Raw genomic sequence first — 72,089 nt, 5'->3', positions numbered from 1 at the left:
CGTGCAGCAGCAACCACAGCCTCCCAGACACTGTTCAGAGAGGTGTACTGTTTTCCCTCCTTGTAAATCTCACATTTGATGATGGAACACAGGTTCTCAATGGGGTTCAGATCAGGTGAACAAGGAGGCCATGTCATTAGATTTTCTTCTTTTATACCCTTTCTTGCCAGCCACGCTGTGGAGTACTTGGACGCGTGTGATGGAGCATTGTCCTGCATGAAAATCATGTTTTTCTTGAAGGATGCAGACTTCTTCCTGTACCACTGCTTGAAGAAGGTGTCTTCCAGAAACTGGCAGTAGGACTGGGAGTTGAGCTTGACTCCATCCTCAACCCGAAAAGGCCCCACAAGCTCATCTTTGATGATACCAGCCCAAACCAGTACTCCACTTCCACCTTGCTGGTGTCTGAGTCGGACTGGAGCTCTCTGCCCTTTACCAATCCAGCCACGGGCCCATCCATCTGGCCCATCAAGACTCACTCTCATTTCATCAGTCCATAAAACCTTAGAAAAATCAGTCTTGAGATATTTCTTGGCCCAGTCTTGACGTTTCAGCTTGTGTGTCTTGTTCAGTGGTGGTCGTCTTTCAGCCTTTCTTACCTTGGCCATGTCTCTGAGTATTGCACACCTTGTGCTTTTGGGCACTCCAGTGATGTTGCAGCTCTGAAATATGGCCAAACTGGTGGCAAGTGGCATCTTGGCAGCTGCACGCTTGACTTTTCTCAGTTCATGGGCAGTTATTTTGCGCCTTGGTTTTTCCACACGCTTCTTGCGACCCTGTTGACTATTTTGAATGAAACGCTTGATTGTTCGATGATCACGCTTCAGAAGCTTTGCAATTTTAAGAGTGCTGCATCCCTCTGCAAGATATCTCACTATTTTTGACTTTTTTGAGCCTGTCAAGTCCTTCTTTTGACCCATTTTGCCAAAGGAAAGGAAGTTGCCTAATAATTATGCACACCTAATATAGGGTGTTGATGTCATTAGACCACACCCCTTCTCATTACAGAGATGCACATCACCTAATATGCTTAATTGGTAGTAGGCTTTCGAGCCTATACAGCTTGGAGTAAGACAACATGCATAAAGAGGATGATGTGGTCAAAATACTCATTTGCCTAATAATTCTGCACGCAGTGTATATTTATCTATATGTATATATGCTGATATGGAATAAGGTTATGTTTTACAATTTTAACCTTTTTATGATATTTTTATTGGGATATTATAATAAATTTTGTGTATGCAAAAATACTTTGAGCCAGCCTGATTTATTATTGATATATATATATATATATATATATATATATATACACACATATATATATATATATATATATATATATATACACACTGCTCAAAAAAATAAAGGGAACACTTAAACAACACAATGTAGCTCCAAGTCAATCACACTTCTGTGAAATAAAACTGCCCACTTAGGAAGCAACACTGAGTGACAATCAATTTCACATGCTGTTGTGCAAATGGGATAGACAACAGGTGTAAATTATAGGCAATTAGCAAGACACCCCCAATAAAGGAGTGGTTCTGCAGGTGGTGACCACAGACTACTTCTCAGTTCCTATGCTTCCTGGCTGATGTTTTGGTCACTTTTGAATGCTGGCGGTGCTTTCACTCTAGTGGTAGCATGAGACGGAGTCTACAACCCACACAAGTGGCTCAGGTAGTGCAGCTTATCCAGGATGGCACATCAATGCGAGCTGTGTCAAGAAGGTTTGCTGTGTCTGTCAGCGTAGTGTCCAGAGCATGGAGGCGCTACCAGGAGACAGGCCAGTACATCAGGAGACGTGGAGGAGGCCGTAGGAGGGCAACAACCCAGCAGCAGGACCACTACCTCCACCTTTGTGCAAGGAGGAACAGGAGGAGCACTGCCAGAGCCCTGCAAAATGACCTCCAGCAGGCCACAAATGTGCATGTGTCTGCTCAAACGGTCAGAAACAGACTCCATGAGGGTGATATGAGGGCCCGACGTCCACAGGTGGGGGTTGTGCTTACAGCCCAACACCGTGCAGGACGTTTGGCATTCGCCACTGGCGCCCTGTGCTCTTCACAGATGAAAGCAGGTTCACACTGAGCACATGTGGCAGACGTGACAGAGTCTGCAGATGCGTGGAGAACGTTCTGCTGCCTGCAACATCCTCCAGCATGACCGGTTTGGCATTGGGTCAGTAATGGTGTGGGGTGGCATTTATTTGGAGGGCCGCACAGCCCTCCATGTGCTCGCCAGAGGTAGCCTGACTGCCATTAGGTACCGAGATGAGATCCTCAGACCCCTTGTGAGACCATATGCTGGTGCGGTTGGCCCTGGGTTCCTCCTAATGCAAGACAATGCTAGACCTCATGTGGCTGGAGTGTGTCAGCAGTTCCTGCAAGATGAAGGCATTGATGCTATGGACTGGCCCGCCCGTTCCCCAGACCTGAATCCAATTGAGCACATCTGGGACATCATGTCTCGCTCTATCCACCAACGTCACATTGCACCACAGACTGTCCAGGAGTTGGCAGATGCTTCAGTCCAGGTCTGGGAGGAGATCCCTCAGGAGACCGTCCGCCACCTCATCAGGAGCATGCACAGGCGTTGTAGGGAGGTCATACAGGCACGTGGAGGCCACACACACTACTGAGCCTCATTTTGACTTGTTTTAAGGACATTACATCAAAGTTGGATCAGCCTGTAGTGTGTTTTTCCACTTTAATTTTGAGTGTGACTCCAAATCCAGACCTCCATGGGTTGAAAAATTTGATTTCCATTTTTTTATTTTTGTGTGATTTTGTTGTCAGCACATTCAACTATGTAAAGAACAAAGTATTTCAGAAGAATATTAAATTAACTCAGATCTAGGATGTGTTATTTTTGTGTTCCCTTTATTTTTTTGAGCAGTGTATATACACACACACATATACAACCGACAGAGGCCATGGTTCACAGCTCCCTCCCCTAAGGCATTGCAACACAGTGTGATTATACTGTATAATGACCCGGAGTGCCAATACCTCTTCTTTTGGCGCCTTGATACCATTTCCATGTGCTAATTTATATCACCTAATGACCTAATGTATTTTCTATAATGTGCATATTTATTGCTGAAACTGTTATGTTCAAGTGTAATTACCTGGTCCATCAGCCGATGGCGGCAGCAACATTGGCAGTATTAGCTTCCCTGGAGAGGAACCTTTTGTTTCCTTCCAGCCCTCTGTAGCTAGAGGGAGGAGTTTAGTTAGTTAGTTAGAGAGCAGTTCTAGTCAACCCCCCTTAGGGAGATGTGGTGTGCTGGCTAGTTGTATTGAGCGTGAATATTCGAATCGCGAATATATTACATTGCCGATTTTCGCAATCAAGAAAATAATAACTGGAGATCACGAATTCTCGAATTTGTGAATTTCAAATATCGCAAATTCGAATATTGCCTATGCCGCTCATCACTATTAGCTAGCAGGGCACTGCCTGCTCTGCTAGGCCCAGAGGCCCTGCCTCTAAAGTCTACATTGTTGCTTGTCCCCTCCTGGGCTTGCATTGCCTTCATCCAAGCTGAGCTAAAGCTTTAGGTACTCTCAAGCCAGGACAAGAAGTTCCTAGGACTATAAGTAAGAGACAGACTACAGACTACAGCTAACTGTCTCGACTATGGTCATGGTCGTGACTCTTAGAGCCGCATGCAGTTGCCAGCGGTCAGGTTGGTAGTTTACCGCAGGTGAGGGCTGTGAGTTAGTTGCCTCATGTGTGGTTGCCGCTGGCAACATGATGATTGTTGGCAGTGTAGCAGCCTGAGCTGCTTGCTAGGCAGCTCGCTGTCCATGCATGTGGTTCCCTTTGACAACCTGTGTTGGTATGTGTGCACTATCCCTGTTTGGTGTGCACGGGGCTTAAGTTGTGTGTGCATTTCCCTTTAAGTGGCTTCACTACCCTGTCTGGTGTTGGAAGGGTTAACTCCCATCCTAGTGTGTGTGTGAGTGGGTGTGGCTGCTTGGGCTATTTAGCTTCCGCTGGATGCCTGAAGCTGAGGGGTACTCCAGCCATCCTGTATGCTGGAGTCATCCTCCTGGTCTTATTATGCACCCTTGTGGTCATAAGTAAATGTTTGCTGTTAAGATTATGTTCTTGTGGTGTCTTACCTTGTTGCAGCAATGGTGTCCTGGTTTCCTGTGTGATGTGTGGTGTGTGGTGTGTGCTGTGTCCTTTTGTGTTGGTGTGGACATCAGCAATTGTGCACGGGTTCCAGTCAGTGTGTTTGTGGCAGGTAGGTGTGGAACTGGTTTCATTTACCTGCGATATCCATATGCTGCATATGTTCCCTTCTCCTTGCAGCTTGGCCAGTTTAGACTCCTGTTCGTCCGTGATGTGGAGGAACAGGTCGTCTTACTCTGCTCCTAAGTCCAGGGATTTCCTGAGGGCTAGTAGGGACCTGAGGTTCCGGAGTATGAGCCCTCCTACCATCTGGGTTGGCTCATACGGTTAGGAGTCAGGGTCAGTATTAGGGACGTATTAGGAGGTGACCTGCTCCCTGATCCTGTCGTCCTGGCCTAGCAGCTTCCCATTATCCCTTAATCCCTTTAACATTGCACGGTGGGGGGTTTCTCCCACTCCTCACCGTGACACTAACTTAAATTCCAGCAGAAGAAGAAGAGTTTCCTATTTATCCAGCCAAGTATAACAGAGATGAGAGAGCCAAACATAGCAGAGCTAAGTATGTCGCAGAGAAGTATTTGCCTGCCAAAGTTAAGCCAATACCTGCTAATGACCAAGATACTGTTTGGAAGCTGTTTGGATTACCAATTTATGCCAAGTAAAAGCAACTGTTCAACGTTACTACAAAGTCTGGACTCCATTTATTCCACTTGTTCATCATCCAAGTTCAACTACCACTTTTGCAGTGCTTTGTACCACATCACATCTGGGAACCACGGATATCCAGGTAGGAACACAGTGACACGTGTATATAATATCTACAGAGGTTGTAGGCCACCCTGCACCACTCTGGCAATCCTACCTCTGGGTACCAACATTACCATCTACAAAGGGAGCCTTGCGCTTCCGCTGCTTAACCGCAGCTGGCGTCACGTTTACTTGCTCTATAACAAGGACATATTTCGTAGAAACCTCCTAAGGGGCAAGGGATACCCCAGACGCAGGCCCGTGGGTGCATTTCAATTATTACACTAAGGGTACATTCACACATCTGCAAAATTACAGAACGGATCTGGACCTATTCATTTTCAGTGTGCTGTCCGCATCCGCACTTCCGTTCCACAAAAAAAAGAACATGTCCTATACTTGTCCGCAGACACGGACAAGAAAAGGCATTTCTATTAAAAGTGCCGGCCATGTGCGGTCCGCAAAATGCACACACATTGTGATCAAGATTGCTGCAGTAGACCTCCAGCCTTTGCTACTCACTGAGTTCGTCAACGTGGTGGTCACAGAGGCAGACACTGGGAGGGCAATACAGAAACTTATTTTGGCACCTGCTTCACATCCCTGCAGTGGCGCTGTCAACCAGGAAGCACACGCCTGCCGTGCCAGAGTTCAGATAGGATGATGCTCCCTTCCTCTGCTGCTGTGTAAACCGGCTTGTAAGCCGTAAGACTAGAAAGTGAGGGGGAGGGGCCATTCAGCCCTGCCGGGCCCCCCAACCTCACGGGCCCCATAGCGATCACGTGGTCTGCTAACATTGGCGGTACGCCACTGCGGACAGCACACCGTGTGCTGTCTGCATCCGTATGTCCGTTCCACGCATCCGCAAAAAAAATAGAACATTTTGGGAAAAGGATAGGACAGTTCTATAGCATGCCGGACGTTACATTCCGCAAAATACGGAACGCACATGGCTGGTATCCGCATTTTGTGGATCCACAATTTGCGGTCTTCAAAAACGGATATGACCGTGTGCATGAGCCTAATCCCCTTCTTCTGTAGTAAGGAAAGTAGGGGTTCCAGCACTTGAAGGCTCTTAGTGGTGAGAACTCTGACTGCCATTCACTGCAGCAATGTATATTAGAATTCTTCCCACCTACTGTATGTTCTGTTGGTAAGTAACAGACTCAGCACCTGCACATTCTGTCCTATCCTCATCAGACATTCCTAGAACATCACTGAGTACAAATGTAGTACATAACTCTAGCATATCTCTGGACACAGAATGATTCTAACTCATAACTCTAACACATTACTGAGTACAGAATTATTACCATCTATAGTATTGCAACATTAAGCCCTATCAAATACTACTGGGTATGATTCACACCGTCAGGGCCGCACCGCCAATTAGGCAAGGTGAGGCGATCGCCTCAGGCGGTGAGGCCCTGGTGACAAGTGGGGGGCAGCAGCAGGAGTGGAAGCGCTCATCTCTATATTCATCTGTGTCAGCGTCCTCAGGACAGTCATACAGATAAATGGTGTGGCGGGGCAGGGGAGAGTGCAGAAAGCCGGACCACAGGGGAAACACATGAGGCTCACGGTGGGCCGATGGGGGTAGTAGTTGTTTGTACTCACGGTTAGCAGAGCCTCCCTGGGCCGCCAGTGCAGTGGATGGGAAGCAAGCACTAAATCCTCCGGGACACTCTCTATTGCAGGGAACACCAGCCAGATGGAAGTTGAGGTGCCCTTGATGGTGTAGGTGTTTAAGGTGCTTTGGTGGCTGGGCCCCTGTGTTCGTGACGCCAGCACCATAAGGTGCAAATGTTGAGTGTAGTAGTAGTAATGAAGAGTCAGTTGTTGTAAAACAATTGAACATTTACTTGAATCAATAGTCGCAACGTAGATGTTACAGTCCATTAATAAAGTGCATTCATATAGCATAAGTGATGACTCAGAAATAAGTTCCATTGTATTCCACTTATCAGGTTTAGGCAATTGTCAGCTGAGGAGTTCTCTTTAGGGTTGACACTTTACAGGCAAGACTTCTATAGCACTCTGGTACTAAATATGCTGTTTTCTACTTATCTTGAGCTATCCAATAAGGACATTCTCCCTTGTGGCAGGCATCAGTCTTCTGCTACATTATTTGCAGGATGCTCTCCTGAAGTAATCAGGTTTTTAGGTAAGAAAGAAATTGCAGCTACATAGTGGATAAGGCCTGTTTCTCTCCTCCATACACTTGCTTTCCTATTCTCACTAACTACTTCATTTCCTGTTCTACTCTGCATTCTGCTCTAAGCTATATATATTATGTGACGCCAGCACCACCTAGGGGCGAATGGGTGAAATGACATTGCCAGCCTGATAATAGGAAATACCATACAATGCAAATGAATACATCAATAAGAGGATCCCTTCCATGTTCCTCTGATAGGTCGCAGGCGCTAGGCCCGCAGCCTATCAGAGGTGGGTGCAGGTGGCGCGATGATGTCATCGTGCCACCTGAGTTGTACAGAGCGGGACACAGGCCGGAAGAGGCCTGCATCGTATCTCTGCCAGCCTCATGGAGGTAAGTATTAGTGTTGATCGCGAATATTCTAATCGCTAATTTTTATTGCGAATATCGGCACTTTCAGAATTTGCGAAGATGTAGAATATTGTGCTATATATTCGTAATCGCGAATATTCTAATTTTTTTCTTCAGTAACCTCCCTTCTTGCTTGTGGGCCAATGAGAAGGCTGCAATATCTTTGTCTGAGCTTAGCAACATCCCTAGCAACCAACAGGAAAGTTGCCTACCCCTTAAAGGGAACCTGTCATGTGGATATTTGATTATAATCTAACTAATTATATACAATCATTAACTACTAAAAAGTGCCTTAGATGTATTCACTTACTGATGTGACAGATGGTTACCTCATAATATACACACAAAGATGCCGCATGCTAATGAGCTGATTTGAGTCCAGCGTGATGTCATTGAGTCCAGCGTATATTTAATTCAGAGCTATAGCCACTCCCCTGCCCACCTGCTGCTGACTCATATGGAAACAAACTGTCACTCAGCAGCAGGTGGGCGGGGAGAGTCAGGAGCTCATGAATATTCATGACTCATCATTATCAGCTGGAGCTTTTCAATACAAGATGTTGGCAGATTGACTGGGTCAATTAAAGAAAGTGACCGAGCATTGTGCTAAGAGAATCAGTCACTTATTTATGTTGCCCTTAGTTAGGACACCATAAAACTGGTGACAGGTTCCCTTTAAGAGCCTCCCCAGCAGCCATTTTCTGCTCAGAGAGAGAAAGCAGTGTCATTGCTGTGCTCTGTGCTTTCATCTGGATCCTATTCCTTATCCAATTACATTAGATAGTTAGTAGCTCATATATATATAATACAGATAGTTAGTGGGAGATAGTCAGTGTAGGTTAGATAGTGATATAGTGTAGCTGGTAGGTTCCAGTGCAGGGTGTTACGTAGTGTGATAGGAATTACTGTTTCTCTGCTGTCCATACATACATGCTACAGACATAGTGCTGGGATGTCACAACAATACTTAGTGCACCAATCAGTAATATCTACTCAGACCTGATAAAAAGTTGCATGTATTGCGCAACAAATATGCGCATCATTAGTGCCGATTTGCGCAATTGTGAAAATAATGACTGGAGATCACAAATTTATGGCGAATATTATGCAAAATATTTACAAAATATCGCAAAAACGAATGTTGCCTATGCCGCTCATCACTAGTAAGTATAAGTGTTTAATATTTTTGTCTGGCACAAAATGCAGGAGAGGAGTGCTATGGGGGCACTTCTTACTGACACATTATTGGAGGGCACTATGGGCCATTTCTTACTGGCACATTATTGGGGGGCATTATGGGTGCATCTATTGAGGGCACAAAGAAGGGGTATTTTAAATGTAGGGCACTATGGGTAAGGGCGGAGAGGAACACTAAGGGGGCATCTTACTGGTACAATATTGGGGGGGCATCTACTGAGGAACACTATGGGGGCATCTACTGAGGCCACAAAGAAGGGGTATTTTATATGGAGGGCTCTGTATAGGGGCATTTTATACTGGAACACATTATGGGGGGGTACTATGGGGAAGAGGAGCACTATGGGGGCATCTACAGGGGGCACTAAGAAGGGGTATTTTATACTGGCAAATTATGAGGGAGTACTGAGAAAAGTTCCAGCTCACCTGAGACAAGGACACACACCGTGCTCGGAAGGTCTGAACCAGGACCATTTTAGACTCGTAGAAAAATCCAGCACTGGGTATTAAAATCCATATATTCTTTATTTGAACCTTCCATACAAAAAGGTGTGGAAACAGAGTCTCCATTGTTCCTGTTTATGCGTTTTAAACATCTACACGTCCTTATTCATAACTTATGAATAAGGACGTGTAGACGCCTGAAAGGCGTAAAGAGGACCAATGGAGATTCTGTTTCCACACCTTTTTGTATTGAATGTTCAAATAAAGAATATATGGATTTTAATACCCAGTGCTGGATTTTTCTAGAAATCATTGGGGGACACTGAGGACATCTACTGGGGCATTATATTGGGGTATTTTATACTGGCACATTATGGGGGCACAATGGGGAAGGGGGAGAGGAGCACTATGGGGGCATTATATAGGGGCATTTTATAATGGCACACATTATGGGGGCACTATGGGGACATTACCTCTGGGGGCATTAAAAGGGGATATTTTTTGCACTGGCACACATTATAAGGTGGCATTTTTCGTACTGGCACACATTAGGGGACATTTTTCTGCTGTCACATTATAAGGAGAATTATTACATTGGGGGGAATTGCGGTGGGCTTTATTATACTGGGAGACTATGGGGAACATGATTACTAGTATGGGCACTATAAGAGCATTATTACTTCTGGGGCGCAGTGGGGACATGTAAGGGGCACTGTAGGAGCACTATTACTACCAAATGTGCTCTAGCAGAGAATTATTTTTATTGGTGGGACGTTGGGGAGCACTATTACTGTGGGGGCACATTGTCACAGTATCAGCTTAGCACAGTTATTTTTGGGGGACATTATGTTTACACTAAATGTGTTAGGGACACTATTTGCTGGGCACAGTTATTTTAGGACACTGACAATAATTATTCAAGGGCACTATCTGTGTGGTACTAGTACTATAAGGGGGTTTACCTGTTTCTGCAGTATAATTTCGGGGAGCACAGCGGCACAGTATTGGGGGTGGTAGGATAATTTATCCAGAAGATGGGAGGATAATGGAAAAGTAGTAAACTCATCATGGTGGTCTGGTCTGAAAGGAGAAGATGAGGAAAGAGAACATCTCCATCCGAAGAGACGTCATTGGATGTAAGAGGTATGTTGCGCTGTATTACCCTGTATATTTTGTAGTGATATACGTAATACGTTAGAAAGGAAGAGGTTAGGTTAACAATTTGGTTTGGGGGGGGATGTTTCAATTTTTGCCTCAGGCAGCAGAAAGGCTTGGTGCACCCCTGCACACCGCGCTGTAGACATGCAAGTGTCCTTCACAACATACTGAGAGATTAAGCGACCTAGATCAGTGCCTAATAAAACATTGGTGGGAATATTATCTATCCACTCCCACTCTCCAATCAAGGTATGAACTGGCCATGGGCAAGGCCGGGCTCACTCCTCAAATTCCAGTAACAATCCGGTTTTTCACTGGGATCAAGTCTGTAGCATTCATAAGCTCTGGTCGTACCAGGGTCATCTCTGCCCCAGCGTCTCTCAATCTCACAGTTGCTGTTTGCCCACTTTATCAGACTGCAGGTTGTCACTGGGTATCCAACACACACACAAAACAGTGAATGTGGAAATGGGTGGTTTTGGCATAGGGGTTGGTTTCTTCCTCTTGGGGTAGGTAGTGCTGATATGCCCTACTTTCCTGCATACAAAACACTTGCAGGAATCAATTGCTGGTCTTGTAGGGGGAACAGGTGCAGAACCCCCCAGTGGGTCGGCTGGCAGGGAAAGAGGTGTTTTTAGTCTGCTTACCCCCATTCCAGCTGGTACCCAAAGGCTTCCACAACTCTGGTGCACGGTTGGCAGTATAGACATCTGTGCTGCTTGTGCTTCATCTTTGGGCTCCCAGTTCAGGACAAATTGTCGCACCTCCACAGGACAAATATGCAAAAACTGATCTTTCACTATCAGATCCCTCAGGGCCTCAAAGGTGGTGACGGACAATCCTTGGATCCACTCCTGGAAAGTGGTGCTCAGCCCATCTATTATATCAGAGTAGCTGTAGATTCTACCCTAGAATCTTTTGTAATACACCTCTGGGGTGAGGTTATACTTATGGATTAACACATGCTTAATAACCTTATAATCCCCATCTTTGTCTCAGGGAAGAGCTGCAAATATTGGTGTTAAATGGGTTTTCTACCTTTTTCTTACTGATGATCTATCCTTTGGATAGGTCATCAGCATCTGATCTGGTAAATAACTCCTTTAAGTACCAAGCCCATTGCTCACAAGGTAGCTAATACGGTCTATACATTTTTTTAAATCTTCTTGATCTGTCCAGGTCCCCCTCCTTCTCCATCACAGGAAAATGCTCCAAACTGGGTTTAAATGTCACTGTTTCGCTGGACTCATGGTTCTGTGGTGTAGAACTGTGCATCTGGAGTCATGATAACTCCAGCTAGTACTCTCTCTCGGCCTGGGGCTCTATACACTCCGCCTGAGGCTCCGTAAATTTTCGCTCGGCCTGACATTCTTTTAACACAAACTGCATTCGCAGGTCAGGGTCACATTCGCCCATCTGTTGGAGAATCAGAGGTAGAGAAGAATCCATACCATTCTGGGAAGAGGTATTTTCTAGTCCAGTCAGTTCCAGAACAGGACTCTCTGCTGGATCCACCGGTGGTGTGGTTACCACAAACTGCTGGTGCTTGGCATCATCTTCCACCAGTGCTTGGATCAGCTCCTCTTTCTTTCAGTTAAAGAGGATCTTTCACCACTCCTGACATGCCTGCAGATGCCTACGGGAGTCAAAAGAGAGTCAATTTGCTCAGCCTCTGTGAGTTGTGCAGGCTCGATGGAGTTAAAGAGGACCTTTCACCACTCCTGACATGCCTGTTTTAATAGCTACATGCATTCCCCACGTACTAACAATTCTGGAACATCTAGTCTTATGGCTCTATGTTGTGCCATACCTTTATTATTTTTACTAGAAGTTATGAATAAATTACTAGCGGTCTGCAGTAAGGGTAGAGAGGGGTGGTAACCAGTTGGGGGTGGGTAGCTGCACAGACTCACTCTATACAATCAGTGCTGCCGTTTTCAGACTGTGCAAGTACACACCGCCAACTGGTCACCTCCCCTCTGTACCCTTACTGCAGACTGCTAGCAATTCATTCATAACTTCTAGCTGAAATAATAAAAGAATAGCACTACATAGAGACATAAGAATAGATGTTCCAGAATTGTTATTACATGGAGAATGCATAAAGCTATTAAAACAGGCAGGTCAGGAGTGGTGACAGGTCCTCTTTAACTCCATCGAGCCTTCTCAACTCACAAATGCTGAGCAAATTGACTCTATTTTGACTCCCGCAGGCATCTGCCATCTTAGCAGGTGCTTGCCAAATAAAAAAAATAGAAAATAAAAACAGAGAGGGGAAGGGACAAACTCTTTGCATGTACAGTATGTATGTCTGGATAACCAATCGTATGCACTGGGAGGCTTCTTGTAGACTGAGATATTCTTCTAAAAGATAATCCAGTCCTTAAGTGTAAGGAATAATTTATTAACCCACTTAAAGGGGTTGTCCAGGTTCAGAGCTGAACCCAGACATACCCACATTTTCACCCAGGCAGCCCCTCTATTTTATGCTCCGATGCTCTCCTTTGCCTTGCTCTGAATTGAGCAGGGCAAAGGCTTTTTATGGAGATCCAGTGACGTACTGGGCTCTCCACAGGGACTGCCAGGCGGAGGCTTCTGCCCAGCATTGAACCCGGTGACGTCACCGACACTAATGGGCCAGTGTCAGGGAACAGAGAGGAAGGAAAGAGGGTGCACTCTGACTCCACCCACAACCCCTGTCCCTGTCTACTTACACTACCCGCCCTAGGCGACGGGGCGTTACTGGGCGACGGTCCCTTACTTACATAAGTGCACAGAGGAAAGATACGGAAGGTCAACAAGCCAAGGGTCAGAACCAGGAGAAGCGGGAGTACAAATGGAGCGGGCAAATGTAAAGTCAACAGTCAGAGCCAAGGTCAATCCAGGAGATCAAATACATACAAAGGATGAGACGAAGTCGAGGTCAAAGAACGAGCCGAGGTCACAAGGTCAGGAGGTCAATCAGAACAAGTAGCCGCAGACTAGAACCAAGGAACAAGGAAGCACCAATGGACCAGTATGACAGGCAACCTGTAGCCAGCAGGTTGCCTGTATTTATAGTGGAGATTGAGGGTCATGTGACTTGGCCAGCGTCAGACAGACAAGTCGAGCACCGAGTGATCAGCAGGGAGCCTCCCCGCTAGCAAAGCCGCCCTGGGAACGAGGCCGAACACAGATCCTCGCTCCCGAAGCTAAGCAGCAGGTCTGTGGCTGATAGGAGGCTGATAGGCTGATGAAACTTCTTGATGAACCCCGGGGCGTGGATCTAAGTAGCTGGGACCCAAGACCTCTCCTCGGGTCCATAGCCCTTCCAGTGGACAAGGTACTGCCAGGAGTTTCGGACATTTCTAACATCCACAATTCTGGAGACTACAAACTCCCATTTATCATCAATTTGTATGGGAGGAGGAGCTGACTGCGACGGAACAATGGGTGTTAAGCAACCATTTATGGAAAACATTATAAACATGAAATTAGTCCGGCAATCTCAATCTAAAAGATACAGGATTAATAACGCCAATAATCTCATACGGCCCAACAAACCGTGGCGCCAGTTTCCTAGAAGACACCTTCAGTGGTAGATTCCGAGTAGACAACCAGACCCTCTCACCAAGCTCAAAATTAACCCCCTTTAGAACGCTTCCTATTAGCCATCCGTTTTTGTTGTTCTTGGACTTTTTGCAGGTTCACTTGGATCCGTGCCCAAACTGTGCACAGTTCAGAAGTTACTCTATCAGCCTCAGGATTAGATGAAGGTATCAACGAGCTAGAGTTAAATCGAGGATGGATTCCAAGGTTACAAAAGAAAGGGGAAACCCCAGTAGAAGAATTCACACGGTTATTTATAGCAAATTCTGCCAGCGAAAGATATTTTACCCACACATGTTGATTTTCAGAGATGTAGGATCTTAAAAATTGCTGAAGAGTCTGATTTAGTCGTTCCGTCTGACCATTGGTCTCGGGGTGAAAAGCAGACGAAAAGCTCTCCAGAATTTAGAAACAAATTGAACGCCTCTGTCAGAAACAATATTTTCCAGGATCCCGTGAAGCCGTACAACGTGATCAATAAAAACAGTAGCTAGACTTTTACCACTAGGAAGTTTAGTCAGAGGAACGAAATGTGCCATATTACTAAATCTATCAACCACTACCCAAACTACTGACTTACCCTCAGAAGACGGCAGGTCAGTAATAAAATCCATAGAAATATGCAACCAGGGCTTACTGGAAATGGGTAGTGGTTATAACTCTCCGGCAGGACGTGTCCTAGAAGTTTTGGATCTGGCGCACACTTCACAAGCAGATACATATGCATTGACATCTCATAACAAAGTAGGCCACCAGTATGATCTGGAAGCCAACTCACGAGTGCCTTCCATGCCAGGGTGACCACATAAACTGAATCGTGACACTCACCCAACAACTGGAGCCGAAAATGCGCGGGAACGAATAACCTATCTAAAGGTGTATGTGCAGGCGCTAGATGTTGAGATGATTCAATGTCAGAGGCCAAATTAGAGGATACTGATGCCATGATGAAATTGGCTGGAAGGATGTGTTCCGGAGGGGTATTGGAGACTGAAAGGCAGAAAAACTTCTCGACAAGGCATCGGCCTTTATGTTCTTACTTCCTGGCCTGTAAGTAATGGAAAAATTAAATCGAGTAAAGAATAATGTCCATCTGGCTTGACGAGGGTTTAGACACTTAGCGGACTCAAGAAATAAAAAATTCTTATGATCAGTAAGAACGGTAATTCTATGTTTTGCCCCCTCCCAAAAATGTCTCCATTCCTCAAATGCCCACTTAATAGCTAGCAACTCACGGTTCCCAATATCATAATTCCTTTCTGTAGGAGAAAATTTTCTGGAGAGAAAGGCACAGGGTCTGAGGTTAGAGAAGTTAGAAGGTTCTTGGGACAATACTGCCCCTACTCCATCCTCAGAGGCATCTACCTCCACCATAAAAGGTTCCTCCAGATTTGGTTGAATTAAGACTGGGGCACTACTAAAACTTATTTTAAGATTCTCGAAGGCTTTAATGGCTTCCTCAGACCAATTGACTAGATCCGCCCCTTTCTTGGTAAGATCTGTTAACGGTTTGGCGATAATGGAAATTTTTTAAATAAACTTACGCTAATAATTGGAAAAACCCAAAAAGCGCTGTAAGGCTTTAAGGGATGATGTCCTCACCCACTCCTGGATTGCCCGTACCTTCCTAGCATCCATTTTGAAAGAATCAGGAGTGAGGACATACCCAAGATACAGAATCTCCTGTACTCCAAAAATGCATTTCTCAAGTTTAACTGATAATTGGTTAACTCCTAAAATGTCTAGTACTAGTCTTATATGTCTCACATGCAAGTCCCAGGTGGGAGAAAAAAATCTGAATATCATCAAGATAGACGATTAAAAACTTCCCAATGAATTCCCTGAAAATATTGTTCATGAAATTTTGGAAGACGGCTGGGGCATTACTAAGCCCGAAAGACATAACTAGGTATTCAAAATGTCCCTCAGGAGTATTAAATGCCGTCGTCCATTCATCTCCCTCCTTAATTCGGATTAAATTGTAGGCTCCCCTCAAGTCGAGTTTATAAAACCAGGCAGCTCCTAAAACCTGATTGAATAGGTCGGGAACTAAAGGGAGGGAACAAAAAAGAACCCCGCACCCATTGGAGATACCGAGGGCCTAATGTGCCCCTTGTTCAAACTCTCTTTAATATATTCCCTCATTGAATTTCGTTCGGGACCAGATAGATTATAAATTCTTACTTTGGGATATCGGGACCCGGATACTAATTCAATAGCACAATCATACGGTCTATGGGGTGGTAATTCTTTCAGCTCGGATGATGAAAACACATCAGCATAATCTATAATATATGGCGGAAGGGTTTGGGATACAGTATGAACCCCTGCTAAAACGACCGATAAACAGGACTTACACTGAGAACCCCATCTTTATATCTCACCAGTAGCCCAATTAATAACCGGATTATGTAATTGGAGCCAGGGCATACCTAATACTACATTTACGGGTAGATTCTCAAGAATTAGGAATGAGCATATCTCAGTGGGGCACACCCCTACCGAAAGAGAGATCTCCAGGGTACAAAATTTGACCGTACCACCCGCCAGGGGAGTGGAATCAATGGCTACAATGTTCACTGGGTGAGGAAGGGCTAAAATCGGAATTCCTATTTGGATAACGAATTTCCGGTCAATAAAATTAGATGCTGACCCGGAATCAATAAAGGCGTCACCGAAACCCCTGATTCCCCCCAGAGACACAGTAATAGAAACCAGCAGCTTTTTCTTACCACCCCAGGGAGTACCTTGTCTGTTGAGTCCTCTGGTTTGGGTGGACCTCCGGAAGAAGGGATCTTAGGGCACTGTCGGACCCAGTGATCGGAACCGCCAAAGTAGAAGCACACTCCACGATGACGACGCTGCTCCTTCGTGGTCATGCCCAGCTGCACCGGACCCATCTCCATCTTGGGAACCATCTGTGGAACAAGAAGGTGTTCTCGCTGTCGTTCCCTAACCCGTCGGTCTAGCCTAATGGCTAACGTCATGGTTTGTTCTAAGGTTTCGGGGGGTGGATAACACACTAGCATATCCTTGAGGGTGTCAGACAAACCAGACTTAAATTGACTCTTAAGGGCCGGCTCATTCCACCCGGAGGGAACGCACCATCTACGGAATAAGGTACAGTACTCCTCAACCAGACGGTCACCCTGTCTGAGGGATTTCAGCTGGGTCTCTGCTACTATGGCACGGTCAGGTTCGTCATATAACACACCTAGCAACTGAAAAAATGTGTCAACGCATCTGAGGCATTGCAAATCGGAAGGCAAGGAGAATGCCCAATCCTGGGGACCCCCCTGTAATAAGGAAATAATGATCCCCACCCTCAGATCCAGAGGAATAGGGACGTAAGCGACAATAAAGCTTACAGCTTTCCTGAAACGCCAAAAAGCTTCTACGGTCTCCTAAAATTGGTCAGGAAGCTTAACGTGGGGTTCCATAAAGGCAGGAGCCGCTTGGGCAGCGACGGGAGGCGCAGGGAGATCACGAGCAATCTCTTGTGCCTGTAATCTCTCCCCCAATTCCTGAACTATATGCGCCAGATTCTGCACATGGTCAGTCAGGCTCTGTAAGGGATCCATAGTAAAAAACTTTTTAGGCCTGTGATTCTGTCAGGGAACAGAGAGGAAGGAAAGAGGGTGCACTCTGACTCCACCCACAACCCCTGTCCCTGCCTACTTACACTACCCGCCCTAGGCGACGGGGCGTAACTGGGCGACGGTCCCTTACTTACATAAGTGCACAGAGGAAAGACACGGAAGGTCAACAAGCCAAGGGTCAGAACCAGGAGAAGCGGGAGTACAAATGGAGCGGGCAAATGTAAAGTCAACAGTCAGAGCCAAGGTCAATCCAGGAGAGCAAATACGAGGTCACAAGGTCAGGAGGTCAATCAGAACAAGCAGCCGCAGACTAGAACCAAGGAACAAGGAAGCACCAATGGACCAGTATCACAGGCAACCTGTAGCCAGCAGGTTGCCTGTATTTATAGTGGAGAGTGAGGGTCATGTGACGTGGCCAGCGTCACATAACCGACAGACAGACAAGTTGAGCACCGAGTGATCAGCTCGGCGCTCAAGGCAGACCTAGGAGCAGGGAGCCTCCCAGCTAGCAAAGCCGCCCTGGGAACGAGGCCGAACACAGATCCTCGCTCCCGAAACTAAGCAGCAGGTCTGCGGCTGATGGGAGACCGAGTGCGCCTTCGGCGCCCCGTTACAGCCGGCTTTAGTGCTGCCCTAGCCTGTAAAATGGCTAGGGCAGTGCTAAAACCTGCCCATCAGAGCTGGTGACATCGCCAAATACACTGCTGGACGGAAGCCTCCACCTAGCAGTGTAAAAACTTAAACAAAGAAGCCCTTGCAATTGAGAGCATCTTAGCATGAAATTATCCAATGCTCATATCGCAGGGCCTGCCTGGGTGAAAATGTGGGTAGGTCCGGGTTCAGCTCTGAATCTGGACAACCCCTTTAATGTTCTAATAAAAATAAATATATCCCACCGATGCCACCAAATATGACTTGGACTCAGGATAGGAGCTCGAAGGGTTATCCAGATTTTAACATCAACTTCCTACTCCGCTACTTTGAGGGTTATACTTCCTACTCCGCAACAGGGTTATGCTAAATCTTCCCCCCTCAACTATCTGACATCCACATCTAAGGGGTGTTAGCTGCCACCACTTATATTAGGCGGACAGGACACCTTGACCTAGGTAACTCACGATTACCTACTCAAACCCACTATTCTCTCTAGCATTCCCAGCGTAAACACACAAATATACATAACACTTCTTCTAAGGTCAAGGAATCGTTTAGAAGACAAGAAGGCTCTTATTAGAGTATAATTTTACTAGTGCGTACCAAAATGTGGTTAGTAGCATGTAAAACTACAATAACATACAAATGCAATGCAAAAAAATAACAGTTTGAAAAAAAAATGGATGAAAGAAAAAGAAATTAATATATTACGAGATGGTCCGGTTTCCTGAGGGAATCATAAAAGTTGGCCAGATGATCAAACGAGTTGTCTCCCAAAGAAATGACAATTTGCTAAAGGAACACTCCTTAAAAAAGATCTGCAGATTCCTCCACTAGCCCCCTTCCTCTGATGCCATGGAGAGGCTAGCGTATATACTAATGGGCTTTTACAACTGGGCTTTATGAGGTCAGTTTAACAAAGGTTTTGACTCAAAAACTTTCCACTAAGATATATTTCCTTGAGGGCATCATAACGACTTCATACTACGTTTATCCAACCAGTCATGATGTTCCGCACATGTGCATATCAAACATGGAGTATTTGAGGAGTTCCTTAACTCTTTCAAGACTGGGTGATTTTCAGTTTTTTTGTCTTCATTTTTTACTTCTAGCCCTCTCCTTCATTCGCATAGCCGTATGAGGGCTTGTTTTTTGTGGGACAAGATGGCACCATTTACAGTTGTATACAATGTGGTGGGAAGCGGAGGGAAAATTCCAAATGGGGTGGAATTATAAAAAAAAAAAAACACCATTCCGCCACAGTTTTATGGGGGTTTTCTGTTTCCTGTGCGTTAAAACTGACCTGTTACTTTTATTCTCCGGGTCACTATGATTACGATATGCATAGTTTTTCTTGCATTTCAATACTGAAAATACTTTATATTTTGAAATTCGTTTTCGGTTCGGGTTGTTGTATAATGTGAATTTGCGTTATGGATTCCGTTACCACGGACCATAATGCAATTCCATGACGGAATGCATTATGGAATGCATTGAGTCCTCTCCTGCATAACGGAAACCGTACGGATCCGTTATACAGGCCATAGACTTCTATTATGATGGAATGAATAACAGAATGCCACTAAAGTCATTCCATTTTGCATTCCATCATAAAATTGCATTATGGTCCATGGTAACTGAATCCATAACGCAATTCTGCTTTTACCACTAAACGAAGCGGAAACGAATTTCTAAATATGAAATTCGCTCATCTCTAACATCATTAAACAAAGTCTCTCAAGACTTTGCGAAGTAATAACTTTGGCTCATCTCCTGCTCCGTACAGTATTACAACAAAGTTTTATGCGAATCGACTTTGGATGAAGTATCCGAAGTCGATTCGCTCATTCTGAGTTGTCTATGACTTTTGATAACTTTTTATAAAATTTGAGAGGTGAAGAGACCAAAAAACGGCAAATTGGCCATTTAGACTTTTTTTTTCTGTTTCACTGTTTGCTGTATGGGATAGATATTTGTATATTTTAATAGTACGGGTGTTTTCGCAAGTGGTGATGCCCGTGATGTAAATTTTATTATTTATGTATTTTTACTTTGGGGAAAGGGTGTGATTAGAATTTTTATATTTTTTAATATTTTGAAAAATGTTTTTTTCCTTTTATTTTTTACACTTTTTAAGGCCTCATTCACACATACGTGGATTTTCATGCGACACGTCATCCATGCACGTGGGGCGGCCTGACGTCACTCTGGAGCGCCCGGGGAGCCGCACGGACGGTAAGTACACTGCTCCCCCTCTCCCCCGCTCCCCACTACACTTTACCATGGCAAACAGGACTTTAGAGTCCCGGCAGCCATGGTAACCACTCTGAAAAAGCTAAACGTCGGATCCGGCAATGCGCCGAAACGACGTTTAGCTTAAGGCCGGATCCGGATCAATGACTTTCAATGGGCATTAATTCCGGATCCGGCCTTGCGGCAAGTGTTCAGGATTTTTGACCGGAGCAAAAAGCGCAGCATGCTGCGGTATTTTCCCCGGCCAAAAAACGTTCCGGTCCGGAACTGAAGACATCCTGATGCATCCTGAACGGATTTCTCTCCATTCAGAATGCATTAGGATAAAACTGATCAGGATTCTTCCGGCATAGAGCCCCGACGACGGAACTCTATGCCGGAAGAAAAGAACGCAAGTGTGAAAGAGCCCTTAGAGAGAGATTTAGAATGGAAAGAAGGGTTCCAGTCTCCATAAATGTAGCTCTGCCATGCTTGCTGCCACCTTCTGGTGAACCAGGTAAATTACATGAACAAGAACAGTTACAAGAATAAATAAACACAATGTACAGGACCTGGAAATAAATACATAGGATGACATGTGGTTAACCAATAAAGACAGTAGCGGGGTGCGGAAGTTGTAATACCACTCTGGGGCGTTACATATGTGGTAGTAATAAAACTGCAAAACGATACAAGCAGTAGTAATAATAATAATTGTAAAATGTGGCGTTCATAAGCCCTTCAACAAATCATTTTTATCACACAGGTTCTCAGGAGATTCAGCAAAATCTTGTGCGTGGTGAAGTATGATGTCATCACGCACCATGTGAGATTTTGCGCTGCCTCTTTGAGCTCAAATGGCTAAGTTTCTTTGTTGTTTTTTTAACTGATTAACCCTTGAAAGCCCTAATTTTTTATCTCAGATGCCGCGATCAGCAATAAACGGGGCTTCTGAGGGGTTTTAATAAAGGAGTGCAGCACAATCGCCGTTCCTCATCATTGCGCTCATTACATACAAAGAAATGCACATTGTGACCAAGTAATTCGTCACAAAGCAAATTTCTTTGTAAAATTCAGCAAAGCAGCTGAAATTAATTTCTGTAAACTTTTCTCAACACTAGTCATATGATTTAATTCATTTTTATCATATAAAAACATATTTATTTATTTTACTGACTTATATAGCACTGACATATTCCGCAGCGCTTTACAGACATTAGCATTGGACTGTCTCCAATCTGACTTCCCTATCAGTATGTCTTTGGAGTGTGGTAAGAAACTAGAGAACCCGGAGGAAACCCACACAAACGCGGGGAGAACATACAAACTCCATGCAGAGGTTGTCCTTGGTCAGATTCAAACCCAGGACCCCAGCGCTGCAAGGCACAAGTGCTAACCACCGAGCAGGGCCGTTTCTACAGCCGGGCGAGGGGTGCGACCGCACGGTGTGCGTGTCTCCAGCAAGAACAGGGGGTGCCAACAGTCGGAGAGCGGATCAGGGGAGACGAGCGCTTCCATTGTGGAAGCGCTCATCTCCATAGCCATCCTCAGGACAGCGATACAGATTGCTGTGCTCGGTGGGGCAGGGGAGGGAGAGGCGTCTTCATTCCTTGTTCCTCTGATAGGCTGCCGGCCACAAGGCCCACAGCCTATCAGAGGCTGGTGCAGGCGGTGCAATGACGTCATTGTGCCGCATCAGCCATACAGCGCAGGACACAGGCCAGAAGAGGCCTGCATCGCATCGCTGCCAGGGAGGTAAGTATAAGTGTTTTTTATTTTTATACGGGACAATACTTGTGGAACATGATTTGTGGGGGGGCATGGAGAGGCACTTGTTACTGGCACATGATTGGGGGGGGGCATGGAGAGGCACTTGTTACTGGCACATGATTGGGGGGGGCATGGAGAGGCATTTGTTACTGGCACATGATTGGGGGGCATGGAGAGGCATTTGTTACTGGCACATGATTGGGGGGGGCATGGAGAGGCATTTGTTACTGGCACATGATTGGGGGGGGCATGGAGAGGCATTTGTTACTGGCACATGATTGGGGGGGCATGGAGAGGCATTTGTTACTGGCACATGATTGGGGGGGCATGGAGAGGCACTTGTTACTGGCACATGATTGGGGGGGGCATGGGCAGGCATTTGTTACTGGCACATGATTGGGGGGTGCATGGAGAGGCATTTGTTACTGGCACATGATTGGGGGGGGCATGGAGAGGCACTTGTTACTGGCACATAATTGGGGGGGCATGGAAAGGCACTTGTTACTGGCACATGATTGGGGGGCATGGAGAGGCACTTGTTACTGGCACATGATTGGGGGGCATGGAGAGGCACTTGTTACTGCCACATGATTGGGGGGTGGGCATGGAGAGGCACTTGTTACTGGCACATGATTGGGGGGCATGGAGAGGCACTTGTTACTGCCACATGTTTGGGGGGCATGGAGAGGCACTTGTTACTGACACATGATGGGGGGGCATGGAGAGGCATTTGTCCAGAAGATGGGAGGATGATGGAAAAGTAGATTTTTTTTTTGTCAAACTGCAAAAGAGACAAAAAATGATGGTCTGGTCTGAAGATCTTAAAGGAGAAGATGAGGAAAGAGAACATCTACATCAAAGAGACGTCACTGGATGTAAGAGATATGTGGCGCTGTATAGCAGGTACAGCAAAATTCAGTGTGGGGGGAGGGGGGACTTAGAGAATTGGGCCATATTCATTGGGGCTTGGGCGGCGGGCCCTGGATCTTTTTCGACCCTAGCAACGCCTCTGACCTCCACCCATTCCACTATGCCTCGCCCATGGGCGCCGTGACTGGCATCTCAACAGCAGCAGCAGAAAGTGATGTCACGTTGTAGGTGGTTGATAGACCGGAAGGCTTAACGGCTACTTCCTGCCAAGCTAAACCTGTCTGCAAAGATCGGCCATGATGAGAAGGTCAAAATAGCAGATCTGTGTGATGTCATCGTGTGCTGGGAGGGCTGTTACTGGAAATGCAGTGGTAGATTAAAAGGAAGATATTACTGATAGCAGCCAAAGGCTGTGTATGATACCGCCGGCTGAACCGCTGTATCTGAGCTTATCCTGTGTAATACTGATACATGATAAATGCAACTTACTGAAGTGAGACAACCCCTTTAAGGGAGGGGGAGGGGTGCTTTTTTAATGTTCGCCCTGTTGGTAAAATTCCCTAGAAACGGCCCTGCCACCGAGCCACCCTGCTGGTAGGACTCATAGAGAAAGCCCGGGTCCTGCTTCCCCCGCCCGCGGCTGTCTGCCCTCCCGGTATACAGAAAGCTCCCCACCACCCTGTGTAGGTCGGGGAAGGAGGACTCTCCGGGTTTCTCTAGGAGTCCGGCAGTATTTAAACCACTTATATCATGAAAAGTCAGAATGAAATCATAGAAAGCGATATATCCCTAAGTTCATCTGATCCCCATCTGTTACATGTTGTCCTCAGATTTAGTTGCAAATTAGTGCGGTAAAATACCTCCTGGATAACAAAGTGGATAGCCAGTGCCCGAGGGGAATCTATTTACAGCAGCCTGTGCCTGGTGATGAGATTTAACCTCTTAGTGACCACTGAACACATATACAGTATACATCAGAAAAAAAGGGTACTTTCACACTAGCGTTATTGTTTTCCAGCACAGGAGCTCAATACCGGAAAAGAACTGATCACTTTTATCCTAATGCATTCTGAATGGAGAGCATCCGTTCAGTCCCTCTTCCGTTTTTTGGACGGAGAAAATAGCGCAACATGCTGCAGTTTTCTCTCCGGCCAAAAATACTGATCACTTGCGGGAATGCCGGATCCGGCATTAATTTACATTGAACTGTATTAGGGCCGGATCTGGCATTAAATGTTCCGGTAGACCTTTAAAAATGCAAAAAAAATTAATACCGGATCCGTTTTTCCGGATGACACCGGAGAGACGGATGCGGTATTTCAATGCATTTGTCAGACGGATCCTCATCCAGATCCGTCTGACAAAGGCCATCAGTTTGCGTCCTTATTGACGGATCCAGCAGGCAGTTCCGGCAACGGAACTGCCTGCTGGAATCCTCTGCCGCAAGTGTGAAAGTACCCAAAGGGCTCATGCACACGAACATGTGCCGGCCGTTTCCGTGTGGTTTCCGCAGACGGATCCAGACCCGATCAACTTGAAAGGATCAGTGATCTGTCTGCACCGCAAAAAAATAGAACATGTTCTATTTTTTAGCAGTGCGGAGGCATGGAGAGAATCTCCACGGAAGCGATCCGTAGTGAATGGGTCTGCATCCATGCACAAATGGCCGGGGCCAGTATATTGCGGACCCGCTGCAGCAGACACCCGGTGGCTATGGCTCCTGATCCACCATCGTCAAATACAATACACGGGCGCAAATGAATGGGTCCGCAAATCCGGAGATGCGGAATGGTGCGGAACGGAAGCATGGAACGGAACCCTACGGAAGCACTACGGAGTGCTTCTGTGGGGTTTCATCCCGTACTTCCGTTCCACAAAAAGATAGAACATGTCCTATCTTTTTGCGGAACGGGCGGATCGCGGACGCATTAAAGCGAATGAGTCTGCGATCTGCTGCAGATGCACACGGTCGGTGTTCGTGCATTACGGCCCGCAATTTGTGGGCCGCAGCACGGCCACGGGGCGTACACGTTCGTGTGCAGGAGGCCTAATGTTGCTAATGAGCATGTAATGATTGGGATTGAACGTTCTCATTCCCAACTAGTGCCCGCGCGATGACTGCCCCGTGTAAAAAGGTTCCAGATTAGGGCCCTTCATGTCCATATGATCGAAAGCAGTGGCTTTGGGCCAATTCTGGCCATGGACCTTGGACACTGCCCAAATGCTGAAATCATTAGTTCACTCTTTGTCATCCGATAATGTATTTCTGGTCATCTGGAACCATTCAAGTCACATGACAAATTATAGGAATTTTACTGTACCACTATCATTACAATAAATTCAAAGGATATTTGAGTTGCTAGCAAATCAGATCACATGGTCCAATCACATGGTCCATCACCACCGTGATGGATCATGTGATTGGACCATGTGATATGACGTCACCACAGGTCCTTTAGCCAGCAGCTCATGATTAAAGAAGTAAGAAGAGACCGGCAGCTACGCGATCAAGAGGAGAAGGTGAGTTAATTATTTTTTAACCCTCAATTGACCACCTTCTAAGCATTCTGTATTAAAGATTGCTATTATTTTCCTTTATTACCATGTTATAAGGGAAAATAATACAGTGAATAGACTGTCATCTTAGCAACCATGCGTGAAAATCGCACCGCATCCGCACTTGCTTGCGATTTTCACTCAGCCCCATTCACTTCTATGGGGCCTGCGTTGCGCGATAAACGCACAATATAGAGCAGGCTGCGATTTTCACGCAACTCATAAGTGATGCGTGAAAATCACCGCTCATGTGCACAGCCCCATAGAAATGAATGGGTCCAGATTCAGTGCGGGTGCAATGCGTTCACCTCCCGCATCGCACCCGCGTGGAAATCTCGCCCGTGTGAACTCAGCCTAAGGCCCCTTTCACTCGAGCGTGACGGATTGGCTCAGTAAAACTCGCACCATTTTGCAAGCAAGTTCACTCAGTTTTGTCTGCGATTGCGTTCAGTTGTTCAGTTTTTTTTGCACGAGTGCAATGCGTTTTGATGCGTTTTTCACGCGCGTGATAAAAAACGGAAGGTTTACAAACAACATCTCTTAGCAACCATCCGTGAAAATCACTTGCTTGCCGATGCAATGCGCTTTTCACGCAGCCCTATTCACTTCTGTGTGAAAACTGCAGAATATAGAACATGATGGGATTTTCACGCAACGCAGAAGTGATGCGTGAAAAACAACGCTCATGTGCACAGCCCCCTTGAAATGAATAGGTCTGGATTCAGTGCGGGTGATATGCGTTCACGTCACACATTGCACCCGCGCGGGAAAACTCGCTCGTGTGAAAGGGGCGAGATTTGTGTCATCTCAGGCACTTAGCTCATACTGTACTACGTTGCATTTTTTCGGAGTGGAAAAAACCGCACGTATTCTGCAATGTGTGCAGGTGGCCTAAAGGCAACGTCCTGTACGACTTACAGCCTGCCCCCCACAGTGTTGGTTTTCTGCGTCTGTCGCAGTCGGGTCATATCGCACTGCGACCCCATTGACATCAGTAGACACATGTGGCCCTGTAGCCTCAATCTGCAGGTTTCACGTAGCCGCGAGGCTTCCTCCTTCCCGCTGCTGTTTTGCAGCTTTGTCTAAAAAAAAGCCCAAAATCCTGGAAATGATGCAAGACTGTAATCTCTGCAGAAACCTGCGCTCTGGGGCAGCCCTCATTTACCAGGCACCATGGCGAGATAGAAGGCTTATGTTCCCAGCAGCCGAAACAACAAAAGTTGCCTAATAATCCTATTTACGAAGAAGTATAATTCGGTCACGTACAACGCTACAGCGTCAGGTCGCTGCCCCACATCGTCGTGATATCATAGGCAGATTGAAAAAAAAAACTAAAACATTTTCCTTTGAGGCGAGGGAGTTTCCTTTCATCATGGCGTTCCTATTATGCAAATCCTATGAGCCCTCCCCGGGGGTGTCTTATCTAGATGGGGGATTTTCTCTGACTCCTGAGATCACTTTTCATTTTGTCACTGTGGAGGGAAGACCTTGCTCGCTGTGTCTCTATGCTCTGGGGGGCGCTGTAAGGGTTAAATTCTCCTGTTTCGCTCTCATCATTTCCTGAAAGGGCACTGCCTGCTTCTCGAGAAGAAAAACTTCCTGCCTGGACTTTCCAGCATTGAGCTGCAGCCCAGACTCACTACAGACCATGGGAACGGTGGACGTGGTCAGTCCTGGACCGAGAAAGGACCGAAAGTGACTTCTGTTGTCCTAGCTATGCTGGCCCACCTGGAGTGTAAAGGTAAGCGGCGGTCCGGGGACAGTCAGACGTGGACTGTGTGCTAAGGGGACATACGTAGGGCGCATCGCAGCTGTCACACTGATCCATTAGGGCTCCTGCACACCAACGTGTTTTCTTTCCGTTTCCGTGCTTTTTGTGTGCTGTCCGCATCCGTTGCTCCGTTCCGTGGCCCCGCAAAAATGATTCCTGTCCTATTCTTGTCCGTTTTGCGGACAGGAATAGGCATTTCTATAAAGGGCCGTCCGTTCCGTTCTGAAAATTGCGGAAGGCACACGGGCAGCGTCTGTGTTTTGCGGATCCGCAAAACACGGCACCGGTCGTGTGAACAAGCCCTTAGATTGTAAGCTCTGAGGGTGAAGGATCCGCTCTGGCGGGCAACGTCCACTCCGCTTTTGGTTTCTCAGTGGTTATCAGGTTTTTTTGTGTGCTGCATGTCAGGTTGTGGCTAGACATCAGCTCCTGCAGCACGCCACCTGCACGCGGGTATCTGTGCGGATTTCTGTGCATTTCCGCGTGAAAATCCACACCTTGCTGTTTTTTTGTGCATTGCAAAGGGTATGTATTTTGAAAATGCGTCTACAAAACTCAGCGCGGAATCTGCTTGTTTTTTCCAGCACATTTTTCATGCAGTTTTTTACGTCGATTTGATGCAGTTTTTCAACACGTGTTTTTGCTTCGGTACAAAACTGCATTATCAACTTATGGTTTTTAGCCCAAAAATTTACATAGAACATGCAAAAAAATTTAACTTGTCCTATTATTGTCCAGCATTGCCAGCTGTTGTGAAACTACAACTCCCAGCATGCTCCATTCACTTAATATGGTAGTTTTTGAGAACAGCTGAGCCAGTGGGCATTCTGGGAGTTGTAGTCTCACAACATCTGTAGTGCCAGAGGCCGCTAACCCCTGCCATATAAATAAGGGTCTTTTTAGTGCTGTCATGATGTGGGTGTGCACGCTGGTGATAGGTTGGAGTTTGTGGGGGCGTGCATGGCGTCAGATAAGCATGCAACAACCCAAAAGGACAACACAACATTTTCTATTTGCTGTGAGAGTGATAAACCCAGTGTAGGAGGCCATGCTGGGCCTTGCAGTTCCACAACCTGTAGGACCATGTAACCCATTCTACCATGGCTGTGACAGACCCCCCTCACTGTGTGCATCCCTGCTGCTTGTTTGTGCCCCTCTCCTCATTTTTGCCCCTGGAGAGCACCTGCTGGTAAGGCTTAGGCGACATTTTCTGCAAGGAATTTTTTATTCCCCTAAAGTGAGGAAAATTGGCTTCTACCTCACAGGGTTTTTTTTTCTCTTCCTCTGGATCAACTTGCAGGATAACAGGCCGAACTGGATGGACAAATGTCTTTTTTCGGCCTTATGTACTATGTTACTATGTTACTAACTTGTTGCATGACATGTCGTCATGTGCCCCTAAGGGCTCATGCACGCAAACTTATTTTTTGTCCGTGTCCGTTCCGTTTTTTTTTTGCATAACGGACAGGCGCACATGAGATCCTTTCCACTTTTTTAATTTTTTTTTGCGGCCCCATTAAAATGAATGGTTCCACATATGGAAAAGGAAATGATCTCATGTGCGCCTGTCCGTTTGGATCAGAATTTGATCACGTCCATTGTAACCATGCCAAATGGACAAGAATAGGACAAGCTCTATATTTTTGAGGGACCACAGGACGGACATATGGATGTGGGTAGCAAATGGTCTGCTGTCCGCATCTTTTGCAGCCTTATTGAATACGCATACGATCCGTAAATAATGAGGATCAGATCTGGACCAAACATACGGTGGTGTGAATGGGGCCTCTCGCATCCAGCTTTGTTTTTGTGGAATAAACTGCAACATTGTTTCAAACTAAACTTGGTTGTGACTGATTGTAGCTGTCGTAGTGAGCAGCCATGTCACAGGGGAGGTGAGTACACCTCGGGGGGGGGTGTATCTGTCGTAGTGAGCAGCCATGTCACAGGGGAGGTGAGTACACCTCGGGGGGGTGTAGCTGTCGTAGTGAGCAGCCATGTCACAGAGGAGGTGAGTACACCTCGGGGGGGTGTAGCTGTCGTAGTGAGCAGCCATGTCACAGGGGAGGTGAGTACACCTCGGGGGGGTGTAGCTGTCGTAGTGAGCAGCCATGTCACAGCGGAGGTGAGTACACCTCGGGGGGGTGTATCTGTCGTAGTGAGCAGCCATGTCACAGGGGAGGTGAGTACACCTCGGGGGGGTGTAGCTGTCGTAGTGAGCAGCCATGTCACAGGGGAGGTGAGTACACCTCGGGGGGGTGAAGCTGTCGTAGTGAGCAGCCATGTGATAGGGGAGGTGAGTACACCTCGGGGGGGGGGGGGGGGTAGCTGTCGTAGTGAGCAGCCATGTCACAGGGGAGGTGAGTACACCTCGGGGGGGGGGGGGGGGGATCTGTCGTAGTGAGCAGCCATGTCACAGGGGAGGTGAGTACACCTCGGGTGGGTGAAGCTGTCGTAGTGAGCAGCCATGTGACAGGGGAGGTGAGTACACCTCGGGGGGGTGTAGCTGTCGTAGTGAGCAGCCATGTCACAGGGGAGGTGAGTACACCTCGGGGGGATGTAGCTGTCGTAGTGAGCAGCCATGTGACAGGGGAGGTGAGTACACCTGGGGGGGGGGATCTGTCGTAGTGAGCAGCCATGTCACAGGGGAGGTGAGTACACCTCGGGGGGGGTGTAGCTGTCGTAGTGAACAGCCATGTGACAGGGGAGGTGAGTACACCTCGGGGGGTGGGGGTGTAGCTGTCGTAGTGAGCAGCCATGTCACAGGGGAGGGGAGTACACCTCGGGGGGGTGTAGCTGTCGTAGTGAGCAGCCATGTCACAGAGGAGGTGAGTACACCTCGGGGGGGTGTAGCTGTCGTAGTGAGCAGCCATGTCACAGGGGAGGGGAGTACACCTCGGGGGGGGTGTAGCTGTCGTAGTGAGCAGTCATGTCACAGAGGAGGGGAGTACACCTCGGGGGGGTGTAGCTGTCGTAGTGAGCAGCCATGTCACAGAGGAGGTGAGTACACCTCGGGGGGGTGTAGCTGTCGTAGTGAGCAGCCATGTCACAGGGGAGGGGAGTACACCTCGGGGGGGTGTAGCTGTCGTAGTGAGCAGCCATGTCACAGAGGAGGTAAGTACACCTCGGGGGGGTGTAGCTGTCGTAGTGAGCAGCCATGTCACAGAGGAGGTGAGTACACCTCGGGGGGGTGTAGCTGTCGTAGTGAGCAGCCATGTCACAGGGGAGGGGAGTACACCTCGGGGGGGGGTAACCCACTGAACTCTCGAGAGGTTGATTTCCTAGGAAACCTCATCCACCCTCTTGGCACTGCTACCTAGCGTTCTATTCCGGGCTGTCCTCATCGTGGTGCCTGTATTATGTCGTTTGTAGCCGATATCACGTTTCTCTAATACGTTTCGCCTTGAAGTCTAATTCCATTTGGCTTCTGTGTCCTAGAGCGTCCCCCATTCAGGAACTGAATGTGGCTGCATTTTTGAGATTCTTGGCAGGCATTGTCTTTCAGAGGAGGCATGGGTGAATCACATGTAATCTGTCCTGCTGTCTGCTACCTGGACAATAATATCAACAGAACAAATACATTCCACCGATGCAGCGTCACCCGAAGCGGTCATGTCCTCAGACCACGGTGATGCACAGGTGTGAACGGGGGCAGAGGAGACGAGCCGCATTTTACTTTGCTGTTGATTTGCATTATTCTATTAGAAAGAAGACTAATACAGGAAAGAGGTAACTTGTGACTGACCCGGTGCCCGGCGAGGGAATAACCAGACTTGTTTTTTTCCCTTCATATTGGGACTTTCCCTCTCGACCATCAGATAAATAATTTGTCTTCCTGCAGTAAGAACATGGACCTAGGTTGTAATATTTGACCAAAAAGACTCTTGCCAGAGGTTTCCAGACCTTGAGATCAGAACATTTCACTCTAGTGGATTTTAGATCAAAGGGCATCTGTCAGCAGTTTTGTAGCTATGACACTGGCTGACCTGTTACATGTGCACTTGGCAGCTGAAGGCATCTGTGTTGGTCCCATGTTCATATGTGCCCACATTGCTGAGCCTCTAGGAGCAACGGGACGTTACTGTTAGGCCCCGACTGTGGGGCAGCCGCATGCGGATCGCGGACCCATTCACTTGAATGGGGCCCACGATCCGTCCGTTCCGCAAAAAGATAGAACAAGTTGTATTTTTTGGCGGAACTGAACCCCACAGAAGCACTCTGTAGTGCTTCCGTGGGGTTCCGTTCCATGCTTCTATTCCGTTCCGCATCTCCGGATTTGCGTACCCATTTAAGTGAATGCAGAATGCACACGGCTCGTGACCCGTGTATTGTGGAACCGCCGTATGCGGTCCGCAGCACGGGCACGGAGCCAGCAGCTTACTCCCCATTGAGATGAGAAGACATGCACACTTGGCTGAACTGATGCGTGGGTAGGGAGAGTAGCTGTCGGTCGTACAAACATTTGGCTGCCCCATTACCAACATGGCTTCAAACTTGGCTGGAGCTGCAGGACTATCTGACTATCTTCTGTGTTTGGGGGCCTCCCTGGAGGACTGGACATGTTGAATTTCAATGCCCAATCATTTTTTTTCTTAGTGTAGATAAGCCTCAGCCGACGTTTTGGGCAGCAGCTTACCCCCCTCTCCCCTTTGAGAATACATGCACGTGCATTGCACGCTCGGCTGAACTGATCCTTTCTCACACTGGTTTACCTAACGCAATAAGTAGAAGTCAACATGTTTACTTAGAAAGTGGTTAGAACGTATGACTGCGTTTACCGGTAGACCTCCGAACAGGCAGCCACAGACCACTCACTGACCTACTTTTCATTTTCAAGTAAGGACACAGTGTATGTCAGGACAAGTAATCCTATTAACTCTTTATATGCTAACATGACCCATAGTACTATTTAAAGTCACATGTTAATAATCTAGTTACTTCAATACCCTGGCACTATACAAAGGGTCACACTGGCAATATATTATGCTTGCGACTGAGCTGCAAATAGGCCATGGGACCAATCAAGGTGATGTCAGTGGCCTAGGAAGAGGCCGCGGCGCTGACCGGAGTGCCATGCCCCCTTCAATCAGCTGATCGGCGGGGGGGTTGGGAGTAAGAACCCCCACTAATCAGGTATTGATGACCTAACGTGAGAAGAGGCCATCAATACTGAACTCCCTGAAGTCCCCTTCAATTGCTGGGGAAATTATAACTACATACCGTATATTTTAATACAAGTATCCTAAAGGAATTTTTCCATCCACTCAGCTAAATGCCGGGAAACATTGGATAGAAACAGCTTTGGACTTGTTTTGCCTTATTTGGTTTTGGAAAATGTTTTTCTTCTTACAGTAAGTCACATTATGTTTGCCCAGAAAATATCTTGATGTCTCTTCCAGGGGTGAAGTAATCTTTGCTCATTCTGATATTTTTAGATTGCACTGGGAACATGATTTGGAAGATTTCAGATTACGCAGTTGCATAAAGTAGTATCATAAAATTCCATGGTCTATATCCGGTGACTCTATGGATCTTGTGAAACTACTACTCCCAGCAGTAGCTTATCTAGAATGGACTGGGCCCCATAGCAAATTTTTGAACAGAACTCCTATCCTTCAATCCGCTTAATGCAGACGTCAGACCAGACAAAAAAATACTCACCTCTCCTCTCCTCCTCCGGGCATCTCGGCTCTTCGTGCAGCACTGCATCTAGCTACGCACTATACTGTGACCTGATGTCGCACAAGGTCAGGTCAGTGTGTTCCCACACTGCATTCTGTCCTGAAGCTGTGTGCTGCCAGGACTTAGTGCAGTGCAGGCGCCCAGAGAAGAAGAACGGGGAGCGGTGAGTAAAACCATTGCTAGAAACTCACCGCTCCCTGTGACTGGAAAATAAATCCATTTGTCCTGAAACTGCTTCCCCTGTTTCCACCCCTGACTCCCAGCATGAGTTAGATAGGCTGTACCTGTTGGGTCATGCTGGGAGAAGAGGTTTCACCACAGAAGTGCTGCGGTTTGCAGACCACCATATTCAATGAACCTGTATTGAAGTAATATTTTGGTTTTACCTCTGAAGATAGCACAAGGGTTTCATTGTATGTTGGTTCTAGAAATGTAAATCAGAGAGGAAACAGAGAAAAAGGAACAAGAAGCAAGGTCTCATTCTCGTAAATCCTACAATGGTTATTGTTTGTGACATACTGTCCATAGTGGCGCATCCCCCCAGGGCACTTCCTATGCCATCCCAGGTGTAGGAAATGCCAAGTGGTATGTTGCGGCCTAAATTGTCTCTTTATGTGTGTCACCGTGCTCCTTCCTGGAAACGGCTGGATCCCAGGCTTTGGCTCCGAAGCAATAAACAAGGGGAATAATTGAGGGATTTGAAGAAATAACTTAAGTCCAGACCTTGAGATGAAGTTCAATGGCAGCTTTACTTGAATAAACGTTTCTCCAAACAGTTTCAGGCTTTGTCTTGGTTCCAGCAGGCTTTAGCATTAAACTGGCAGGCAAACTCAACTCTGCTATATCTGTTTCTCTCTGACTCTGCTGTACTGACAAGCTAACTTGGTGTCCTTGTTTTATCTTGATGCTGCACTTCTTTCTTGTAGTCGGACTTATTTTCAGCCAAAAAGTAGGTTAGAATCCTGGCAGCTCCAACATGGAGTCTCAACCAGAATAAACTAGAACCGCCCCACCTCATTCCGGTAGAAAGCAGGACTGGCCCATTTCTGCCCAAAGGGGGGAGAATGGAATGGTAAGTTCCATTCTCTCTAAGGATAGCTCTGCCATTTACGCTGCCACTTGCTGGTGAACCAGGCACATTACATGTAATAAACAGTTAAATAACAAGATTATAAATGCACATTGTGGAGGACCTGGAAAGACATACATAAGTTGACATTATATTAGCCCTCTAGATATAGTAGCAGGGTAGAGTTGTGGTAACACCACTCTGTGGTGTTACATTGGGCAGGGCAAGGTCTGTAAGACACATTTGTCCACTGCCTCTGGTGCCCTTGGGTGCCTTGTGTTACCCATCTATTTGAAGTATGACAGCTGTCGAAAGATATTTCAGGTTATTACATAACGTGAAGTGAAGCCTAAAGATATGCATGGATTGTTTTTTATGTGGTTGTTCAGAAGCCTCCAGAGATTGGTGTGAAGAGTGTCCTACTAAACAGGGGCGTAGCTTTAGGTGTACAGAGGTAGAAATCACACACTGGTACTGGTGCCAGAGAAGGACCAAAGGCTCCTCTGCCCCATAAGAAGACACTAGTAATACAAATAACCCATGGTGGGCACTGTTCCCGGGTGGCCGGGTTCCCGCTCCTGTGCAGACTCCCTGAGTTCCACTTTGGGGAATCTGGCACATTTATGGATGTGCCATAAATGTCCAATACGTGCGGGTCCCACCTCAGAGACCTGGTTCTATCTCCAAAACAGAGTCCTGTCGCGCAAAGGCAGGAATAGAGAGGTGGCCACACTATAGCTGGAGAAGGAGAGTAACCACTGGACCTCGGTTACAAAATATTAATGTCTTCACTGCCTTGCACCATATTAACCCGTTACTGCCCTAGACCACCAGGGATTCGTATAATAAAGCCTTCACTGTCCTCCACTAGGGAACCTAAAATTAACCTTTCACTGCCCTTGACCATTAGGGATCCTGATATTACCCCATTCACTGCCCTAGATAACCTGGGATCCAGACATTAACCCGTTACTGCCCTTGAACACCAAGGATCCTGAAATTAACTCTTCATTGCCCTCCACTAGGGAACCTAAAATTAACCCATTCAATGCCCTAAACCACCAGGAATCCCGACATTTCTTGATTTCACATTATTCAGATGCTACCTACAAGTCTCAACAGATATCATATATTTTAGTTGCATTTTTTTCAACCTGCACCTGGATTAAATAAAAATGTAGTTGATTTTTTTTAACATAAATATGGCATAAAATGCACCTTACTGATATAAATCGTTTTTATTTTTAGGTATTGCTCTGGAAAGCAGTGCCACAATGGATTTCATGAGCACCATGAGCGACCAGAAGGAGGAAGCTGAGTTGCTTCTCAGTTATTTGAATGTTACGGATTTGGTAACAATAATGGAAAACCTCTACCGAGAGGGGGAAGTATGTGCAGAGGGGAAGAACACGGTCATACGTGGTCAAGACGCTTACAACAATGAGGAGAGGACGGACTCTCTGTTTCTCAGTGGGCAAGAAACTTCTCTCCTATCATCAGTCAAATACGGAAGTACCAAGGAGTTACTCAGCTTTACCAATCAAGTGTCAGATGCAACTAAACATTTACACAAATGCTTACAACAGGAGTGTGGAATTATATTAAACAAGGTAAGAAGACAAATACACATTAAAACTTGTAGACACTGCAAGTCAGAGCCATGTGAACCCCTATTCACATATCCTTGAGGGTTCCAGAAAGATACCAAGCAACATTCTGGCATGTCCAAATGACCTATCCAAGCACTTAAAATTTGGAGAGCACGTATATGCTCTGCACACATAGATCCAGGGTATTTAATGCAACCAAACACCACAGCTCTAGAAGATGGATATATTAAATACATCAAAGTTGTGAAGATTGAAAGCAGCAGGGCTTGAAAGTGTAAAGCCAAGCTATGAGCATGTACGTTCCTTCACCTCAACTCTATACTCAACCGGTAAACCTCAAGAGCAGATTCATATATGTTTAATGTACATTCATTTTTTTCTCCCTGTATTCCACATGACTATGAAAATTGTAGATTCACACTGAAGGCATCAAAACTATGAATTAACACATGTGGAATTATATACATATCAAACAAGTGTGAAACAACTGAAAATATGTCATATTCTAGGTTCTTCAAAGTAGCCACCTTTTGCTTTGATTACTGCTTTGCACACTCTTGGCATTCTCTTGATGAGCTTCAAGAGGTAGTCCCCTGACGGATTCGTCTTCAAAATGCGTTCACTGTTACTATGGCAGCCAGGACGCTATTAAAGTCCTGGTTGCGATAGTAGTAGTGGGGAGCGGGGGAGCAGTATACTTACCGTCCGTGCGGCTCCCGGGGCGCTCCAGAATGACGTCAGAGCGCCCCATGCGCATGGATGACGTGATCCATGCGATCACGTCATCCATGCGCGTGGGGCGCCCTGACATCACTCTGAAGCGCCCCGGGAGCCGCACGGACGGTAAGTATACTGCTCCCCCGCTCCCCACTACACTTTACCATGGCAAACAGGACTTTAGTGTCCTGGTAGCCATGGTAACCATTCAGAAAAAGCTAAACGTCGGATCCGGTAATGCGCCGAAACGACGTTTAGCTTAAGGCCGGATCAGGATCATTGCTTTTCAATGGGCATTAATTCCGGATCCGGCCTTGCGGCAAGTGTTCAGGATTTTTGGCCGGAGCAAAAAGCGCAGCATGCTGCAGTATTTTCTCCGGCCAAAAAACGTTCCGGTCCGGAACTGAAGACATCCTGATGCATCCTGAACGGATTTCTCTCCATTCAGAATGCATTAGGATAAAACTGATCAGGATTCTTCCGGCATAGAGCCCCGACGACGGAACTCTATGCCGGAACAGAACAACGCAAGTGTGAAAGAGCCCTTAGGTATGTCAGGAAATACACTCAATGTATGACAAAAAACAATGTGATGTCAATACTGCTTATAAGGGATTGCCCGCTTTGAACAATCCTTTTTGGTTAGAAGATTCCTCCAGGATGTTCTGCTGCTGGGATCCCCCAGAAATCAGCTGTAATCTGTGGGAGAACCAAGCAATAAGTGTTTATTATGTCTGCAGCACCTCCGCAGGGGAAATGAAGCATTACACATTGCTTTTTGAAATCAGTGACTGTATGAACGTTCTGGATCTCCCACTGTAAGAGATGCTTTATAACAGGAATGCTCAACCTGCGGCCCTCCAGCTGTTGTAAAACAACAACTCCCAGCATGCCCTGCTGTAGCTGATAGCTGTAGGCTGTTCAGGCATGCTGGGAGTTGTAGTTTTGCAACAGCTGGAGGGCCGCAGGTTGAGCATGCCTGCTTTATAAAGACACCCTGGTTAATCTTTGAGGGTCCTTATTGGAAGGCCATCCTCTATTAACCCAAAATGTCTTTATTAAGGACAGTGAAACGTTTCTTTGAGATTACCTACTAAAATTGTGTTGAAAAATGGTAAGGCAGTGTTTTCCAACCAGTGTGCCTCCAGCTGTTGCAAAACTACAACTCCCAGCATGCCCGGACAGCCTTTGGCTGTGCGGGCATGCTGGGAGTTGTAGTTTTGCAACAGCTGGAGGAACACTGGTTGTGAAACACTGTTCTAAGGCTACTTTCACACCTGCGTTTAGGTCGGATCCGTCTGGTATGTGCCCAGACGGATCCGCACCTATAATGAAAACGCTTAGATCCGTTCAGAACGGATCCGTTTGCATTACCATGAACAAAAAAAAAAAAAAAAAAAAACTTTTTTTTTTTTTGTTCATGATAATGCAAACGGATCCGTTTTGACTTTACATTGAAAGTCAATGGGAGACGGATCCGTTTGAAAATTGAGCCATATGGTGTCATCTTCAAACGGATCCGTCCCCATTGACTTACATTGTAAGTCTGGACGGATCCGTTTGCCTCCGCACGGCCAGGCGGACACCTGAACGCTGCAAGCTGCGTTCAGGTGTCCGCCTGCTGAGCGGAGCGGAGGACAAACGGAGCCAGACTGATGCATTCTGAGCGGATCCGCATCTATTCAGAATGCATTAGGGCTGGACGGATCCGTTCGGGGCCACTTGTGAGCCCCTTCAAACGGAACTCACAAGCGGAGCCCCGAATGCTAGTGTGAAAGTAGCCTAAGGGGTGGACTTCTTAAAGAAGATGACCACTATGTGTAGTATATGGTAGAACTGCAATCTGGTCTGGATAATGGGCTGGTCTTCTCTTAGAGGTGGTCTTGTGGAGAGGGCTCACTGTTGTGGGTACTGATGTGAATTAAAGTAAAGTGAACCACTGTTTTTGGGTAGCACTTGCTAATAATGTAGATCATATACACCTATATTTTTTTTCTTTTTGCTTGTTTTGATGCTGGCAGCAGGCAAATGTTGATATCTAGAAGGGTTCATCAGCAAGCACTAGGTGGAATCTTAAATGCAGAGTTTAAGGGGTTTTCTGGGACTTTCTGGGTCATCAATATCTGATCAGAGGGGGTCTGACCCCAGGCACTCCCATCGACCAGCTGTTGGAAGAGGTCGCAGCGCTCTCCTGCTGTGGTGTTTTTCTCATCCTGTGACATAATGTCTATTGATCACATGAATGTGATTGAGCTGCAATACCGAGCACAACCACTATGCCATGTATGGCACTGTGCTTGGTATAGGAGCGCTCTGACCCCTTCAAATAGCTAATTGTTGGGGGTGCTGGGAGTTAGCGATCAGATATCGATGACCTATTCTGAGGATAAGTTGTCTGTTTTTAAGTCCCAGGAAACTACTTTAAAGGATAACTGTTATTTTTTTGTTTGTTTTTTAAGTATTGGATTGTGGTGGTTAAAGGGTTTCTATCACTTTGTTTCACCTATTTAGCTTTCAGACACTAGCGATCCGCTAGTGTCTGCTTTATCTAACCATCCTAATATAAGAGCTTATTGTCCTGCCGTTTAGCTAAAAAAATAACTTATATAGATATGCAAATGAGCCTCTAGGTGCTATGGGGGCGTGATTAGCACCTAGAGGCTCCGTCTACCTTAACAAACTGCCGCCGCCCAGCGCGTCCCTCCAGCCCGCCCATCTCCAGCTGAAGCGATCCTCTCCGTGCGCGTCTCTGTTCTGCGCATGCGCAGTGAATGTCTGATCGCTTCCCTGCTCAGACATCTCCACTGCGCCTGTTCCTCGGAGCACTATGACGTCATCGGCGCAGGCGCAGTGGAGATGTCTGAGCAGGGAAGCGATCAGACATTCACTGCGCATGCGCAGAACAGAGACGCGCACGGAGAGGATCGCTTCAGCTGGAGATGGGCGGGCTGGAGGGACGCGCTGGGCGGCGGCAGTTTGTTAAGGTAGACGGAGCCTCTAGGTGCTAATCACGCCCCCATAGCACCTAGAGGCTCATTTGCATATCTATATAAGTTATTTTTTTAGCTAAACGGCAGGACAATAAGCTCTTATATTAGGATGGTTAGATAAAGCAGACACTAGCGGATCGCTAGTGTCTGAAAGCTAAATAGGTGAAACAAAGTGATAGAAACCCTTTAATATCTCCTTGGTGGCCCTATTTCAACTTTTCACTGTGTATTCAATTACCCCTTAATTCCACATTTTTGTTCCCTGTACTGCCTGCTTTTACCTGTGTTTAAAATAGGGTTGCTAGGCATGGTCCGTCTATCTGTTGAAGGACGGAGCACGCAGCGTGCAAGGTCAGATTAGAGACAGCCAGGGACTGTAAATAAATGATTAAAGCCAGGTCCTCCCCAGCAGCTGATAACAGTGCCTGGGCTGTGTGCACTTCTCCCTGTCCCTGCGCTTGGCAGACGCTCCCTCACTCAGCAGAGCTGGAGAATGCAGAGTTGGAGCAGCGCAGACCAGGGAAGGGAGATCTGCCATCTGCTCAGTGTATAAATGAAAGCAACATGTGGTAAGAGGACCCCTTTGTGCTGCAGGAGATTAACCCTTTAGGGGGAGGGCTCTGGTTACTGACACTTTTGGGGGGCTATTGTTACTGGCTAGTGAGGGCAGGCGGGATTAGCCTCAGGGTGAGGGCAGTGGCGGCCATCTTAACTGAATAGTGAGATTGCAGTTTTATGCAGACTGGTTGCTAAGGGCTGAATCTTATTAAATATGGGGTAAGTCAGTCAAATAGTAACGGATTCTGGAATATCATGTTATTAGTAACTACATATATGGAAATTGAAATTGGGGTCTAAATGTGACAGTTATCCTTTAACTATTCTACCTTTGGTTTCATGGTCACTTCTGACTGTTCTCTTTGGCACCACCAAGGAGCTATGTCTGTATGAAACCATTCTCTATACAGAGCTTGTTGATATTTTGATGCTATAAGTCATTGGTTATGTAATTAATTACCGTACCTATTGAGGAAGGCGTTTCGTGACGTGACTGTACAAATGGAGAAACTACTGCACCTTGTGTCATGGTTACTATGATGTATGTGCCCGGTGGAAGTCTCCCTACACGTGTATTCTTTGGTTTTGCTACTGGCTGAATCCTAAATCCACCACACCTCACAGCAGCATTCCTGCAGGATGGGTCACGGAGCTTGACGTCCTCTGTATACTGCTGGCACTTTATCCTGTGGGTGGCAGGAACGGGCCGGAAACACAGTGGCAGAAAAGCTTGTTTGTCTCCATTATGACGAGACATAGACATTTGTGGCATATCTGCAACCCACCGCTGGGACTCTCACAGCAAAGAAGAACGGGGGGTCCCCAGACTGGCTGCATCCAGGCTCTGAACGGCAGGGTGGGCGAGCAGGCTTGGTCGTTCCCGTACTGTACCTCCCATATACTTGAGAGTGCAGAGTTCCAGATCTCCAATCAATTGGTTGCTGGATTTGTCCACGGCCAGTCGCCTCATCTGGTGCAGTAAGGTTCAGATGATCCTCCTTTTCCCAATTCTGGAAACTACTAGACATTTAAATCCACATTCTTGTGAATATGCCAAAGCCTTAACTGATAGGACATACTGAGCTGACAATAAGGGCTCCTTCACTCGACCGTATGGTCGCCGTACCCGTGCTGAGGACCACAAATAGCATTCCGCAATGCTCGGCACTGGCCGCGTGAACTCCGTGCTGCAGTGTGGACCAATTAACTTGAATGGGTCTGCAATCTGCAGAAGATAGGACATGTCAGAACGAATCAGCAGCCCACAGGCAAGCCCATCCGTGGGCTTTCGGGTCCGTGTATCATGTGCTATGTTTTGCCATATCGTGCAGATCGCAGACCCATTCAAGTCCGTGGGTCCGCACGGCAGCACAGAGTGCACGCGGCCGGTGACCATGCATTGTTTATTAAACAGATAAAAGTAGATATGTCCTGCATAAAATTGTGGTGTGCCCCCAGGATTATTCTCTCTGGTGAGCCAAAGGTTGCGCCGTTCAACACAAAAATATCTGGACTGTCTCGGCTACTAGGAGCATGGACCTGTAGCTGTAATAGGCCGTCCTGGCGTGTAAACTGTGCAATCACGTATGATGATGCTGTGTAGTAAACTGTAAGGATTTTACATTGCGGCGGTTTCTGTTGTGTTTCAAGTTTCCCTATTTCGGTTTCCAGATGCTGACGATACGAAATGGGCGATATCAGAAGGACACCGACGTCCTGTTGTTTCCCTGGAAGATGACGTACAAAAGCATGGGTTCTGAATTCATTCCTAGGGGAGCCTTTGGTAAAGTTCATCTGGCACAAGATATCGAGACGAGGAAGAGAATGGCATGCAAACTGGTACGTTCTACAGAGGAGATCCTGGGATAGGTGACGTGTCTAATCCGTGGGGTGGGACTGACTGCTGGGAGCCCCGCCGATCATGAAAATGGGCGTCCCATGCCCCCGTTTGGTAGTCGAGCGTGCGCGCTGCACTCAAAGTCTAAGGGACTGCAGAAGATGGCCAAGGGCCACACTCGGCTGTCTCCGGCAGTCCCGTAGAGCCTGAATGGAATGGCAGAAACCACCAACCAGTGAAATGGAGGTCAGGGGTCTCCTATTCAAGTGATGGGTGGGGGGCAAAAGTGTTCACCCCCCACTGATCAGACACTTATCGCCTATACTGATAGGTTACAGGTCGCAATCTTTAAATCTTTAAAAACTTTTAGTTTAGTTATTTTTGTTATATTTATAGACTGATGATAGAATGAGACTATTCAGCTGTGAAATATGAATCTGGAATAAATTATCAGATCATATCCGCTTTTTCCATGGAAACTTTGCACGTGATTCTTGTTTTCTTTGTGCGATGAAGATAAACCAGTTTTCCTGTTGCTCGCAGTACAAGGAAGTTCTATATGACAATATGTTCCCTGTTCCATGACATCCAATCTTATCGCTGCATTGAAGAGATACGTTATTAGCACAGTTGTTGTTTTTTTCACTGTAATAGGCACCAAGGCTTATATCGCTCCAACCTATTCCACAGCGCTGTGGAGAGATTGTGCGAAGGAAAATAGAGGAAATTCATACTTAGGACTCAGGCACACGACTGTACGTGTTTTGCAGTCCGGAAACTGCAGATCCCAGATGTGTGCGTGTCTCCATTTTGGTTCCACACCTATAGAAATGCCCTTATCCATGTCCTCAAAATGAACAAGAATAGGACATGTCCTAAGGACAAGAGTAGGAGATACGGATGCGGACAGCTCGTGTGCTGTCAGCATCCTTTGCAGCCCCATTGAAATGAATGGGTCCGCAGCCGATCAGCAAAACATGTGCATGACTCTTCTCCAGCAGCATCTGGCGCATGCGCTCTGTGCTGATAAAGCCAGGGAGACTGTACTCCTCTCTTCGCTGCACATGCGCTCAGTGTGCACTGTATGTGCAGTGAAGCGAAATGTAACACCCTTGGCTTTAGCTGCACAGTGCCCATAGGCCTGATGCCCTTGGGGAAGAGTCCCAGACTCTTCTCTAGGTAGGTTTGAGATTTATGTATTTTCTTTCGCAAACGGGCAGGTTTGGGGCCCTAAGACCCAGTTGCATAATGGCATGCTGGTGGTTTAGTACCCAAAACCAGATGACAGGGTCCCTTTAAAAGAATATTTTGTTTTATGTTGACACTCATCTTTTCTGTCCCTAGGGTAGCACAGTTTCAGACGCAGTCCTTTATCTGTAGATTTTATTATCCTGAGCTTCCTGGTTCATGAACAGATGGCGGGAGGGTGTCATTGATAACAAAGTCAGATTTATATGGTTGTGTACGGTGATGGAAAGTTCGGTGACAGCCCTTTTGACTCGGTAATGATGCAGCAATCCACAGGGGACTACTATAGAGGAGGAGTAGAGGGGTGGTAGTGGCTATGCTGGTGATAGTAGTACTCACAGTTCACAGTGGCAGTCTACCCTCTGGCACTCCCTGGGGCTGTCCAGTGACTGGAGGTTGCACCCTTTCTTCCGTTGGGGCACACCCTGGACCTTTAGGGTCTCCTGCCTAATGTTAGGTGGGGTGCCCTTGATGTTCGGTTTTGGCAGGTTGCAAGGCAGGAGGGCAGATGCAGTGGTCAGCAGATGATAGAGTCGATAATCAGGCCTGCTGATTGCAGTAAATAAAGTCTCTCTTTACTAGCTCAATAGATAATGGCCAAGGAGAGAAAAAGGCGCTCATAGGGTAAATAAGTTAAGAGCCGAGCCTCCAGAGCAACAGGAAGAGTGGTACTGCTCACCTGTTGTTGATGCACCTATTGTTTGGTGCAACTGGACTGGAGGTGGATAGGACTGATTATGTCTCACTGGTGGATGCTGCCGATTCCATCCGCGTTCCCCTTTGGCGGGGGCCAAGCCGCCGTCTGGGTCGATGAGTAGGATATATTTCCACTGGACCGGGGGTCGAGTGGACGGGTGGACCGTAGGCGCAAAAACGCAACCAGAGAACTTTTAGAAACCAATGTTTTTTTTATTATTGTTAAAGTGACAACGCGTTTCGGGGTTCTGCGGAGGCTGATGCCACACGTGCCAGGAGCTAGAAGCAGCGCTCTCTCCACCAGCGGTTTCCACCCACCGACTTGAAAAAGGGGTCCGCAGAACCCCGAAACGCGTTGTCACTTTAACAATAATAAAAAAAACATTGGTTTCTAAAAATTCTCTGGTTGCGTTTTTGCGCCTACGGTCCACCCCTCCACTCGACCCCCGATCCAGTGGAAATATATTTTACTAGCTCAATGATAGGTGTAGTAGTTCATATGGCAGCAAAGAACACAGTTCCAAAGTATCACAATGCAATCTTTTCCTAATAGCTATGTATAGGCAACAACAATGATGGTAGTTGTAGTACTCGTTGAGACTGAGACAATAATCCTTTTCATAGAAGCAAAGTCTCAATACCATAACTGAGCGAATACTTTGCTGTCTGAGACTTGAACAGCCTGGTTGCTTCTGGACCTCCTAAGAAGACTGGTGCCATTCTCTTAGGGGCACTTGGTGGTAAAGTTGCTTCTTTGGCAACTGTTGTCTCAGAGGCAGGGGTTCTCTGAATTTAGGTCTGGTCTACAGGATCTTTCTCACACATATGTCCTTCCTGTAGTTCTGCTCAGATTAGACCCCCTACTAGGGGTCAGACCAAGTCCATCACCCTGGCAACCTAACCAGTTTGCCAATATTAACTATATATTGCCCATACATTGCTATTAGTGTACAGAGTGCATAAAGAAACAGATGCTTTAACAATAAATCACAACATTATACTTAATAGCATTAAATTAACCCTTTGAAGTAGTCCTTTACTGCACTGATGGTTGTCACTCAGTATCTGGTCCTACTGGAAGGGAGTATTAAGAGGGGGAGTGCAGAAGTAGTAATCGTGCCCCAGCCCAGGTGCCTGAGATGCAGCCATAAGCCACTCTGTCATATAAGACACTGGTATTATAAATGGCACATGGTAGGTCGGGGCGCTGGTACAAATTCAGGTTACATCTCTCCTCATGCTTCTAGGTGAAATGCATCTAACTGTGCAGGGAATATTATGTCTGAAAGAGACTTTAGGGTAACCCAAACATAAATGTTCCTTCACAGTTATGATTGTACAAAGAAGCACAGCCATTATTCAAACTTTTTTTTTTTTTTAAGTCAGATACGATTTAAAGTATTACTTTGGAGATACAATAATAGTGGGCACAAATAGGTTTTCCTATGCAGTCAACTATTTCTTTATTCCGCAACAGATCCCGGTGGAACATTTCAAACCAGCAGATGTGGAGTTTCAAGTTCAGTTCCAGCATGAGAATATTGCTGAATTATACGGGATCATCTTATCGGAGAATATGGTTCACCTATACATGGAAGCTGGAGAAGGAGGGTCAGTGTTGGAAAAATTAGAAAGCTGTGGACCCCTGCGTGAATTTGAGATTATCTGGGTCACCAAACATATTTTGAAGGGTCTTGATTTCCTTCACTCTAAAAATGTCATCCACCACGACATTAAACGTAAGTGACCATTACCATTTTATGAATTTTCTAACTTGCATTGGCCCAACCTTATAATAGGGGGGACATTGCCATTTATTACACCCAGCAACCCAGCGTGCCTTTATGAAAATATTAAGTACTGGACCAAATTATCTTAAGACAAACCTATTATTTTCTTAGTAGACTCTTAGCTTTGTGGAGGAAGGAACATAGCAACTACTTTAGCAGCAAAGTTTTTTTTTTCTTTTCTTTTTTAAGGAGCATCACTCACCCGCACTGATCCCAAGACGCTCCAATTCTGACATTTTTTATTCACTGACATCTAAGAAATGGCTGGAGATGCCTGTTCTGCCAATCACTCATTAAGGGGGTCAGCGCTGGCTCAGTAAGCATCTCCTGCCATTTCCTGTGTCAAACTTTATATTTTTTTTCAGTATAAAAAATTATATGAAACTGAGTGTTGAAGTCCAGTGGGTGGTCTTATCGGTGATTGACAGTCTTCCCTGTACAATTGTGTATACGGAGATGGAGGTCTGTCACTAACTAGGACCACCCACTGGACTCTTAAATTCCAAGTTGATTGGTGGGGGTCCTACCGCTGAGACCAGGGGCATAGCTATAGGGGGTGCAGAGGTAGCAGTCGATACTTGACCCAGGAGCCTGAGGGGGCCCAAAGACCCTTGTGCCACATAAGGACACCGGTATTATAGAAAGTGCATGCTGGTCAAGTTACACCTCTGGCTGGAGGGAAGGGGTTAGATCAAAAATTTGGCATGGTGGTGGTTATGGGGGGGGGGGGGGTTGTTTCAATTTTTGCCTAAGGCAGCATGAAGGCTATGTGCTTCTCTAGCCACAAAGCCCAAGCTGAACTCTTGGCACCTCCGGCAACTCTTGCACCAGGGCCTGTGAGCCTTTAGCTACGCCCCTGGCTGGGGCCCCCACCAATCATGAGAACGGGGTCCCGTACCCCCATGTGCACGGTCGCTCCATTCATTTCTATGGGAGTTCTAGAGATAGCAGAGTACATCACTCGCCTATCTCCGGAACTTCAATAGAAATTAATGGAGGGACCGCGCGCATGTTTCGACCGGCCGCTCCGGTCATTTCAGGGGAGCTGCATGCCTCCATTCTCGGTGAGGGTCTCTGCAGTAGGGCCTCCACCGATCTAATAGTTAACTCTTTTATCTAACTTTTTTATCAACCTGGAATAGCCCTTTAATTTTGCTCTAAAATACTGAGGGGAGGGGATTTAATAAGACAACAAAGAATGCACAGGAGCAAGATGTGCCAAATATTTGCACCAAAATTTGGGAATTTTGTACACCAGGTTCATGGCATAAAGCCAATGATAAATTCCCCCGATGATGTCTGCAGACAGTGTGGCGATGTGACGGGTCCCCTTTAAAGCCAACCATTGTCAGACAATAGAATGTAACTTCTACCGTTCTTTCTTCCAGCCAGCAACATTGTCTTCATGTCAACAAAGGCTGTCCTGGTGGATTTTGGCCTCAGCATTCAGATGACTGGAGATGTGTATCACCCCAAAGACCTGAGGGGAACCGAGGTAATTAGGGCACACCCATAATCCTGAAAGACGGTAAATCATATCATGCAAAAAAGGAAGTAAAGCTCGGAACCTCTGACCGTGCTTCCTCCTTCCCCTTCTGAGTTCAGTCTGGATCACACATGCATTGTGTCCACCGAAAACTATCTGTGGTTAAACAACTAGCTATCCCATGTATCATAGGAATATTGGGGATGCATGAAATCAGAAAAAAGTTTTTTTTTTTTTACAGAAACAGCGCCACTATTGTCCATAGGCAATGTCTGGTATTGCAGCATAGCTTCATTCACACGAATGAAGGCGCAGCCATGAGCAGAGCAATATAAGTAAAGCATTTACAAAGTTACTTTACTTTTTATGTAGATTATATTTAAAGGGGTTGTGCCATGATTGATGTAAAATATGAAAATCGGACATCATATAGGACATGACAATCTCTTTCTAACAAAGCTAGAACCAGCCCTGTACCTCACATGGATCCAGAGATCTCCACAGTCACTGCTCCGATTGCTCTGCTAGATTATCTTAAAGGCTGGCAGCTCAGGGAGTGTGTCCTTTCTGCTGTAATTCTCTCCCTGTAACTGCCACAGCTTCCAACAGAACATATGGCCGGTAGCATGTGGGACCAGCTCAGTGAGGCGGACCAAAAAAAAAGTAAAAGAACAAACAGCAGGTGGCGCTATACAGATACATTTTATTGAATAACTCAGTGGCTATGCTAAATTTTTAGCTTAGATTTTAGTTCTAGCACAAGGACCTGCATAGATGCATCACAATTAGAAAGAGGCGCGCACCTCTTAATAATTGTGGCACATCTGACACCAATGGGGAGCATAGATTATGATCAGCTTTTTAAATGGCAATAATAAGTGTCCCCCTCTGTATCCGAAAAACAGTGCTCTGAGTGCTCTAAATATGTATTGAGATTAATTGTTTTAATTTTCCTTTCTTGCAGATTTACATGAGTCCAGAAGTCGTTCTCTGCAGAGGACATTCGACTAAAGCTGATATTTATAGTATGGGCGCTACGATCATTCACATGCAGACAGGAAATCCACCCTGGGTGAAACGCTACCCTCGATCAGCATACCCCTCTTACCTGTATATTGTAAGTTCTTCTTTGCTACATTTTCTTCTAATCGGTATTTCGGTAAGGGCTCTTTCACACTTGCGTTATTGTCTTCCGGCATAGAGTTCCGTCGTCGGGACTCTATGCCGGAAGAATACTGATCAGGATTATCCTAATGCATTCTGAATGGAGAGTAATCCGTTCAGGATGCATCAGGATGTCTTCAGTTCCGGTACGGAACGTTTTTTGGCCGGAGAAAATACCGCAGCATGCTGCGCTTTTTGCTCCGGCCAAAAATCCTGAAGACTTGCCGCAAGGCCGGATCCGGGATCAATGCCCATTGAAAGGCATTAATCCGGATCCGGCCTTAAGCTAAACGTCGTTTCGGCGCATTGCCGCATCCGACATTTAGCTTTTTCTGAATAGTTACCATGGCTGCCGGGACGCTAAAGTCCTGACAGCCATGGTAAGTGTAGCGGGGAGCAGGGGAGCAGCATACTTACCGTCCGTGCGGCTCCCCGGGCGCTCCAGAGTGACGTCAGGGCGCCCCAAGCGCATGGATCACGTGATCACATGGATCACGTCATCCATGCGCATGGGGCGCTCTGACGTCATTCTGGAGCGTCCGGGGAGCCGCACGGACTGTAAGTATACCGCTCCCCCGCTCCCCACTACTACTATGGCAACCAGGACTTTAATAGCGTCCTGGGTGCCATAGTAACACTGAAAGCATTTGGAAGACGGTTCCGTCTTCAAATGCTTTCAGTACACTTGCGTTGTTACGGATCCGGCAGGCACCTCCGGCAACGGAAGTGCATGCCGGATCCCAACAACGCAAGTGTGAAAGAGGCCTAAAATGTTTCAATAGATAGTTTTATGTTTCGCTATATTTTGGTATTATTCATTCTTACATATTTAGGGGGGGGGGGGGGGGGGTGGCTCTAAACGATGAGCTGTTCCCTGCAGCCTCCAGCGCTGGAGCTAGCAGGAACAGGAAGCACAGCACCGTTCAAACTGTAGTGGCCATGCTGGGTTACTGCAGCTCTGCTCCCATTTAAAATGGATGGTAGCGGAGCTGCAGTAACCAGGTACGGCCACTTCACTTTGAACGGCGCTGTGCTTCCTGTTTCATCCACAGTTCTAGCTGCAGGGAACAGCTGATCGGTGGGAGTGCAGGTGTCAGCCCCTAACCGATCGCATATTAATGATCCAGTCTAAAGATAGGTCATCAATATTAGGAGCATGGAAAACCCCTTTAAATCATGAGAAACATGCTAGATCATAAAAATGCTGTACGCTAACCGCAGTTTCTCATATTTGCTATTTCCCCACAGATACACAAGCAAGCTCCCCCCTTAGAGGACATCGATGAAGACTGCAGTCCGATCATGCGAGACCTTTTGGTTTCAATCCTGGATAAGAATCCAAATCAGCGACCTACTGCAGCAGAGCTACTAAAACACGAGGCTCTGAACCCACCTCCCGAGGACCAGCCGCGCTGCCAGAGCCTGGACACCGCGTTGCTGGAAAGGAAAAGAATGCTGAGAAAGGAGCTGGAGCTGCCTGAAAACATTACAGGTACCAAATGTTACTGGATTTATTTTCCTTATTTGTTGCTTTGTCTGAGAGCATCTGCCGATGGTTTTTCCAGTCTTTCCAGTTCCAAGGAATATTAAGTGGGGATAGGTTTTCACATGTGCTTCATAGGCCGAGTGGAGCAATTGCAAAACATAAAAAAAAAAAAACCTGCACTAAAATTTTGACTTCTTGTAAATGAGTCGAAGAGAGATGGAAAGTGTTTCGAAAGAGGTTACAGAATTGTGGATGATCAAAGGCTGACAGTCGGAAGGCCTTAGGCCTCTTTCACATGAGCGTGACGGATTAGGTCCGGATGCTTTCAGTGAAACTCGCCCCTTTTCGCAAGCAAGTTCACTCAGTTTTGTCTGCGATTGCGTTCAGATTTTTTCCGCCCGGGTGCAATGCGTTTTGATGCGTTTTTTTTACGCGCGTGATAAAAACGGAAGGTTTGCAAGCAACATCTCTTAGGCCCCTTTCACACAAGCCAGTTTTCCACGCGGGTGCGATGCGTGAGGTGAACGCATTGCACCCGCACTGAATCCGGACCCATTCATTTCTATGGGGCTGTGCACATGAGCGGTGATTTTCACGCTTCACTTGTGCGTTTGCATGAAAATCGCAGCATGTTCTATATTCTGCGTTTTTCACGCAACGCAGGCCCCATAAAAGTGAATGGGGCTGAGTGAAAATCGCAAGCAAGTGCGGATGCGGTGCGATTTTCACGCACGGTTGCTAGGAGGCGATCGGGATGGAGACCAGATCATTATTATTTTCCCTTATAACATGATTATAAGGGAAAATAGCATTCCTAATAGAGAATGCATAGTACAATAGGGCTGGAGGGGTTAAAAAAATAAATATATAATTTAACTCACCTTAATCCACTTGCTCACGGAGCCCGGTTTCTCTTCTGTCTTCATCTTTACTGTGCACAGGAAAAGGACCTGTGGTGATGTCACTACGCTCATCACATGGTCCGTCACATGATCCATCACCATGGTAAAAGATCATGTGATGGACCATGTGATGAGCGCAGTGACGTCATCTAAGGTCCTATTCCTCAAAGAAGAAGACAGAAGAGATGCCGACTGCGCGAACAAGTGGATTAAGGTGAGTTAACTTATTATTATTATTTTTTTAACCCCTCCAGCGCTATTGTACTATGCATTCTGTATTCAGAATGCTATTATTTTCCCTTATAACCATGTTATAAGGGGAAATAATTACATCTACACAACCTTGAACCCAAACCTGAACTTCAATAAAGAAGTTCGGGTCTGGGTACCACATTCAGTTTTTTATCACGCATGTGCAAAACACATTGCACCCGCGCGATAAAAACTGAACAACGGAACGCAATCGCAGTCAAAACTGACTGCAATTGGGTACCTACTCACGTGGGTTACCCGCAACGCATCCGGACCCTATCCGGACACGCTCGTCTGCAAGGGGCCTTAGCAACCATCAGCGAAAAACGCATTGTACCCGCACTTGCTTCCGGATGCGATGCGTTTTTCACTGAAGCCCCATTCACTTCTATGGGGCCAGGGTTGCGTGAAAAACGCAGAATATAGACCATGATGCGATTTTCACGCAACGCAAAACTGATGCGTGAAATAATACGCTCATGTACACAGACCCATTGAAATAATTGGGTCAGGATTCAGTGCGTTCGCATCGCACCCGCGCAGAAAACTCGCTCGTGTGAAAGGGGACTTAGTCCCCTTGCAGACGAGCATGTCCGGATTAGGTCCGGATGCGTTACGTCTGCGATCAGGGAAAATCGTGCGAGTAGGTACACAATTGCAGTCTGAACATCGGAACGCAATCGCAGTCGAAACTGACTGCAATTGTGTACCTACTCGCAATTGTGTACCTACTTTTCCCTGATCGCAGACGTAACGCATCCGGACCTAATCCGGACATGCTCGTCTGCAAGGGGACTAAGTCCCCTTTCACACGAGCGAGTTTTCTGCGCGGGTGTGATGCGAACGCACTGAATCCTGACCCATTCATTTCAATGGGTCTGTGTACATGAGCGTATTATTTCACGCATCAGTTTTGCGTTGCGTGAAAATCGCATCATGGTCTATATTCTGCGTTTTTCACGCAGCCCTGGCCCCATAGAAGTGAATGGGGCTTCAGTGAAAAACGCATTGCATCCGGAAGCAAGTGCGGGTACAATGCGTTTTTCACTGATGGTTGCTAAGGCCCCTTGCAGACGAGCGTGTCCGGATAGGGTCCGGATAGGGTCAGGATGCGTTGCGGGTAACCCGCGTGAGTAGGTACCCAATTGCAGTCAGTTTTGACTGCGATTGCGTTCCGATGTTCAGTTTTTGTCGTGCGGGTGCAATGCGTTTTGAATGCGCGTGATAAAAAAAACTGGTGAGCGCGATTACGTCATCAAAGGTCCTTTGGCAGGTCCTGAAAAAAGAAGCAAAAAGACGATGCCAGCTGTGCGATCAATTGGATGAGGTGAGTTAATTTTTATTTTATTTTTTTAACCCCTCAATCCACATTTTAGTAAGCATTCTGTATTCAGAATGCTAATTTTTTCCCTTATAACCATGTTATAAGGGAAAATAATACAGTAAACTGACTTTAATCAATTTACTAACATCATCTCCTAGCAACCATGCGTGAAAATTGCACCGCATCTGCACTTGATTGCGGATGCTTGCGATTTTCACGCAGCCCCATTTGATTCTATGGGGCCTGCGTTGCGTGAAAAACGCTGAATATAGAACATGCTGCGATTTTCACACAACGCACAAGTGATGCATGAAAATCACCGCTGATCTGAACAGCCCCATTGAAGTAATGGGTCCGGATTCAGTGCCTGTGTGAAAGGGGCCTTAGATTAGGTCCGGATGCGTTCAGTGAAACTCGCATTTTACAAGCAAGTTCAGTCAGTTTTGTCTGCGATCTGCGTTGTTCCGTTTTTTCAGCGCGGGTGCAATGCGTTTTGATGCGTTTTTCATGCACGTGATAAAAAACTGAAGGTTTACAAACAACATCTCTTAGCAACCATCCGTGAAAAATGCATTGCATCTGAACTCTGCAGGCATTTTTCACTGAAGGCCCCTACAGATTACTGCTGATTGCTGGGACCGTGTGATTCGCATATTTTCCCAGCAACATGTCTGACTATATACCTGCATTCTCCATGAAATACAATGCTGGCATTTCCTCTCATAACTCTATGTTGTGCTGTTCCTCTGTTATTCCTGCTAGAAATGTAGGAATATTTTGTCAGCTGGGTGCTGTCCTTCTCCTTGATATTGCACAATCAGGGACACCTCGTCAACGGTTAACAACCTGTTGTCAATTTATTCCTAAAGGTCTAGGAGTCTGAACAAATGATGTTCCAAAATTGAAATTCCATCCTAAACTGGCGTAGCATGTTGTAGTTGATTCCTCCTGTTTCCTAGCCTTTTAAGACTAAGGCTACATGCACATGACCGTTGCGTTTTTTGCGGTCCGCAAACCGCAGATCCGCAAAAAACGGAAGCCGCCTGTGTGCCTTCCGCAATTTGCGGAACAAAACTGGCGGCCCATTGTAGAAATGCCTATTCTTCTCCGCAAAACGGACAAGAATAGGACATTCTATATTTTTTTTGCGGGGCCACGGAACGGAGCAGCGGATGCGGACAGCGCACAGAGTCCTGTCCGCATCTACTGCGGCTCGGATGTGGACCAAAACAATGGCCGTGTGCATGAGGTCTAATCTGAATAAGGAGGTTCATACAGTAAACAGCAACTATGTTCTATAGCGGTATACAATGTCTTCCCATGCGGTTGGCAGGCTCCTCTCCGACCTTCCCGTCAGAGACTAGACTGTGTAACAGAAATGGAGAACTTCTACCCGGAGTGCATTTTGTGTAGACTTAAAAAAAGGAACTTGGAAGCTCAGCTTCCTCTATTATTATGTACATACGGTATATTTTATGTCACTTATTAATACTGTAAACACTTAATATACTAAAGAATCGATGCATCAGAAGAAATGTGACTATGTGCGCGTTTCATGGTGTGACCCAAAGCCTATTTTATTTCCTGAAATTCAGGTTAGGCCTCATGCACACGGCTGTTGTTTGGGTCCGCATCCGAGCCGCAGTTTTGGCGGCTCGGATGCGGACCCAGGGCCGGCCTTAGGTGTCCAGGCGCCCTGTGCGAGCTAACTTTGTGGCGCCCCGCCCCCCAAAAAAAAACAAAAACACTGCTTGTTGCTGGCATCATGGCATAGGCTGGCTGACTATCCAACCAAGTAGTTACCAGCCCGCACACCCCAAAGGCCAGTGTAATGTTATACTTCCCTACTTTGTGAGATTTCCCTACCCTCGTCACTTCCGGTCGCACCGGACATGACGTGAGGAGGTGTGCAGCGCCGCGCAGGCGCACAACGTCAGGTTAGGGAAGTTTCACAGCAGAGTGCGCATGCGCCAGGAGTCTCGCCGGCGGTTAGGGTAGGGAAAAACTATGGGCCATTGCGCAGGCGCAGTGATCGGATGGATGTTCTCAGCTGAACACCGACCGACACTGCGCATGCACCAGGAGCCTCACCCACGGTTAGGGAAGGGAAAAATTACGTACGGGCCAGTGCTTTTTCCCTACCCTAACCGCTGGTGAGGCTCCCAGCGCATGCGCAGTGTCGGCCGGTGTCCTGCTGAGAACATCCATCCGATCACCGCACCTGTGCACTGGCCCATAATTTTTCCCTACCCTAACCGCCGGCGAGGCTCCCAGCGCATGCGCACTCTGCTGTGAAATTTCCCTAACCCATCGTTGTGCGCAGTGCGCCGCCCCAACACCACAGTATAATAAACATTTGCGCAGTGCGCCCCCCCTCAATATAATAAACATTGGTGGCGCAGTGCGCCCCCCCAACACCCCAGTATAATAAACATTGGCGCAGTGCGCCCCCCCTCAATATAATAAACATTGGTGGCGCAGTGCGCCCCCCCCTCAATATAATAAACATTGGTGGCGCAGTGCGCCCCCCCTCAATATAATAAACATTGGTGGCGCAGTGCGCCCCCCCCTCAATATAATAAACATTGGTGGCGCAGTGGGCAGTGCCAATGAGGGTTAAAAAATAAAAAAATAATTAACTCACCTCCTCCAATTGATCGTCTTCTGTTCTTTCTTCATGACCTGTCAAAGGACCTGTGGTGACATCACTGTGCTCATCACATGATACATCACATGATCCATCACCATGGTAATGGGTCATGTGATGAGCTCAGTGACGTCACCACAGGTCCTGAAGAAAGACCGGCAGCTACGCGATCAACTGGAGGAGGTGAGTTAATTTTTTTAAATTATTTTTTAACCCTCATTGGCACTTCCCACTGAGCCACCAATGTTTCTTATACTGGGGGGGCGCACTGTGCCACAAATGTTTCTTATACTGGGGGGGGGGCGCACTGTGCCACCAACGTTTCTTATACTAGGGGGGGCGCACTGAGCCACCAATTATGTTTCTTATACTGGGGTGTTTGGGGGGGGGGCACACTGTGCCACCAACGTTTCTTATACTAGGGGGGGGGGGGGGGGCTCTGTGCCACCAACGTTTCTTATACAAATACAGGAGGCGGGTGCCGGCAGATTTGTCCCTATGACACTGGCTGACCTGTTACATGTGCACTTGGCAGCTGAAGACATCCGTGTTGGCCCCATGTTCATATGTGTCCGCAGTGCTGAGAAAAATCATGTTTTAATATATGCAAATGAGCCTCTAGGAGCAACGGGGGCGTTACCATTACACCTAGAGGATCTGCTCTCTCTGCAACTGCCGGGCCCTCTGCACTTTGATTGACAGGGCCAGGCAGTGAAAACGTCATCACACCTAGCCCTGTCAATCCTGAGGACAGACCCTAAATATCAAAATCTCGGAAACTTCTTTAAAAGCATAAATGAGCTTATACTCCTCTCGTCAATTCCCCACGGCTGCCATTCTGACCCGGGTCCTGCTGCGCTCCACTTCCTGACATCTCGACACAGCAGGAAATGGCTGAGAATGTCACAGCGGAGAGCCGGGCACCACTGGACTGGCAGCCGCGGCATTTTTGGCGGGATGAGTATAAGCTTGTGGCATCAGCTTTAGACTGGGATTCGTTTGGCCAACGAGAGGAAATTTTTGTTAGGGCCCAACCCCTACATCAGGGGTCAGCAACATTCGGCACTCCAGCTGTTCTGAAACTACAATTCCCAGCATGCTCTATTGATTTTTATGAGAGTTCTGAGAAGAGCAGAGCAAGTATGCATGCTGGTAGTTGTAGTTTCACAACATCTGGAGTGCCGGAGGTTGCCTACCCCTGCCCTACATCATCAAAGTCTTTTATAGGCTTTGAATAAAAGAAATAGACTCTAGTTGATTGGCTTCAAAGGCAGCCAAATTAATTTTTGTGTCCTGGACCATTGGGGACCATTATGGTGTTAGAACCTGAGCCCACTGGAGGATCCTCTGGTAATCTGGTGGGTCACCCTAACCCTGTATGGCACATCAATGTCCAATAGATGTAGTTCCTACCTCTAGGACCTGCTCCTATCTCAGAATGGGGCCCGATGTGATTGAGGAACATATTACAAATTTGTGTCATCCTCTTCATCCACTGCTATAGGACTTTCAAGCAGTAGGCTTGATTTACTTGTTCTTTACATGGTTCACTTACTTTTTCTACTTGTTTTTTACCCTATAGATTCTTCTTTGTACACCAGCGAGGAGTCTGAGCTCCTGAGGAGACAACGATCCCTATCCATTGACCTGGGCGCTGTTGCCGGTTATTTTAACCTTGTGCGTGGGCCTCCTACTGTGGAATATGAATGTCAGTAAATGGAGAAGAAGACAAAGGACTGATATAAAAATCATATAAGAAGGAACATCCATCACATTGTGCATTCATTTGTATAAAACTGTTAAGAAAAGCTGCTTTATATGGAAAGTGCTAGATAGGTGTGTATGGGAGGAAAGTGTAAAATAAGGATATCCAAACACGTGGGCCTCCTACCGTGGAATATGAATGTCAGTAAATGAAGGAGACAAAGGACTGGTATAAAATCATATAAGAAGGAACATCCATCACATTGTGCATTCTTTTGTATAAAACTGTTAAGAAAAGCTTCTTTATATGGAAAGTGCTAGATAGGTGTGTATGGGAGGAAAGTGTGAAATAAGGATATACAAACACTGCAGGTCTATACCCAAGACTTTACTACTATTTGTGCAAAGCATATTATCTGAGGTTCTTACGAGCGGCTCTGCTCACATCTACATCACGCATTCTGTTTTTAACGCATTTGTTTTAACAGATCAAAATGGAAATTGAATGGATCCTAATAGACGTGAATTATGTTGCTAGACCATAAATGGCTGCAACCAGAGGAAAAGACTGTGCAGCAGAGGATGTTTTCACAAAGTCAGTGTTTCATCAGTGATTTTCATCCAAGATCGTGAGCCAAAACCAGAACAGGTGGAAATCTCTCCATTATATCTTATCTCCCTGCTCCTGGTTTTGTCTCACCATCACCGATGGAAATCACTGACCAAACAATGACTATGTGAAAGCTGCCTTAAGATCCCTTCTGTGAAAGCTTCCTCGGCAAGAACTGGGGGGCGTCCCACTGTCGAGGCCTACCACACAGTTTCAGAGGTGCCGATATAGCAAACCTCGTTATTTTGCCCAATGGAAATGTGGTGAAATGGAGGCAAAAGCCAACTGGTGACACAGTCAATGGGATCCATGTGAATATTTCTCTAGAAAAATACCAGTGTGAACAGAGCATAAATGGTTGTTAGCTCACCGGTATGAAAATACATAAATATCGCAGACGTGATCATCACCACGGCACTGTATCATTATGTAGAGTTTTTTTATGTTTGTCTGCTGTAAATGTATAAAAATTGTCTTTAAAAATAGTTTATTTGTAGAATTGGAGCCGGTTCCGACGTGTGCATGGTTATCTGTGAATTATTATGTCTAACCATATATATAGTACATCCTCACGGATGACTGAGTGATAGTGCCGTCAGCTGCGTTGATCGCATCTCTTGCATTTATAAGGTTAATTTTGCTTACTGAATAAGGGACGGTAGTGAGTGACGAGGCGCTGTGGAAACAGTAAATCATACCGTGTATGATGAGTATACAAAGTGTCTCAGTATACAGCATTCGTTTTAGAGTGTCATTTGTTAGATTAATCTGTGTATCAGATTGCAAAAAATAAAATAAACTTCTGAACTAGATTATTGTGTGATTATTACTATTCCTGTTACTACATCGGAAGACTCATGGCAGGAATACGGGATAACTACGGAGGTTGTTGTCGAGCTTCATGCACACGGCTGTATAATGGATCTGAGTTGTACGGCGCCAATAAAGAATAGCCCATGGAAGTGCATGGGGCTTAGCTGTGCCCCCTATTGTGGGCATAAGGCTTCCCAGGCAGACACTAGCAGAGCGGTGCTAAAGTTCTAGGTGCCAATGTTTTTCTTATGCTTTGCTTGTTGCTCGTGAGGAGACAGCCAAGTAATCGCCCAACAAGTGTCCTCTGATTTTTCCTATTTCATTTATTTGTACCCTTTGTAAATTCTCTGATAACTTTCTTGTTCCCTAACCTTTCTACAAACTTTGCATAAATCATTAATAAAGATGAAGGTAACAAACTGTGTAATATATCTTATCAGAGAAAAATGCCTCTTTCTTCCTCAAGCAGTTCACTGCTCCTTCCCATAGACCTCATTAGGCAGCTGTCATTTTGATCCTTCAGTGAGCTAACCGTCTGTCTCATCTCTATGGTTGGATTTAGCAGAAAATTCAGAGGGCAGAGCCTGATAAGTGCAGAAACATGCATTTTTATCTGCTAAGATAGATAGATAGATCTCCACATCAGTGAGACTTCTGGATGGACCTCAGGCCGCCAGTATCACAGCAGTTTTGAGTCTGGGAAGTACTATTTCATTATTTCTGTATCTCCACTTTTCATTATATATATATATATATATATATATATATATTGTAAGGGATCACCTCTTATTCGGGGGTCATTCTCACAATGATCTTCATCGACCACAGGGTTAGGGGCCAAACATTGCTTTTATTTGGCACCTCAGCAAAACCAAAACAAACAATACAAATAAAACACCTGCCCGGCTGGGCTCTAACTAAACATGAGGACTCCCTACCTCACTGAAAGCCCCGTTCACACACAGGAAGAACATGCAGCTTTTCCCAGCCCAACAATCCAGCACTTCCAAGCTGTAACAAAGTCCAGTACCTTTTGGGGGATTGTGGCCCAGAAGTCCTCCTGACTCTAGCGGCCTAGCGACCGTCGATTCCAAGACCTCGAGGAGTCCCCCAAAGTTCAGGCTAACACCTAGCCCCGTGGCCCCTCAGCCAGCTCAGCTGAGCCCACTTGTACAGAGCCTTCCCAGGCCTCTGCTGCACACAGACTCTTCCTCCTCCTAACAGTCTGGACTGGGCTCTTATCCCAGACTGATTGTTCCACCTGGCGCGGCCTCTGACCTGCTGATTGACAGCGAAGAAATGGAAACTCCTGCCATATCTCTCCCCTAGTAGCCGTGAGGCCTGTCACTGCCTCACAATATATATATATATATATATATATATATATATCACACATACAAGAGGTTAAACATCACTTTTACTGATGACAAAATTCAAACGAAGTGCCGTGCTATCAATCAATCGAAATGGCTCGCTTCCTTGCTTTCAGTATCCATCAATCCTTCCAATACAAGCCAAAAAAAACATACAAGGAGACGTGCAAATTCATCAAAAAATCTCTTAAAACACATTTTCCAGAGTATTCAAAAAGTTCTATACATACATTGTACACATTCCTCCATGGTGAAGTTCTGGTGATCCACTGCTGACACCAAAGAGCAAAAGTGTGAAGCGATATGGAATCAGTATGACATTGTATGTGGATAACTTTTTGATACTCTGGAACATGTGGTTTTAATTAGAAAATTTATCAAAAATTCTCTTGTCCCCTTTTGTGACTTTATGTCCAAAATGTTCTGGCTATTCCCCGTTTTAAAGGTTTGCTAATCTGGTCGTGAAATCCAGGTAATAGCCCTACACTGGTGTCTGACCCTTCAAATTATATGCCTACATATCGTTTACTTGTGTGTTTCCTCTTCTACAATTTACATCATGGGCCATTATCTCACACGTGTCCTTTTATACCCACAATCACAGTTTTTTGCTCAGTAGTACTCTAAGGCCATCTAACTGTCCAGTGTTATCAGTACATGTTTTGGGTAGTCGGAGTCGCAATTTAGCATCATGGGTCAGAGTCCGGTGCCAGGTGTGTAATTTGCCTGAGCTGACATTATTGTGATATGTCACTTTGACATCTGAGGATGTCTTACGATGGACATCTAGGTACATCTAGTGTGTGTGCCCAAAGGTTCCTTGCTCCAATGTGAGGGTTTCTCTCCTCCATTGATGATTGATGGTTCTGTTCTCTGGTTCTCATGACTGTAATAAAGAGAAGAGAAACACATTGTCAGGTTCACTCATCTAGAGGTGTCTATATAGACCTCACACAGGTAAGACTACTTACATCAAACAGTGAGATGTTCCTCTGAGCTGTGTGGCTACAGAACGGAGGAATGTCTATATGAACAGCAGAAAGCTGTGCCTACAGATCATTGGTTGAAGGACATATCTAGAATTCATAGAGCCCCATAGCAAAGTCAAGGATGGGCCCCACCACCACCTAATAACAGTAAACTGGACTCTGGTAATGCAAACACAAGGGGCTTATGGCTGGAATCATACATGTAAAGCCGTTGATGGGTTCAAATCCTGTCCTGTGAGATCTGGAAAGAATTTCCCCAGGACTTTCCCCAACTTTCTGATCTTACATGATAGGATCTGAATCTGTGAAATGGGTCTTAAAGGGAACCTGTCACACTAAACATGGTGTTTGAGCTGCAGGCAGCATGTTATAGAGCAGGAGGAACTTCGCAGATTGATATATCGTTCTGTGGGAAAATATTCAGTAAAAATTGTATTTTATTCATCTAAACCTTACTTTATTTCGAGTGGAAGAGTCCTGTGGACGTTCCTCCTCAGTGATTGTCAGCCTTCCCTGTGTGAGGACCGCCCACTGGACTAATTAGCTCAGAATGAGCAAAGATTTAGATAAATTAAATACCAGTTATACTGAATCTTTCCCCTCAGAACTATATATCAATCTGCTCTGGGCATAACCTGCTAAGGGGGCACAACTACTGTGAGGGGGAACATATCTGGGCATAACCTGTGAAGGGGGCACAATGTGGGCATAACTACTGTGTGCTGGCACAAAGGGGAAATAATTACTATGTGGGGCATTTAGAGGACTGGGTGGGATTAGGTGTATAGTGATTTTTTGGGTGGAGTCAGAGGCGTGGCCTAGCTTTGCACTCTGCACATAATTCTCCTCTTCCTTCTTTTCAAAAGTTGCTAGGTATGCAAATAAGAACAACATTATGGCCATTCCTGCTACTGTGTCTATAGCTCTGCCTATATGATGACTGCCAAATCTGCTGATAAAGGTGTTCAGTAAATAGATGGGGGTTATTTGCATCATGCAGTCACGATTTCCCAAATTCATTGCAAAATGTGGCAATAATCTGTCCTTTCAGCTGTTGATTTGTGATGGAACTGGTGTATAATAAATCCAGGTTCCAGGGTCTACAGCGCCCCGGTCTGTGTAAGGTACTGAATACTTACTTCTCTTCATTCGGTGGTGGGGCTGCTGAAGCAGCAGAAAATCACTTTGAGGAACCTAAAAAATAATGACGTTTATGAGAAGGGAGGAGTCTTGTGATGACAGGTAAGTGGTGACCAGTGATTAGAATGGAGAAAGGAAGGACGGAGGCGCATATTGTGAGTCTGACCGTGAAGGGGATGCTTCCCTCTCTTTATGGGATATATAGATATTTACATGGTCATCTCTTCCAGAAAAATGTAGCCAGGAATATGGTGTAAAGATACACAATTCACCCCTTACATTCAGGGCAGACACAAAGCAGATCTGCCCCTGCTATAATGAGCCCCAGCGTAACAATCAGTGCTATAAAAATAATGGAGAAAACTTTTCCTTAGGCCTCATGCAGAGGTGCACCACCAATGAGGCTAGGTGAGGCGAACGCCTAAGGCAGCACCAGATAGTGGCAAGGGGAGGGCAGCAGAAGGGCCATGGGCAATGAGTTCTTTCATTATGGCAAAGGGGTTAGGTTAAGAAATTGGCATTGGAGGGGGGGGCTGCCATTTCAGTTTTCGCCTCAGGCAGCAGAAAGGCCATGTCCACCTCCTCCGCCTGCACTGCCACGTCCACCTCCTCCTCCACTGGGACCTCCGCCTCCAGGCTCAAGATTATTATGTCTTATATTGGAAGAGTAGAGAAGTGCATCGGGCGTACTTAGCCATTGTTGTACTTCAGCGCAGTTTGTGAATTCTTTTTGCTATTTCCCAATGTTTTGGGGCCTCCACAAACCAAAAAAGCATAACAAAAAAATAAAAAAAGGTGGTGTCCTCCTCCGCCTCTTCCGCCTGCACTGCCACGTCCTCCTCCGTCTACACAGACACGTCCACCTCTTACGCCTGCACTGCCACATCCACCTCCTCCTCCACTTGGGACCTCCGCCTCCAAGCTCAAGATTATTATGTCTCATATTGGCAGAGTAGAGAAGTGTACCGGGCGCACATAGCCATTGTTGTACTTCAGCACAGTTTGTGCATTCTCTTTGCCATCCCAATGTTTGGTGGTCGACAATTACCAACCACCCCCCAAAAAAAAAAAAAAATTGTAATAAGACGACCCATTTTAATTCCATCCACTAATGTCGGAGAGGAAATTCTTCTGTGGAGTGTGTCTGTGAAAGTCATGAATGTTTTAAAATATTAGGGACACCCCCTTCATCCGTCTAACTGTTGTAGAGAGGAAATTCTTCTGTGGAGTGCGTGTGACACTCTCAATTTTTTTAAATTAGGAACACCCCTTTGGCATCTGTCTTACTGTAGTAGGAGAAAAATTATTTTAATAGATAGTCCCCAGATAGTATGAGATCTATAACTGAGATGAAATTTTTTACCCAGATTTAACCCAGGACATACAAGCACCAAACTGTCACGCCGTGGCCCTTCGCAACCTGACACAGAATTGACGGACGCATGGAGAAAAAAAAAACAGAAACAGTATTGGATTCCTCCCCCGCCTCCTCCACCTACACCTCAACGTCTGCCTCCTCCTCTACTCGGACCTCCACCTCCTGGCTCAAGATTATTATGTCTTATTATATTGGCAGAATGAAGAAATATACTGGCCAAACCCCCAAAAATGGCTAAAGGTCACACATTAAAGAAAAAAGAAAAAAAGAATGTTGGCTTCTTCCTCCACCTCCTCTGCCTCTTCCACCTACACCGCCACATCCACAGCCTCCTCAACTTCCTACTCCACTTGGACCTCCGCCTTCTGGTTTAAGATTATTTTTTATTTTTGTGTATTTTATGTTATTTTAAGTCATTTCCCTATCAACATTTGTTTTCAGGGCAATTGTACTGCTCTTACACCCAATTTGGAGCCTCTTGCAGCCATCTAGCCCTTTCTATGACTTTTTTAGAACCATTTCAGTCCCCCAAAGTTCGGGTCCCCATTGACCTCAATGGGGTTTGTTGTTCAGGGTTAAAGGGGTTCTCCGGGAATTAAGAAAATGAAAATACTTAAATATTACTTCATTATAAATATATTCCCAAGTACCTTACATTAGTTATAATGGCTCATTTTGTCTGGGGAACAATCATTAGGAAAAACAAAATGGCCACTGTCCTATTAGTACATACAAAACCTGTCCTAATCACTCACGAGGACAAGTTACTTCACGACGTTGAGCTAAAGAGCTGTGTCATCCTCTTCTTTACTTGTCAGGGATTATGATCCTGAATAGAGTTTAATATGGTCATCAGCTGAATCTCTGTAGTAATGGAGTTCATGAGCAGATGTGTCTGATGAGCAGCAGCTTTTGTATGCAGTATCCATTACCACAGCCCCACATTACCACAGTCTTTCCTGTCCTTCCTCTCTGTATTTCATGTCTCCTCATGAACTCCATTCCTACAGAGATTTAGCTGAAGATCTTCTCATCTGTATTCAGGATTATAATCCCTGACAAGTAGGAGAGGAGTATGAGGCAGCTCTTTACCTCAGTGCTCTGAAGTTACTTGTCCTCCTGTGTGATTAGGACAGGCTTTGTGTGTTCTAATAGGACAGTGGCCATTTTGTTTCCCCTGATCATTGCTCCCTGGGCAAAACGAGCCATTATAACTAATGAAAGGTATTTGGGAATATATTTATAATAAAGTAATATTTACATATTTTCATTTTCTTAATTCCCGGAGAACCCCTTTAAGTTCAGGTCAAGTTTGGAACCCGAATCGAACTTTGAAACGAAGTTCGGCCGAGCGCCTCGAACCCGGACATCCAGCGGTCCACTCATCTCTACGCATCACCAAGTGGCATCACCATAGTAGCTGGATACATACATGCACAGACAAAAGAAGAGTGCTTGCCCTCTTCTACAATGAAGAAAGGAGAGAAGTGAGAGGAAGATAGACAGTGATGCCTGGCACGTAATACCTGGAAATATAGTTTTTTTAACTACTGACCAGCGTCAGAATATCAACAAATGGTCCATGACAAGGAAGCGGATAGCAGCAGAAACATCTATTTCTGCAAGCGAAGATCAAGTAAATATCATCACAAGGTCATCTGAACAGAAGAAGAAGGCAGCAGCTGGAAGCTTTCCTGAGACTTGAACTGTGTGCCTTATACACTACTGGACTTAAGTTACTTAGGTGACTTTGCTTCTGAAGCATGCTGAATTTTCTATTATTAAACTTAAACAAAACATTACTATTTCATTTGTTTCTATTTTCTGGAATTGTACTGCTTCCATGTAATAAAGATGAGAGATGAAAAACACAAACTACATTCTAAATCATAAATAGGTAGTGAAAATGCTACACCGGCTACTAGGTCTGATAATAGGTCATGATTTCCCATTCTGTACAGGTAACTTTTCAATTGCCATTATGGTAATCACTATAAGCAGAATTACAGTGACAAGTAAAACCACCATATAGATAACACAGGATCCACCATTTACAATAGGTGATATCACAGCTTATCTACTCCCTCCTCACCTTTGCACAGGTCACAGATCATGCCCAGAAAACTCTTCCGTAGAAGTCAACGGGGTCCCCTCCTGTCCATTGTGTATATGGCCTGTGTAGCTGCTCTCAAGAGACATGAGGTCTTAACATATTTTAGGCCAAGCGGCCAATATGAAAATTATAGGTTATGTAGAATTTATTAAAATATGGGGGGGGAAAAACATGGAAAAATTGACTCAACCGAAGCTGCCGCTGTAGAATTATTTGATGCCCAAGTGAATGGACAGGGTTGGGCTGAGCCTGCCAGAAAGGTTGTGAAACAACCCCTGAAAAATAGTCTAACCCTTTGGGCTTCCCAGTAATAGTGGAACCTGTATGTACATAGTAAGTGTTAGAAATGTTTTATACTGATGTTTTATTATATTGTACTGTTTGGCTAATAGCGGTAAATAAGGAATACAGTAGACTTATGAGTTTGATGAATTCTTCAAGGTAGTGCTCCTTGGGACAAGGGGGGGGGGGGGGGGTTTTTTAACGGCTGTGTGAACATGTCTTATTTTTTTTCATACATTGTATAGTGGCTGTGCTTAGTACTGCAGTCCAGGTCCATTCACATGACTTGAATGGGACTGAGCTACACCCAGGCCACGGGCCTAGGACGAGGCTGTTCACTTACCAGAGCGCAGCGGCCTCTGCAAACAGCTCTGCAGCAGCAGTAAACAGCTAATAGGTTACTTATCCATACAGAAGTTTTATCTCTGTGCTGACTGGTGCAGAAAGACAATGGGGGGGTCAATTATTAAGAAATATACCCAACGTTTTGCCGTATTTATGGTGCAGATTTTCCCGCAAAAAAAATGAAAATCTGCACCTTTTTCCCCTGTGTATGCCACTTACTCCTTTTTTCGCCAGTCCTGATAAAAGGGGGGCGTGGTGTGGGCGAACTGGCAATCTCGTCTGGTACATCATTTTTTACGCCTGCTTTTGGCATAGAAATTTACCTGAATATACGCCAGCAAGAAGCTGACGTAGATTTAAGCAAGTCACACCGCCGCCAGTAAATCGCCTAAGTTATGTAGAGGCCAGCACCTCTACATTACGTAGGCGCATCAAAAGTCCGCGGACATGGACTAACACCGGTGTTTAAATGGCCAGTCTTAGTAAATGTCCCCCAATATGTTGTATGTACTTTTCAATGGTATTGTGCTGCAGAAATTAAAACAACAAACAGCCAAAAAATTCTAAAATAAACTGTATCTATGAATATTGAGCTTAAAAAAAACACCTATTTCTGATGGAAGTGTCCCTTTAAGCAATCAGCTATGATTAGATGAAGTTATGAAAAATTCGATTCGGCTGCTTTGCCAAAGTTCACAAAGAAATTCACTTTGTGACGAATTAGTTCGTCATGAAGCTCATTTGCATCTAGCTGCCGCAATGACGGGGAAGGGTGATGGCGCTATCATCCGTCATTAAACCCCTCAGATGCCGTGTTCATCGCTGCCTCGGAGATTAACATTGAGGGCTGTCAGGGGTTAATCCGGTAAAAAAAATTAATACTAAATAATCACCTTATCCATTTAATTGAGAAGAGACTTCCGCAGCCATCTTGATTGAAGACACCTCACAAACTCTCACGCCGTGGCATGATGACATCATCACGCAGGATGGCGTGGTGACGTCCTACATCACTGTACGTGAGATTTTGCGTAGTACCTTCAATCAAGATGGCCATCGCGGCCTCTTCCCGTGCAAATGTATGAGGTGAGATATTATTTTTTTGTTTGTTTTAACGGCCATTTCAAGGAAAATTGATTCATTACCACGAAGCGCGAGGAAATTGGGCTTTGCAGCAAATAGAATTATTCCTGAAATTCTTATCGAAGTCCACTTTGGATACTTCAGTTCCCTCAACACTAGCTATAATCTGTGTGGAGACCTAGGGGTAAGTGTCCAGATCTCCAGCATCTCCAGCAGCCTGCAGAGTTTCATGCAGGAGATAGGCCGCTGACAGAAGAACCCAGTGGTAGCATCTTCATCTTCAACACATGGCAAGAAACATTGTGATGACTAAATGGAGCATGCATGGTTCTGGGGAGGTTGGATGAAGTAAGCCCGAACACTTTCTAATGTGTATGGCTGGCCACAGTCTAAACATACAGTATGTAGAATATGAATCTTCTCTCGACATTTTTTACATTTTAATTCGCAAAGCCGAATTTCCTTGTGCTTCGTGGTAACTAATCTATTTTCCCTGAAATGGCAGTAAGAAAAAATAAATCATACTCACCACATCCATTTGAACGCCAAGAAGCCACCGTAGCCATCTTGATTGAGGATACTGTGCAGAATCTCTTGCGCGGTGATATATGACATCACCACACCAGCCAGCACATGCCGTGCAAGATTTTGCGTGGGATTTTTAATCAAGATGGCCACAGCTGCCTCTTCACTCTCAAATGGATAAGGTAAGTATTTTTTTTTACCACCGTTTAATCCCTAAAAGCTTAAACTTTTATCTCAGATGCCGCGATCAGTGATGAACGCGGCATCTGAGGTGTTCAATGAAATTCGGTGAAGCAGCCGAATCGAAGTTTTCTAAACTTCGCTCATATCTAGTTATGTCCATACAGTGGAGGTCTTGACCACAATGCAAACCACGCAATTGCTCCTGCCTTTCAGACAGCACCACATCTTTTCTCTGACTATGGGGCATGGGAGACTATGGCTCCCATTCCCGTTGCTTGCTCTCACAGGCCACAGGCCAGTAGGCCTGAAGCCTTTGAGGCAGTACAACGAGCAGGCAGCCGTGATCAGTGCAACCTCCTGCACCAGGCCTTAAGCTACACCATTGTAACACCCCGAAATGGTGTTAGCATTCCTGCACTCCGCTACTGTCTCTAATGCTTAACATGAATGTCATCTGTGTATTTATTTCCAGGTTCTGCACCCTTGTGCATTGCTATGATTACTATGAAACTGTTATTACATGTAATATGCCTGGTTCACCAGCAGGTGGCAGTGTGTATGGCAGAGCTATAGTTAGAGGGAATGAAACTCACCTGCTTCCTACCAGAAGGGAGGGGTTACAGTTCTAGTTGATTCCAGTTTAGACTCCATATTGGAGCTGAGAAAACATGAAAGCGATAGCAGCCAGAGGAAAGTGTTCTTCGGCTGGAGCAGGAGCCACAAAAGGGAAGTAGTTTGTAGAGAACCCGGACTCCATGCTAATTTATTTTATTGAGTGTCAGAAGGGGGATAGCAGCCCAAGGTAAACCAATCCAAGGATACCAGAACCAACCAAAAGTCCAGTAACCAGACCCCAGCAGAGTTTAGCACAGCAGAGAGAAAGAAAGCAGAGTTATTAAGCAATCCTGTCTACCCAGCAGAGAAAGAGAGAAAGCAGAGTTATCAAGTTTGCCTGCCAGTTTATGCCAAAGCCTGCTAGAACCAAGAGAAAGCCTGAATATTGCCTGGAATCAGTATAGCTGCTCTTAAAGTTTACCAAGGTCTGGACTCAAGTTATTGTTCACCCCCTAACTCAACTATTCCCCTTTATATGCTTCGGAGCCAAAGCCTGGGGTCCCACTGTATCCAGCTAGGAGCACCGTGACACATAAAGAGACATATAGGCCACACTACACCACTCGGCATTCCAAATAAACCTGAAACGCGACAGGACCCTGGGGGGTGGCTCATTGCACAATGACATTGTGACATCCACCTGGCACTACTGGGCACAATAAAGTGAAGAGGGCACTATAAAATAAAGGTAGCACTGTTGATGGACATAAAAATACATGGGACAGTGCTGAGGGATATAAAAATATAGGGGGCAATGCTAGGGACTGTAGAGAGGCTGTTATGGGTTATGGGCCCCTTTCTGGTGAGAAAGGAAAGCATCTTTTAGAAGAGTGTCTAAAGGAATATCAAATTTGGACATGGGGGGGAAATATTTAAACAGAAGGAATCAATATACAGTTGCAAGAAAAAGTATGTGAACCCTTTGGAATGATATGGATTTCTGCACAAATTGGTCATAAAATGTGATCTGATCTTCATCTAAGTCACAACAATAGACAATCACAGTCTGCTTAAACTAATAACACACAAAGAATTAAATGTTACTATGTTTTTTTTGAACACACCATGTAAACATTCACAGTGCAGGTGGAAAAAGTATGTGAACCCTTGGATTTAATAACTGGTTGAACCTCCTTTGGCAGCAATAACTTCAACCAAACTGTAAAGTTCCACTATATTCAGGAGTTTGTAAGCCATGTACCGTGGTGGGCTCCCCAGGATACAGTGAAGTCACAAACAAGGAAAGCAACCCCAACACCAGCTTTTGCCAAAACAGAATTATGGAGTCCTTCAAATGAACAGTAGCAACACTTGTGGCCTGACACAAACAGAGACCCTAACTAACTAACTACAGGCCTGGTCTCAGTCTCTAGGCGCCAACAGTGTAATGAGGTGCGTGTGCGATCTTACCGACCCGGGTCTGCTCTGCATCCGCTGGTGACTGAGAACCAAACAAATGCCTCTCCAACAAGCATGCGGTACCGCAGTGTATGTTGCTTTGCTCCTCAGCTTTCATTAGCGTTCCTGGAAGCAATCCTCGTTCCTCTGGACAGGATCAGGGTCTTGGACATGATCAGCTTCACTTAGCTGCAGCTCTGGTCACTGAAGTATGCTCCCACACCTGGATGCCGTCGGATACTCTGCTCACATAGTTCCTCAGTCTCAGCTTTGTCTAAGATGGCTGTTTCCTTTTTTCTTCTCCAGACTCTGAAAATCCACCTCTCATGAATATGGAAAATATGCAGCCTGTTAGCTGTGTTTAGGAAACAGCGGCATCTTGTGGCCAAACGCAGAATGTCAGTCCAGATCATTTAAATTAATCGATACAAACTTCCTTCCCAAATGATAAAGATTTACAATGTCCATGGCAGAAAATCTTGAGAAAAATGCCCTATACAGGTGAAACTCGAAAAATTTGAATATCGTGCAAAAGTTCATTTATTTCAGTAATGCAACTTAAAAGGAGTTGTAGTAATAGAATAATGAGCGAGCACTCATACACTTGGCAACCAGATTGACATATGCAGAAAATATTTATTAAATTCCCATAAAATACAAGTAATAAAATTTATAAGAACAATGTAGCAATAATATACAACATTACAGTCACATATATTGTGGTAGATATGATCGACACTATATTCATATGACTCAATAGTGTCGATAAATTCAATAATACAGGGAGTGCAGAATTATTAGGCAAGTTGTATTTTTGAGGATTAATTTTATTATTGAACAACAACCATGTTCTCAATGAACCCAAAAAACTCATTAATATCAAAGCTGAATATTTTTGGAAGTAGTTTTTAGTTTGTTTTTAGTTTTAGCTATTTTAGGGGGATATCTGTGTGTGCAGGTGACTATTACTGTGCATAATTATTACGCAACTTAACAAAAAACAAATATATACCCATTTAAATTATTTATTTTTACCAGTGAAACCAATATAACATCTTAACATTCACAAATATACATTTCTGACATTCAAAAACAAAACAAAAACAAATCAGTGACCAATATAGCCACCTTTCTTTGCAAGGACACTCAAAAGCCTGCCATCCATGGATTCTGTCAGTGTTTTGATCTGTTCACCATCAACATTGCATGCAGCAGCAACCACAGCCTCCCAGACACTGTTCAGAGAGGTGTACTGTTTTCCCTCCTTGTAAATCTCACATTTGATGATGGACCACAGGTTCTCAATGGGGTTCAGATCCGGTGAACAAGGAGGCCATGTCATTAGATTTTCTTCTTTTATACCCTTTCTTGCCAGCCACGCTGTGGAGTACTTGGACGCATGTGATGGAGCATTGTCCTGCATGAAAATCATGTTTTTCTTGAAGGATGCAGACTTCTTCCTGTACCACTGCTTGAAGAAGGTGTCTTCCAGAAACTGGCAGTAGGACTGGGAGTTGAGCTTGACTCCATCCTCAACCCGAAAAGGCCCCACAAGCTCATCTTTGATGATACCAGCCCAAACCAGTACTCCACCTCCACCTTGCTGGCGTCTGAGTCGGACTGGAGCTCTCTGCCCTTTACCAATCCAGCCACGGGCCCATCCATCTGGCCCATCAAGACTCACTCTCATTTCATCAGTCCATAAAACCTTAAAAAAATCAGTCTTGAGATATTTCTTGGCCCAGTCTTGACGTTTCAGCTTGTGTGTCTTGTTCAGTGGTGGTCGTCTTCCAGCCTTTCTTACCTTGGCCATGTCTCTGAGTATTGCACACCTTGTGCTTTTGGGCACTCCAGTGATGTTGCAGCTCTGAAATATGGCCAAACTGGTGGCAAGTGGCATCTTGGCAGCTGCACGCTTGACTTTTCTCAGTTCATGGGCAGTTATTTTGCGCCTTGGTTTTTCCACATGCTTCTTGCGACCCTGTTGACTATTTTGAATGAAACGCTTGATTGTTCGATGATCACGCTTCAGAAGCTTTGCAATTTTAAGAGTGCTGCATCCCTCTGCAAGATATCTCACTATTTTTGACTTTTCTGAGCCTGTCAAGTCCTTCTTTTGACCCATTTTGCCAAAGGAAAGGAAGTTGCCTAATAATTATGCACACCTAATATAGGGTGTTGATGTCATTAGACCACACCCTTTCTCATTACAGAGATGCACATCACCTAATATGCTTAATTGGTAGTAGGCTTTCGAGCCTATACAGCTTGGAGTAAGACAACATGCATAAAGAGGATGATGTGGTCAAAATACTCATTTGCCTAATAATTCTGCACGCAGTGTATATATCACACCAAAAAACTTCAAGTATATGCTGTTATTTGGGAAAAAGGGGGCGCTATCTTCTAGCGCTCTATCCCAATTTGGGAAACTGAATGTCACTGAAAATGTTGTAGGTGTATTCACTGGGAGCGCAATATGTTCATAAAGTGTCCACAGGAATCCTGATAATGTGAAAAGTCTCTTATAGCATATCCTTTTAAGCTCGATATGAGCTTTGGATTGAAGAAAACTTTAAATCGATGTTTGGCTTACCGTCTAGAGTCTGCTGTCTCCCTATTGCTTCAATGGAGCTTTAAATATTTGCCGGCTTATTCAGTCGCTCCATACAGCAAGCTGGTTTAAATTTAGCGGGAGTTCCAAAGATCACGGGAGTTGCCACTCTGTTCCGCAATTTCCTTTGGTGCAGCTTTCAACGATAAGAATAGTTAATCCTTT

General features: G+C 45.8%; 1 protein-coding gene across 1 annotated transcript; it reads left to right on the top strand.

Annotated features, from left to right (window-relative positions):
* The first annotated feature begins 26,995 nt into the window (after nucleotides 1-26,995).
* MAP3K8 (mitogen-activated protein kinase kinase kinase 8) lies at nucleotides 26,996-57,877 on the top strand. Its single transcript, XM_040434336.1, has 8 exons — nucleotides 26,996-27,271; nucleotides 35,301-35,662; nucleotides 41,599-41,766; nucleotides 45,186-45,447; nucleotides 46,887-46,993; nucleotides 47,949-48,101; nucleotides 49,397-49,640; nucleotides 56,342-57,877. Exons 1-8 carry the CDS (start codon nucleotides 27,247-27,249, stop codon nucleotides 56,473-56,475), a joined length of 1,455 nt encoding a protein of 484 aa, XP_040290270.1. The 5' UTR covers nucleotides 26,996-27,246; the 3' UTR covers nucleotides 56,476-57,877.
* Nucleotides 57,878-72,089: the final 14,212 nt, after the last annotated feature.

Source organism: Bufo bufo, chromosome 5 (assembly GCF_905171765.1).
Source record: "Bufo bufo chromosome 5, aBufBuf1.1, whole genome shotgun sequence".
Classification (NCBI taxonomy): Eukaryota; Metazoa; Chordata; class Amphibia; order Anura; family Bufonidae; genus Bufo; species Bufo bufo.
This window is presented reverse-complemented; position numbering and strand designations above follow the sequence as displayed.

Excerpts from the sequence above, each read along its gene's own strand:
- MAP3K8 (XM_040434336.1), top strand. The coding sequence starts at position 27,247 with ATGCTGGCCCACCTGGAGTGTAAAG. Across the intron at positions 35,663-41,598 it reads GTGGAATTATATTAAACAAG|ATGCTGACGATACGAAATGG; the intron begins GTAAGAAGACAA and ends TTCGGTTTCCAG. Across the intron at positions 46,994-47,948 it reads AAGACCTGAGGGGAACCGAG|ATTTACATGAGTCCAGAAGT; the intron begins GTAATTAGGGCA and ends CCTTTCTTGCAG.